At 45.8% G+C, this 72,089-nt stretch overlaps 1 protein-coding gene and 1 pseudogene across 1 annotated transcript; one reads left to right on the top strand and one right to left on the bottom strand.

Moving 5' to 3' along the window:
* Positions 1 to 17,141: 17,141 nt before the first annotated feature.
* On the bottom strand, positions 17,142 to 17,809 carry LOC142559377 (uncharacterized; annotated as a pseudogene).
* A 2,571-nt stretch (positions 17,810 to 20,380) lies between these two features.
* On the top strand, positions 20,381 to 55,490 carry LOC142559376 (estradiol 17-beta-dehydrogenase 8-like). Its single transcript, XM_075670981.1, has 3 exons — positions 20,381 to 20,456; positions 20,718 to 20,911; positions 54,163 to 55,490. The coding sequence occupies exons 1-3, from the start codon at positions 20,381 to 20,383 to the stop codon at positions 54,577 to 54,579; spliced, it is 687 nt and encodes a 228-aa protein (XP_075527096.1). The 3' UTR covers positions 54,580 to 55,490.
* The last annotated feature ends 16,599 nt before the right edge of the window (positions 55,491 to 72,089 follow it).

The following is a 72,089-nucleotide window of genomic DNA, read 5'->3' as shown; positions in this document are numbered from 1 at the left end:
ACAGAGTATTGCTTTTCTAATGACGCATTCAGGTACTCATTACTTCCTCGGGTAATCAGAGAATGGAATGAACTTTACTCGTCATTTAACAGCAACAAACTCTTTATCCCTGTTCTTCTCACAGCTGGAGCTCATCAGAAGAGATTATTAACGGCTTCTAATGTTTGTTCTCTATTCTCTTTATGTTAAACTGATAGTACTTAGAAAAAATTGCATACACTTGTTTGTTCCCGAATATTTCACGATTTTGCTTTGTCTATGATGTGCCCCGGTTGTTGATCATTTTATTCTGCGTAGTTTAGTGTACTATTTGTATACTTTATCTACCTTATCTATTGTATTTTGATGAATTTCGTTGCTTTTTTATTCTTTGTGTAGCTCGCTCGTGTATTTATGTATGGAAAAGAAAGTGTTCATGCCCGTCTGCTAGTCTGTCGGCTGAGAGCGGCAGTATTGTAACATAAATAAATAATATAAATAAATAAATTTGTAACCTGCACTCATAAAGGTGTCTATGCTATTCCACTTTCGTGCAGAAGAACGTATGTTGGTCGAATCTGCAGGTGCGTCAATAAGAGATTAAAAGAGCATCGATATAACGTCACTAGCGTAATATCGGGTCATTTGGGTATTCATTGCAACCAATGTTTGAAAGTACTTACATTCTGTATAGTGTTCAAAGCAGGATGACAAGGGAGATTGTGGAAGCCTGCGAAACTGCAAAAATGGCAGGAAAGGTGCGTGAGCAAGCCACCAATGTCGCTATCTGAAAAGGAGATACAGTTCCTCGGTTTATCTTTGTATCCACTGCATTATGTATTTTCACCGTGCCTTGCGCACATGTATGGTTCATCCAGATGCACCACTGAATGGTGTTGTTTTTTTCTGTCCCGTTTGTTTCCGCTCGTATGGTATATATGCATGGGTGCGTGCGAAAATAAAATCTATAGTTGCAAGTGAAGCGCTTTCGCCATGTGTCTGTTTCTTTCTACATCGTCTTTCAGTCGCGCTTATACACTCTATCATGAATTCTAACCAACTAGCATGAAAGTAGGCAATACATTTGTGACACAGGCACTTGAAGTCTGGTTCTGTAGTAGTTAAAGCCACCTTGTTCCTCGAGGTGTCGTTCAATCACGGCAGGCCAACAGCGACAACAACACGTCAGCTCCATTTGTGCTCAAGCAGGATTGCCATGCCCTTCACTGGCTCGGTGTAAAAACAAAGTTATCTCGTGCATAGAGGCTTACAAGATTTTTTCAGTGCCTTTGTTTTATGCGCTGCCACTGCAAAAGAGCAAGAGCGCCCCATCGCCGACTGCATTGTTTGTGACGAGACCTTCAGCTCTGTCGAGTAATCTGAAACATGGACTAAATGTTGCAGGCAGATATTAAAGAACAGATAAGGGGCACATAGAGTTGACTGTAATCAGTGCACTTTCGTGGGTGGTCTGTCGTTATATATCCGTCACTCATTTTTTACTGCGGTAGATACAGGGGGCTTGCTTGTAGGGTAGACGAAATGACCCTCGGCGGCCGTCTTGCTTTAGTGACTGGAGGCGCTAGTGGCATCGGTGAGGCCATCTGCCACGCTCTCGCCGCTGAAGGAGCAACGGTGATCGTCGCTGGCAGACGACTTGACGTCGCCAGGAAAGTGGTCCAGTCTCTGCCAGGTAAGCGACCGAAATCGTCTTTACCATAGGTTCGCTCGAAAAGTCCGTACGTTTTCTTGAAGTTGTCGCTTGCTATATTGAGAAGCTTCTTGTTTCTACTCCTCCTTCCGAACAGGCTTGTTGACGCTAGGGCAGGCCCAGTACACCATGTGCGACATATTGGATTGTACAGGTTACCCGCGAAACTATGTCGCGCCTAATCTCTCTTCTTTTGGACCGATATACACCGCTGAAAGTGCTATAGTATATTTCTATTAAAGAAAATCGTCAGTGCAAGCGATTATTTTTGATGAAACAGAAGATTTTCTGAGGAAGCGGGCACTGCTTAATTTATCCAGATGACTAAAATCCAGCAAGGAAGGAACAGAATTATTTCGAGACCCCATCCTCAACTTGCGGTCTAAGTGCCCAGACGCGCTCTCAAACCAGCAAGCTTTCTTTCTCCTACGGAGCGACGCCAGCTAAGTTAAATAGGTTGGGTGCTTTTATCGGTCGAGAGGAATACCAAGTAACACCGAAGAGCACAATCAGGGTGCTAAGAACGTTAATGGCGCTCATATTTAGGAATCAACAGCCCAAGTACGTTTCCGTTCGCTGCTTTCGAGTGCGTGAGACGATTGTCTGCGGTAAAACAAACTGTAGAGTGTTATGACCTCCATATTATTCTTGTTATGCTTGAGTTTCTAACTCCAGCAAGTGTTTAGTGCAGTTCTTTTTTTTAGCAGGCGCGGGCTGATTCCTTAATCACACCTTTCCTTAATTCCGCCGTTTCTAAAAACATCTACATTTAGCATACAAGAAAGCACCGCCTTCAGCAAAGTCTACTTGAACGTCACTGACTTGGTGAAAGGTAATTGTTACGGCGTGGAATTTCCGAACGAAGGCGTGTATACGCACTGCAGCAGGCTGTATATGCAGTGGCTGCGTTTGCAAAAAAGCGCGTGTTCTGCGAGAGGGAGAATCACGAGACTTGTTTAATACCAATGCAGTCTTCCTTAGGCACAAACAATTAATGAGTACATTGCGGCTCGTATTGTCTTATGCTGTCGTTGGCCCCTTAGCACATGTGGGGCCAAATTCACAAAGCTTTTCACGCGCAAGCGCTATGTGCCGTTTGCCAGTAGACGCCTTCGCAAATGACGCCACGTGAGAATTGGCTGGAATTTTATCTTGCGAAAAATTATGCGTAAGAGCTTTTTTGTCAATGTTGGCCGAGAAGTGTGTAAAACTATTATGGCCCTGCCACGTTTATTTTTAAGTTCCCACTCATTAACTTGGAAGTTTCTGATATCTGCAATGGATTCCGGCATTTCACATACGAACCTATTAGTCCAAATGAAGCGAAATCAATAAATGGAAGCGGCGCTCCTATATAGTGATTGCTTTTTAAACAAAATATCCCCGACAATAAGTGTAACGAATATTCATTTGACAACCTTACATTAGATTGACGGTAGCTGCAGTAGTGTGCATCGTTATGAGCGACGTAATTGTAGGAGTGTGTAACTAGTTAAATTGCCTAATCGAAATGACAATGAATATTCCAGAAAAAAATACCTTTCAACATCGAGGCGAAAGTTTAGCCGAATGTTCAGAAATGCTTAATAGTATTGCCAAAGTCGTCGCAGACACCTTTATTGTGGAGGAAGCCAAAAAAAAAACAATAATAAAAGGGAGCATCCCGTGACCCATGGCCCCGGCAAGGCAACGTCCTCTGACGCTGCCCCTCCGGCTTTCCGGGGCAATGGGCGTAGTGCCTCTTGGGTAGGATTCGTCCCACATGATTGCTGGACCATTCGTGATTGTCTGGAAAGCCGCAACGTTGAATGGCGCCTGCTGCCACAGGCATGGAGGCACGTAGGAAATAACGGGCGGTTTCCTGCTACCGCACCAGTCATTCTTCACTTCAAATGCGTTGCCTTCAAACGTGGAGAAAGGCCGGGGCACCTCACCCATGAATACCGAGTTTTCGAAGCGTCACTTGCGCTTGCCGCCGCGGTTAGCGCCGTCGCCAGTGCTCTAGCCCCGAAAGCCGCCCAGAACGCCCGAACGATGTCTATTTTGCCCATGGACTCACTCTGTTTCTTCAAATCACCTGTTGTGCGCCTTAAACTGCGGTGCCTTATTTCTTCTCAATTTTTCTCCCGCTGTATTTCACCTAAGAGACGAGGTGTGTTGTACGACACTTTCTTGTCGCGCTTTCGCTTAGTACAAGGCTCTGCTGTTTGTATTTCGGTGAGAGATATATAAATATCAGTAGCCTGCATTCGGAACACCCAATTCCTCACCTTTGCTTCATGTTTCGTGCCCTATTTTGCAACTTTGTGTGGTGCGACGTCGTTACACTGTTGAGACGCGCCTGTTGCGTGCTTGCCGGTCTGCTGAAAGGCCGAAGACAGACTAGAACGACAGCGTCGACTGGAATTTGCTGCCTTAAGAATAGGCCGCCACGGCCTTAAGTGTACATTCGGTTTCCGTAGCTCGCCAGTTCGTCGTTAGGCACACTAAGGGACGATTTTTTTCCCCAGAGGAAAAAAATTAGCTTCGGACTCTGGACGCTGTCTGTGCATGTTTTCGGGGTCGAAAGGCGTCATTGTTTCCCAAAATACGTCCCAGACGCCACGAATCGCCTTTGGATGGGTAGCTTGGTTGCAGGCACCCATTTGTGTAGCGAAAGGCTTTCTTGTTTCCCAGAAACCGCTCCAAAACGCAACCAGTCTTCCTTTGGCCGTCGCAGCTTGTTGGGTACAATGCCGGTTCATTACCCCACGCCTTCGTTCTCTACAGCCTTGGCGCCTGTCGGCATCTTAACTGGCGAGCCGCGTCTACGTAAAGTGTGATGTTTCGGTGCGCTCCCTGACTGACAGAATACAGACTCCACTGCTTCGGACGCTTGAACCTTCACTAACCTCGACCAGTGTTTGTCACACCTACCAGTTGCGCCTATTCCGAAACCACAGCAACACACGCAACCAAAACTAGCTCACTAGAATCTACCGCTTACCTATCACGTGACTAGGACCTACTTCTCAGCTATATTCTTTATTGCTGGGCTTCAAGATTGTCACGTGACAGTCTTTCCTAATGTATTTCTTCCAGTATAACTTTACCCATGCGAAGTAACCGAAAAAAAATAATTCTGCAGAGAGATTGTAGTAATGTTCGCGGTAGCGGAGGCGCGAGAAAGTTTATCTGTCCTTGTATTGGCACGACGCTCAATCAGAGAAGGTAGTTTAGTTCCGAGTATCAGTAAACTATTTGACAATTTCAAAAAAATGAGCAGGGAACGTTCACACGGATTCTGTGATGTGTTCTGGGCAGTGCGAAATGAGTAGAGTTGATTTAAAAGAGTTGTCATTGCTGCTTTCAAAATCCCAATGGAAGTAGGCGTCCATTTGATACATTTTAGACTGTTCTTTCAAGGAATAAAAAGACTACACTGAACAACGGAGTGCTAATTCTATGCAAATTGCATGAACACAATGGCCTCATCTTTCTTTACAGTACCTTTCAGCACCCGCAAATATTTCGCTTGCTGTTTTCTCATAAGATGATAACGCTTCAAATGCTCTATAATTTTCTCTTTATTCACATTGGAATCTGAGGTAGGTCAGGGGCAGATCGGTCTGAAACACTTCTGACGCTCTGCTCAGAAAAGCTCCGCCAGTACATAAAGCTTTCCGAAACGCCGAGGCATTCGTTGAAGTGAAGATGCACTGCTAGTTAATGGAGCATGGAGTATGTACCAAAAATTTATTTTTGTTACCTGAAAGAAACATTATTCCAATTAAATGTCCTTAAAATAATTGCTATGTGACTTTCTATGAAACACACTTCCTTTCATATTTCATGGTGGCCTACATGATTACGGAATTTACCGCTTAAGACATGCACGTAAATTCGCGATCATTATTCTCCTACATTCCGTGATCGTTGCATGCCAAACAATTTTAGTCAATTATTTGGAGCTATGACTGGCAGGAAGAGTTAAGATAACAAGTCTCGATAAATGTAAACATGCATGAAAATCCCAGAAAGGCTACAAATCGGCCTTTTTCTCCATTATAGATGCATGAAAATAAAGTTACGGCGTACAATTTTAGGTATCGCGCATAGCGAAGCACAATCCTTATAACACAATCAGTGCCTCTCCACTCTGTGAAGAAGGATGAGCAGCGAAGCTGTATATGTGATCCCCTAATGGCAAACTGCACCTCCACCACGGGACGGCCCGGAATCGCAGTATTTTCGTTGTCGGCCCACGTATGGGGAGCACTTAACGCCTGCTTCTCCTTCACCGCAATGCGCTATCTTCGCGATCGTATACCAACACGGATGCGATCCTGGATGGAACTAGCCCTTAACAGCTTCGCTGTAAGGTTTCTAGGAAATAGCCGCTTTCTCTGAATTGGGTTTCTTTTGTTCCGTTCTGTTCTTGTACATTTTGTTTTGCTTTTCAGAGTTGAATTCAAATCATGCTCATGCGCATAATTTTCTTGCATGAAATATCTCGCGAAACAAATTTTTTTTAGGCAAACTAAATGCCTGCGATTTTTGAACAAGAAATTGGGAGCGTTTGAATTAGCCACTAGCTCAACTTTCATTGCCCGTACAAAAATTTCCGTTAACCTAAGTTGAAAAGAATTAGTGCATGAACATTGCGTATTTGTAACACTGCCTAAAAAACTTCCCAATGGTTATAATACTTCTTGATGCGAAATTTGAGCGCAGCTGTATGCGGGTTTAATTTCGCGATACATTGGCTGACGCGGTCAACCTCTCTCGGGCGGCGCGTTGCAAACGAGTGAAGTGTGGCGTTGCGCCACTGCATCACTAATCGGGAGAATGCGAGAGGCAGCAAGCGGGTGACGCGTGGGCGCGATTCAGAGCAGCCACCGCAGACAGATCCGCGCTCATGCAGCGCTTTGTTTTGACGCGATCGCAGCATGCCTTATTGATGGCTTCGTCGGTGAACAGACGACGCGCGCTTCTCTGATGCTACTTCGGAACGATCGCCACCACGGTAGGCCTCATACATACTAGCGGTGAAGTGCTCGTGGCGCACTAGCGGCGTTAAAACGCAGCTGCGGCAGAGCGGCCACACCAACGGGCGGTGAGCTAATATATCACGCGGCGATATGAAAATCTCACCTCTTCTCCGTAGGTGCGAGATGTCGCGTTTTTTTTTTGTTTTGTCTGCTGACAAGCCGCGGCTGTTTTTACGTTCACCGGCCTTCGTCCTAAAGAGGAAGCTTCAGCTCGGGCCCAACTCCGACGCGGCCTATTCAAATACATGTAACAGGCGAAATTCTTTTTTCTGAGAAAACCCCTGGACCAATTTTAATGAAAGTTGTTGCATTTGAGAAAGAAAGTTAAATTCTAGTGACTATTGAAGCGGAATTTTGATTCAGGGCACTAATACTGTTAAAAAGATTCTCAAAAATTCCACCGTCTGAAAAAAATAGAAGCAAGAAATTTGCAAATTCATAGACCTGCGTCAAGAACAGATATCGCGGTTCTGTAAACGGCATCCATTAGATCATTCAAAGCGGACAAATACGACGTGTCATTATATATCTTACGTGAATTTGTTACGTTAGTTACAGGGGTTCTGCAAAAACTGTATTTCCATATTAATAAACTTTTTATACAACATGTCAACTTTGTCCGCTTTAGATGTAGCATTAGATGCAATTCACAGAATTGTATTATCATTTTTCGTTGCTGAGTTACAGAGTTGTAAACTCGATAGTTTAGTTCTTTGAAAATTTTCGCTGTTTGTCAGTTTTTAGTAAAAAATAACGACTTAACTCAAGAATTGAAAACCAACAGTCACTATATTTTACGTTTTTCTTTTAAATGCAGGAAACCTCGTCAAATTTGGTGCAGTGGTTGCCGAGAAAAACGAATTCTCCTTTTCCATGTATTTCGATCGGAGCACCCGAGCTAAAGCTTCCTCTTAAGACGAAGCTTTATTTAGCTCGGGTGCTCCTATCGTTTTGCGAAAACGGAATCTCATGAAAACGTTTTTGCGTTTTGCAAGTAAAAAAAAAACGCAAGAACGTTTTTCTGAGATAATCGCTGAACCGATTATAATGAAATTTGTTGCATTTCCGAGAGAACGTTAAGTTCTAGTGCCTGTTGGAAGCGGAATTTCGATTTAATGCCTGAATTTTGTTACAACCATTTTCAAAAATTCGGAAGTTTGAAAAAAATAGAAGCACGAAGTTTAAAAATTCATAGCTTTGTATCAAGAACAGATATTGTGGTTCTGTGAACAGCATCCATTAGATCATTGAAAGCGGACAAATTCGATATGTCATTTTACATCTTACGTGAGTTTGTTACGTTGTTTACAAGGGTTCTGCAAAAGCTGTATTTCCATGTTAATAAGTTTTCTGAGATTCATGTGTAACATCAAATTTGTCCGCTTTGGATGTATTATTAGATGCATTTCAAAGAATTGTATTATCATTTTGATGAGTGACAGAGTTCTAAACTTGATAGTTTCATGTTCTGGAAAGTTTTGATTTTCGCCGATTCTTAATAAAAAATTAACGAACTAAATCAAGAATTCAAGAGAAACGGTCACTAGATTGTATGTTTTTCTTTTATATTCAACAAACCTCGTAAAATTTGGTGCAGTGTTTGCCGAGAAAAACGAATTATCTTTTTAGATATGTTTCGATAGGAGTCTCCAAGCTAAAGCTGCATCTTAAAGCGAGTCATCTCTCACGAAGATCACGACGTCGTTGCCACTGATAATAATCACGTTTGTGTGCTTTCTTCTGTTGCTGCGCTGCCGCGTTCCAAAGCCAGGTAGAATGAGGGATTGGGGGTCACCTCTACGTTCTTGTATTCAGGGTCCGTCTTTTTGCACAGAATCGGATATGGTGCGCTCTCTCCAAAAACCTTTCCATCAGCATGTCTCGGTTTGGACTCTTCATTGTAAAAAAATCATCTCAAACCATATCAATCGAAACAAGCGCGAACGGGACCAAAACCAGGAGACCAAACAAGCGCGAGCGAGAGCTGACGCGATCAGACTATAGTACGAAACGAGCGATCCGCTGAGACCAGATACGAGTACGTATCGAGCAGTCGGGGGGGAGGGGGGTGTTCCGCTTCATGCCAGGTTCCCGCGCTCGCTTCACTGCAGGGACCACTCTAATTGGTCTCCCCCGTGTTCGCGGCTCGCGTCTTTGGCATCTGGCACCGCGTTCGCTTTTTTTTTTCTCTTTCGCTGTTGTGCTCGTTGTCTCGGTCACGCCGAGGCCGACGCCGACACTCGCCGCAGGAACCGGCGCCTAAGAGCTGCGCTGTAGAAGAGATATCGCGTTACATAAACTGCGCAGTATATACTTAAGCTCGGAAATTAGCTCGGTATATAGTTAAGCTCGAAAACTACCGAAGCAAATTTTCTCGTGTTTCACAGCGTTTCGAAGCCACCTACAAGTGTACACAGAGGAGTCGGTGTGTGCACAAACAGATATCCGCGCAGAATCTGCATACCCTCCTTGCATGTGTCATAGTCTGGCCGCCAGGATCGCGTACTTTCGTCTACAACAGTAGAAAGCGCCGCAATTACCACAGCCTTGCGAAAACTACGCGCTTATACCGCTCGTGACGTTGTGGTGCTGACGGACTCAAAGCCATCGTTAGAACAATTACACCGTGGCCTACTTCGAGCGAAGTTTACAAGGCAATCTCTGGCACTGATCAAAGTTCTAATGATCAAGGGATTTAACGTAAAAGTTCCATGGATCCCACCTCACGTAGGAATTGATGGAAATGAAAACCTTACGCTCTTGCACCCCTAGCACTGACATGTGTCCTAAAGTAAGAGCGCTAAACATTTTTCAGAACCAAGACTGCAGTCCGCATTTACTTTACGGCAGTCGACCACTCTGCACACCAAGCGTGTATGACCCATGGACGTTCTCGGGAAGAAGCAACGCTGTTGCGCCACATCCGCACCGACTTCGCGTACAGGCTTGGTTGTTCAAGACAGGACGATGCGCTTCCCCGACCTCTGCTTTCTATGGTGATATCAGCGTCATCAAACATTTCATTTGAATGTGCCCGCGTTTCGACGCAGAAAGAAAAGCGATGGTCGACAGCCTGCAATAGAACGGCCTTCCGCACAGGACCTTTGAAGACGTCGTTTTCCCCGGAGAGCCCGCGGCACTCAAGAAGAGAGTGCAACGACGGCTGATTGCCTTCATGCGGGACACGGAGCTCTTCGACACCTGTTGACACACATAGTGAAACTCAGAGGAGGCTGAGGCGAAAAAATTTCCGGCTATGTACGCCATGCTAACTCCGCCTGCTGCAACACCGCCGCCACCACCACCACCACCAGAGTATATAAAGTGGATAAAATGTGATATATGAGTGTACAGCTAGCGGGAAATTGTCTGAACGTTTGCGAGGGCGTTGGAGAAGTCCTACTCACAAAGTAGGCGTATATTTCAGAGCAGTCTACGTTATATCATGTTTTAGGCTCTACTGAGTTACATTGGTGCACTGCGGTGAAGTTCGACAGATAACCCAACGGGCAATATGCAAAATTCTTCGAAATATCAAGAACATAGAAAGTACCATCCGTTTTAATATTTACTGCCATAATTTTTGGGATAAGGCTCGATGGTATACGTGAAGAAAGGAATAAATGAGAGCTTAGGCGTTCGTTTCTTGGAATCACTGCGCTTCTGTTTCAACAGAGCAGCATACATATGTTAGTTATCATTTTGCAAAGCAAAAATATGTTTTAACAATCTGAGCGAGAACATCATATTTGTCTTGGACGGTTAATGATTCATTTCGCCGGAATTTGATTCGGAACCGCAATTCAGCGACACCTCCACAAGCTGTGCGCTCTCAATCCAGTACTGACACACTAATTCTCAGGACTAGCTGTGCCCACCGTTTTCTTTTCTGACTGCTGCGGTCGAGTTAATTATACGCTCGTGATACGGTGAAATAATAAAGCTAGCATAACTTTACTAGCACGGCACTCACGTAACATAATCACTACAGGCGTAAATAGAAACTGCAGTTTCTCTGCTTCAATTCATTAGGTTGCGACTCGGGGACCTTTAGTTTAAAAAATGTAAACGAATTTTTGTCGCCTATGTGTTCAACGACAGCTTCCTAAGAATGCCATAAAAATATTGATGCGTATGTGACATTCTCAAAGCTTCAGCGCTTAGTAAATTTGAAAGTCTGTTTGGCCCCACCTGAACTCACCAGCCGATCACAATATTTCTCGGACTTCAATTCAACGTCTGGGAAATATCTGCATCTGCTCATTTTGTTGTCGTTTATTAATTGCGGTAAAATGGAATGCTTGGCTATTAGAAGCCCTTATGCTAAAATCATAGGTGTAAGCAAGGCATTAGACAAGACACAGGTGAACAAGTAGAAATAACTATAACATTCCACAATTCTTTAAATATCTTACCATATCCTTAAATAGGCTCAGAAATTTGCAATTATTTTGTGTAGTTTAAACTCAGGGCTTGACGCCTGGTAACCGTAAGAAGCCTGCAATAAAGCTGAAATTGTAAAGCTTACAGCAAAGTGCAAGGAATCAGAAGTCACTGACGCTAAAGTTATTTATCATTAATTCGAGATAAAACAGTACCAAGCATGGCGCAAAACAACTTCGGTGACAAGACAATGTTATCTTAATTTCCCGCTTGGATAAAAATACGTCACACACTTTGTGCAGCACCATTGAAAAGAAACTAATCAGGTTTCTGCTGACGCGGGCACTGTAAACATAATGGAACTTTCCCGTGGCTATTGAAGCCCTTGTGGCGGCCTTCTCGGGGTACTAGCACGTCGAGTAGCTGCGTAAACAATAAATGTGAAAGCCTGAAAGGCGGACAAGCGTGTCTTGCGCAGAGCGACACATTGATAACAGTGATAATTTGGTGAAAAACGGTTAGCTTCAGAAAAGCGAAACATTGTGTGCGGGATCATACATATGGTGCGCTGACATCATGATGGCTGCCATGTTCGGGTACTAATAGTAAGAAGATGCTTCCGTGACGTCACGTGAAACACCTCATTCGTTGACAAGCGGCAAAAAGCACGCAGAAGTGTAGAGGGTATCGGTGGGTCGGAGCTAGCGCAGTGGAAGCAGGTAGCCGGATGATGAGGGTGGTGCATACGTCTACGATTAGTTCGTTTCTCCTGGCTTAGTTTGCGGCGGATGGTCGAAAATTGCGGTGGCGTTCAACGAGAGGTTAAAATGCCGTTGAAAAGCATCTTCACGGACGAAGAATTAGCAGAGTGATGGCATATTCAAGCCGGGAGCAGCCGGTAACACTATATATTCATGGAAAAGATTCTTATTATACGAGGAGAAATCTCTTGTAGCCGCGAGCGACGAGGCAAAGGCATGGTGACGATCAACGTAACGGTTTATTAGCATGTGAATGCAGAGCCAAAAAGAACACGGAGGCCCCGCTCACAGCGCTTATATACCGATGAGCGATGCGCTATCAGTATGACGTCACACGCGCTTTGCATGACACCACACTCCTTCATACAATACTTATGGCCTGTACCACTTGGGAGGTTCCCTTACACGAGCACTGTGTCGAAGTGCCTGTGGCCCTAGAGGAGATGCCGGCTCTCGAAAATGAGACAGCGGTGAGGTGCCTTGGTGTACACTGGTACTGCGCTGCCCCAAGGGCGTCCAATCCTGGCGTGGCTTCGGTAGTGCTGCAGCAGAGCTCGGACACTCCAACGCAGGGACAGGAGGCCTCGTAGCAGACGCCACCGGCATAGGGTCTGAAATTGAACTTGGCACCACACAGGGAGGCTCCATCTTCGTCATTTGTTCATCACTTTCAAAATAACTAGAACGTAAATTGTCTAAATGCAAAAGCCTGTTCCCGGATCCTACATGCACAGTGTACGTAAAGGCACTGCACCTTATTTCGACGGTTCCAGGTAGCAACTTGGTCTCACCTGGACGAAGGCCTTGGACCAGAAAAGTTTCGTCCTCCTCGAGTGCCCTACACGACCCTCTTCCGTTGGCTTCGCTGTTTACTTTGGAGAAACGTTCTTCTATACGTCTCTCCATTTCTGGCTGTAGCAAAGTCAGCCGAGTGCGGGGCTTCCACGACAGGAACAGCTCAGCTGGCGTTTGCCCGATGACTTTTTGTAAAGAAGCTGTCCAGAAGATCTCTGTTTAACCGTCTGGACGCACCCCTTGGCGCTTCCATTTGACACAGGGTAGTACGCAGATGTCATGGTATGCCGCACTCCGTTATTGAGCAGAAACCCTGTGAAATCCTTCGCAGTGACCTGCGATCCGTTGTCACGAACGACCTCGTCCGGAAGGCCTTTCGACGCGATCACAATCCGCAGCTTTTCGATAGCCTTTTCTGTCGTTTTTGAATTCATAACGAACACTTCAACACAATTTGAGTGTGCATCCACCAGCACACACACACACAAAAAAACGTTGGTTGTCTGTGAATGCAAAAACGAGGTGGATTCGTTGGTATGTACAGCTCGGCGAACCTCAAGATTGTAGGGAGGCCTTCGGTGAAGCGTTTTGCGTCAGCTGACAGGTACAACAACATTTAACATCACTTTCAGTGTTTTGGGTTAACTGAGGCCACCAGACATAGTTACGCGCGAGCCCTTTCATACGGGTAACTCCGGGGTGACATTCGTGGCAAAATGCCAACACTTGTTTGCGGAAGCAGCGAGGAACAATCACACGATTTCCCCATGTAACGCACTCCTGGGACCAAATCTTATAACGGTTCGGAAGGGGGACGGTTCACTTGGCCTCATCTGATTGGTCAAAATTTCGTTCGCGTCGGAGGCCGTCAGACATAGTGGGGTGGCACCGCAAATTATGATCATCTCACCTATCTGTCAATCATTTCGAAAGCGAACCCGTCTTTGGCTAAGAGCGGAAACGGCGAAGGGGTAGTCCGCTTTGAGTTCCGTTGCTGTAGCTTCGCTGGTGGCTTGCCACCCTGGCCGCGCGCGCCGGTCGCACGACCCCGGAGACACGCGGGCGTCGGGCGCTCGTGCGCTCGTTGCTTCGTAGGCTATTGCTTGACTTTATCGTTTGTTTGGCGTTGTTCTTTCGGTATCGAGCACGGCTGGAAGTGCGATACGCGTTCGAAGAAATGACAGATAATGATTTGCACCACCCCTGCCGGCTTTGTAAGTAGACCTTCTGCAGACTACGCCATCAATTGTAGGAGACTCGGGTGCGAGCGTAACAGTGGTCATTACACGCAGAGGAAGGAATTGCACGCTGCGGTTCATCGCAACCGGCCTGCAGCACTGAGACGTCAGTCGGAAGCCAAGCAATAATCGGAATGACCTAGATTTCTGCTGCCGACACTGTCCACGAAGTTGCACTCGCAATCATTGTGTTGGCCAGTAGAAGGGCTGGGTCAGCTTTACCGTGACCTCCGCTTCAAAGCCTATGCCAAGGAAATATTTGCATGGTGAGATGGAATACCCACTGCTATCGCTAGCGTGATTAGCTCACAAATCGCCATTCAGCAATCAGAAGGGTTCAACCTAGGCTGGTCACGCGCTTCCTTCGTTTGGCTGATAAAACTATCAGCCAAAGCGGTCAGTATCAGTCAGAGCGGGAAGGTATTGTGGAGATCTCTTATTTGGCTGCCCTTTTATCTCTAGTTCGGGAGTGCCGCGCTGTGTTCCTCAATTTCGCGGCACAGAGCGCACCATCAGCACCACGCTCTTCGATATTAATTCGCGTAGGCAATGCAGAGCCCGTATATTGTAATGTTCGACTTCAAGGTCCATTGCTTCTGTCACGCGACGGGCCATGGGGCAGAGCGCAGCGATAGCGGCAGCGCTGCGGCGAGCGTGCCACGTCTGAGCCGATGAGGAAGGGTGAAAAAAGAAGGAAAATTGATATAGTCGGCTCGTAAATGCGGCCCTAAGAACTAGTTCAGGGTTTAGTCGCGCTCGCTACTTAGGAAGTGCTGGCAGTGCATTGCTGTTGAGTGCATCGTGCAAGATGCTCATAGCAGAGGAAATAGATCTGCTCTCTGCCAACTCATTTACGCTTGCGATACCACCTGTCGGCTGAGAATGAAAAAAAAAATTGGCATTAATAAATTACCTCTGCATTGCATAAATGCGCGGCCCCACACATTTATACTTTATAACTTCCAGTATAATATAGAATATATATTTTATATTTGATTAGCAAGCAGAAACATCCTGCAGCTCCTCAATTAGCTCATTATATGATGACGTACACTGCACAAGTAGCACCCTCTCGTCTATTGGCCGCGTCCACCCCTTTTTCTACCTCGGCTTGAGAATGGCACATTTAGTGACGTAAGTGGCGAAGCAAAGTATTCCGCTTTTTATCTAGGGATAGTTCATGCCGACGAACAAAATAGACGGACAATTCGCTGTCAGTTACATGCGTAGGCCAGTCACCCCTCATATACAGCAACACTTTCGATAGCACACTATCTGTACTCGTTCTCTTCTTGATCGCGTCAGCAAACGAGGGAAGTTCATTGACAAATGAGAAGAATTGTGCGTAATCTGGGGCATTGCAATCATTTCACAACGACAACCGCGCAAGCGGGTCAGAATTTCCCACATTGCTACGTTTACGATACACCCATTTGTAATCGTACGCGCTAGCAACAAAGCCCTGTATTCCATGCGTGCTGGTGCCATAACTGGAACGGACTTGCTGGGCGCCAGAAGGCTAGCTAATGGCTGGTGACCGGAATAAATGACAAAACATCGCCCAAACAGGTACTTGTGAAACTTCTTCAGCGCAAAGAACCGCGGCAAGAGCCTCTTTTCCAATATGAGCTTAACTTTGCTCTGCTTTGCTCAGTGCCCTAGACGCCTTTGCAGTTGGCTTTTCCTCTCTACCAATCGTAGAAACGAAATGGCGCCAACGCCATACATGCGCAGCACACAAGCCCATATTCTTGGTTTGGTCGTAGTATGTCAAAATCTTTTCTTCCGTTAGCCACGTTTTGGTTTGATGAAACGCTTGCTCTGCCTCACATGACTACTTAGCCTTTGCCTTTGTTTAAAGCGTTGTGCAATGATCTTAGCCTTGCGGCCATGTTCGGGAAAGAAACTCTCTATAATAGTTAACCCCAAGGAGGATCGCAACTGTGCCTCATTCTATGGTGCAGGCGCCTCCGTTATATCCTTCACTTTCTTATCTGATGGGCCTATGCCTTTTTCGTCAAGAACGTGTCCAAAGCACGACACAGACGTTCGAAAGAACATACACTATTTTTTTAATCGAATGCCCACTGTCCTAAAATCAGGACAGTGTACTTTCCACTTTTGAAAATATTCGTCAAAAGTAGCTCCTACTGTCAGCACGTCGTCCAGATAGCACGCTACCCGATCCAGTCTATTCGACACGTCATGCATGAGTGCCTGAAAAATCGAAGCATACACAGGGCAAGCGCCTATGCTTGAACAAACCCAAGTGCGTGTTGATCACGATTCGCGACTTTGCACGCGGATGCAATTCCAGCTGCTGATATGCGATACACCGGCCAAGCACAGTAAAACATCTGCACCCGACCATTCTTACAACGGAATAGTCTAGGACAGGAACCCAGTAATCATTCATTCTAAAGCACGAATTTAGTGTCACCTTGAAATCATCACAAACCCTGACCTGGTTGTTCGGTTTAGGTACGACCACTAGTGGTGTCGCCCATTCGCTCTGCTGAACAGGTACTAATTCTCCTGCCTGCACGAGATTCTGCAACTTCGAAGATACTGCTTCCCTACCACAAACGGCACTGATCCCTGTTTAGAAAAGACTGGCGTACTACCCTCTTTAAGCTATAATTTAATTGCACTGTTCTTGATTAAGCCCAAGGTAGGTTCAAAAATCTTACCATACTTTTCAAGCAACGATGCCACTTTGTTCAAGCTAATCCCGTGCACAATAGACCAATCTAATTTAAATGCCGCCAACAAGTTCCGTCCCAAGAGCAAAGGTTTGGTATTCTCTTTTGTATTCACGACAATTAGTGGAAGCTGCTTGTGCTAACCGTTGTTCTCTATCGAAACGGTTAGCTTTCCCGTTACCGGCAGTGGAGTGCCTCCCTAACTCTTTAGGTTAAGATTGCATGACTCTTTGGGTAGGTTGGGCCAGTATTTTTTGTACATTGGCTCTGGTACAATTGATATAGATGCACTCGCGTCACCCTGCATGCGAACCCTTTTCTGCTCTAGCTTCAGACAAATTTCGTAATGTCCCTTGCGCCACTCACACAAATAGATATTGCGCAGCAAAAGTTCACCCGCGTCACACTGCTCATCGATTGCGTTCGTAGAGTCTCAGATATTTTCGTCGCAGAGTTCGCAGATACTTTTGCAAATCCTCGTTAGATGTCCAACACCTTTGCATAACCGCCCACAATATTTGCGAAATTTGCAGGTAGACGCTTCATGCTCTAAGCCGCATCGGAAACAGTACGGTGATTCCGTCGCCCTTTGTCCCAGCGGGTACCGTAGTAGCTTCTCTCCAGCACAGTGGGAGTTTCCCGCTGTCTGGCTTGTGGTGAGAAGCGCTGACCGTTCCTTGCCCCCCACTGGGCTGAAAATCTTGGAATTTCTTGTCGGCCAACTCGATACTCCTTGCAATATCGCAGGCATCTTTAAACATCAACTTGCTCTTCTTCAGCAACTCTGCTTGAGTGTCTCTATCACAAAGCCCGGTTACGAAACGGTCGCAAAGGAACTCGTCCAGAAACGCCCCAAAGTCGCAGGATGCCGCCAACCGCTCCAGCTCTACCCCGAAAGCTGCCATCGTTTCGCCTTCTTGCTAGAAACGATTTAATTTGAACCATTCTGCAATTACAGATGATTTTGGTACGTATTGCTCTTGTAGGATTTGCACCAAATGTGCGTATGTCTCGTTTTCAGGCTTTTCCCGTTCCAGCAAAGTTTTCTGAGTTTTGTATGCTTTTTTCCTATTGCCGTTATAAATCCTGACGCCTTCAGGTCGTCGCTAACTTTAGGGGCGTTCAGGAAGGGCTTGAAAGTCTCCACGTAGGACTCAAGATCTTCGTCGCCGTCCTCAATGAACTGATCGAACCTTCCATTCGTGTGCATCTGCCAGTTTCCTGGCACCACACTCAGGAACCACTGCCAGTGGTTCCCGGCAACCCGAGATAATTTTATTCCCGCCCTCGTTGCCAATATGTTATAACCGTGAGAGCAGAACTAAAGTGACCACCAACGTAACAGTTTATTAGCCCGTGAGTGCTGAGCCAAGAAGAACACGGAGCGCCCCAAACTCAGCGCTTATATAGCGATGAACGATGCGCTGTTAATATGACATCACACGTGCTTCGCATGACACTGCAAAATCCGTAGTGCCCTCTTCCGACAGCTCAAGCATACGAGAAAGACGAAAATAAACATGCGCGGTTCATGGCAAACGCATGAGCGTGACACGGCAGGGAGTTAGGTCTTGGAGTTAGACGTCTTGTCCTGGTGTGCCTTACCTACAGTGGTGACTCGGGACATAAAATGAGCTCACTCTGCCTTCCATGAGCGGGTCATATTTCAACCGCCTCCCTAGCAAATCAGGTGGACTCCAATCCGGCGGATGGTCCAACTCCGCATGCAGCCGTCTTGCCTAAACACTCACGAAGGGTAGTTTACTCAGCTGTAGGGGCAGTTCCACCTTCACCACATTACCTGGGATACTACACGGTACTACCACCACTTCTCATCTCTGCCATGAGATCTTGCTGAAAGGGCGGCCTATCCCAATGCCGAGCCGCTAGGCGACAACGCACAAAGCCAGCCAAGTGCGTGCGCCTCGAACAGCTCCTTACCGGTGAAAAGCTCGGCCTTCACAATTGCTCAGCGCTTTGTGGTGGATTTTGGGCGAGACCGACATCAGCACGCACGGCATGTTGCTCAAGGAGCTGATCCTGCGGCGCATTCCATAGTTCGTCCACCTCTGTCTGGCTGCTGCAGGCTAGTTTTACCTCAATCGCCATGCTGCGTTGGCTCACATCGTCTATGAGGTCACCTGTCCGGCTGAAACCGCTGCCTACATGCAAGGTCCCAGTCACTCTGTTTCAGACGTCAGCTGTTTCAAGGTTAGAAGAGCCCGTAGACCACCTGACAGCTTCAATAGCCGCTCTAGAGACGCCGTCACGTTAACAGCACTCTCCGCATTCAGGGCGTTATTTTCCGCGCAGTGACTTCTCGCGTCATTCGATTATCTCTCAGGTCTGCTGATACCACAGGATGTTCCAGCACGGCACAATAAAATGCACTTGCCCTGTAGTAGGTCGAGAAATGGTGAGCGGGATCACAGACCGTGGCCTTTGACCGCGCTCCTGAACGTGGCCACCTTTTCGTAGTAATGAATTCGATTTCCCGGACGATCGAGCTTCCTCGTGGACACGGGAGCAGAAGTAAGCGTACGACCGCCTACGAACGAGGATCGCCTGTCCAGGTCCACAGGAGGAACACTACGTGCCGGTAACTCTTCATCGATAGCCATGTACAGTTTCCGCTCATTGACCGCTGACCTGGGCCTGCGTCACACGGTTTGGTGGGTGTTTGTAACAGCCGACGTTATCCATCCGATGGAGGTCCGTCTTCCTCTCATACTGCGACTTGGACTTAGCATCTGGCGTCATCAGCTAAACGTCATCATGACCCGCCTCTCCATCTCCGGTGTGCTCTGCGACCTGGCGCTCACCGCCATACACACGCTCATCTCGAGTTCTCCATTTTAGAACCTTCTCGCCAAGTTCCGAGATCTCACGAAGCCCTGCAACCGTACCCAGGCAGCTCAGCATGCCTCGACACATCAAATCGTTACACGTGGTCCACCTGTCACTGCCCACCTACGTCCCCTATTTGGCGAACGATTGGAAATAGACAAGCGATAATTGGACAACATGCGACCGCTGAGAATAATATGCCCATCAGCGAGCTCTTGGACGTCATCACTGCATCTCCTACCATAGGAACTACCGCGCCCTCAACGGTACAGCTACAACAGCTACCCGCTGCCTCACATCCAGGATTTTACTTCTAACCACGTTGACGGCTCTATAGTTAGTGAAGTGTGCCATGTAAAAGCACACCATCCTAACACCGTGGAGCGCGCAGACATTCGTAAGACTGCCATCACAACTCCCTTTGTCCTGTTTGAGTATGGGCGAAGGCCTTTTGGACTCCGCAACGCTGCTCAAGCTTTTCTACAGTTCAGTGCAGAGGGGATGCGCGGCCTTTGAACTATACTCACCTACATCGGTGACATTCTTGCCGCGAGTGCAACTCGAGCAGACCCCGAGTGCCCTATGCGTGCACTATTTGAACACCTGCAGCAATATGGTTTCGTCATGAATGCCTAGAAAATTGTGTTCTTTGATTCGGAGCTGGAGTTCCTAGGCCATCGCATCTATTCGTCAGGCATCCGTCCTCACTCATCTCCCACCAAGCAGTGAATGATTTACCACAGCCGACAGAACTTCGCAAATTGCGAGAGTTCTTGGGGCTCGTTAGTTTCTCTAGGCGTTTCATACATCCCTGTACGGAGCTTCTGCAACCACTCATTGACCTTCTTCTTAAAACAAGGAAGCGACGGCAGCCTTCACGGTCGTCGTGGACGTGATGCTTCCTCTCATTTCTGATCTGATGCTCCGACTCTGAATGGCAAGTGCTTTCAGCGTGGCCATCGGCGCTGTGCTTCAACAGCTCACTGACTTCGCCTGGCCCGTACCCACGGGTGAGTCTCGGCGCGTACCGCTTGTTTGGGTGACATAAGACGTGCGATGTTCTGGGTCCGCGTGCGTGTTCGCGTTTGTGCATGCGCGAGTGAATTGACCTCGTTGTGCAACTGAACGTGGTTGTACTTGCGTATGTGTGTGTCTGCGACCACTCGAGCGTTATTTAGTGTTCTGCAAAAAATTGGAGGCGCTTTTAAGTCTCACCAGTTGTCGGCGACGAGAAAGCGTCGAACTAAATGCGCCTTAACTGTGCTGCGCAGGTGAAGCGAAACACACGGCTCTATACTTGGATATCGGCGACGCTTCGTCTGTTGAGAAGCTCTTCAACAGCATCCGCCTTGCATCTGCACTACCTCTCAGCATCGTCGTCAACAGCGCCGGGATTCATGTTGCGGTGCCTCTCGTCGACTGCACAGACGAACTCTTTGACGACATCATTAGGATCAACTTGAAGGTAACCCTGAACGAGAGAGAGGAGACGTTTAATTGTGATAATAAATAATAACGATATTACAATAATGATATAGCGCCGCGATACGATAGCGCATGAGCTCAGTCACGTGGTTTTTCTTTCATATTTTGCGGGTTTTTTTTAAACACCGGAAAATCTCGCCCCGCAGCATGTACATTGCCACAAAATATTGGATCGGTCATTTTTTAATGCCCTCTACAAGGTAACAAAACGCACTTGGACCTCAAACAAATAATAAAAATATGCATATTTGATCTTAGTTAATGAGCTGAGTTAGCGCAATATAAAAAATAGCCTAAAGAGCGCCACAATATGGCAAACCATGTGTCGTTGGTTTCATTCAGTTTCGGTTAACCACTTTTATTTATATCATTGGTTCAAGTTAAGTGAAACGCCCTCTATATGGAAAAGAAAACCCTTGGGGTGTTTCCGTCAACATGCCTAAATTAGGTTAATTCTTTCACTCCTTAATCGACAGTAGCAAGCTGTCGTGTATTGCCTTGCGATGGGAAGGGGTCTCTCTGGGAAGGACAGCTTCAAATACGGCAGACAATAATTCACCTTGCTGGAGCCACAGCACGATCAACGATTGTTTGCCGCATTTCACGTTGTCGGCGGCAACGCAACGTGAAATGTTTTCAAGGAAGTAGAGGAACGAAAGGAGGAAGGCATGGGTGTTCATCAGAAGAGCGTCTGGTTCACTAAAGATCCCTAAATGCTCTCCTCTGGAAGTTTATAACGTTTACAGTATACCATTACATGAAATAATTTAGTAGATGCTAGAGCCATGTACAGCGAAACATTTCAAGGCGCTATGCTACAAAGTGCATTACAGAGGTGCCGTTTTCAAGTTATTCTTAACATACGGCGGAAAGATTATCAAAATATAATTTGGCAATCTCAAAAACTCACAGGATTTGTGCGACCTTACAAAATTTCCAGCGAACTTAATGCTGTGGAGAAGTTGCAGTAGAAATTTTAATTGTCTTAACATGGAAAAAAAACAGCTTAAAACTTTGGCGCATGTCATCTTCCAATGTGCATGCACGCTTGAAACCCATTTCCTACACAATGAGAGCCAGGGTCACATCTCGTTCTCCCAAGACGCCTAAAAATGGTAGCACAGTATAACGCCGCAATTAACCGAGACGAATGAAACTTTGCACGCGCAACTAAAGTAGCATTATCCATTTCTGCAAATATGAAGGCGCTGCCTAATTGAGCTGACCCAGGACAATGGGAATGCCTACTACATGCGTCGCATTGCGAATGAAAATGCGGAAAAAAGGTGTAGTCATTAATTATCTGCAGCGCTCATAATTAAGCTAGAGAATGACGAGTCGGTGCTGCGGGGTAGCAAATGCTGATTTCTTTCGCTATGCTTGTGGGATCAGTATCCACCCACTGTACCGCTATCGATTCAGTGTGTGATCTGAATTTAAATTTAATCAAGTTTTAAAGTATCTGTCAACAATCTCTTCTTTGGAAAACAAATAAACATGGCTGTATAGCGAGGAAAGGTGAAGCCTGGGACTTCAGAAACTTAGGCTTGAAATTTGTATCCGCGACACCATAGTGCGACTAAGTAAAAATTCTGCCCCTCTGTTCTGCTCATTGAAGATTGAGTTATCTATAGATAAAAAATGGCGAGCATATCAACAGAGTCCTCTCTGACCTTGACGCCTCAACTAAATGGTGTAAATAGAAATTTGTGCGAGTGTCACTGATGATTTGAACTTTATTCTTTATTCATCAATGCAAATAAAGCAATATTGCGGACAGCAAACATCAACATCGTTGCGGTACAGCATATCCGCAGGCAGTGAATTCGAAGAGGCAGTGGTTCTTAGAAAAATGAATATTCAGAGAGATCAGTCATGGAAAGGTCCGCCTAAATTTAAGTGGAGGGTGTTGATCTATCGAACATAATATTGCACCTTCAGATGAGTAGAGTCTCGCATGACTATGGAAGGTTGAATAAAACAGCTTAAGGCGTAACCTAGCTAGCTGCTTTGTCGTTCAACCAAAGGAATCAAACCAAGTTCATTTTTTCATTGCTGTTACGCTTGGAAAACGCTCTTATTGCTTTTATATTTTTTCTATTTCTATTTTAACCTACTGTCTGCTCCATGGGGGTTATTACAGGACTGGGTGTACAAACTTTCATACATGTATGTACATTTGCGATCCTGATATTTTTTTTCAACCAGAAAAAAGAAAATATACAGAGTAGGTGGGAACAAATAGAGCGGCGCAAGCACTATCAATAAGTAAATGAGAGGACTGCCTCCCCGGCAGGCTCAATAAATTTGGAAACGTTGTCTGATCAGTTACACTTGGGTTCAGTCCATTCTATTCTAGAACAACTTGCGCGAAGTAGGAGAACCAGAACACGTTATTATTGCAAGAAAACTCTTCTAGTTTATTCGGGTACCTCTGTCAACTCTGGCGAGTGGATTTAAAGTTTATAAAATATGAATAGTTAAGCTTAAATGAGTTATGGTGTAGCATATACAAAACTTCAACGATGTAGTTTCGCTCGGCTTCCCAGAGTGTGAAGGCCTGCACATTGTGAGAGCTCAATTGGTAAATCGGTACGCTTGTAGCGGTTATAAAGAAAACGGACCGCTTTCCTTTGAATCATTTCGAGTGTGTGGATGTGATTTTTCGTGTGCAGAAACCAAACTATATTCGCACATTCTAAGATGCGCCGAATAATTGTGACGTAACCAAGGTACTTAGGTACAAATTGCGAATGAAGCAAGAGTCTCTTGAGAAAAAACAATTTTTGCATTGCTTTCCTGGTCAGCTGTCGGATCTGCGCAGTCCATGTGAAGTCGGAAGAACTGATGAGTCCTAAATATAAATAACGACCCTTAGAAACACTTGGGATGATGGCATTGTTAATGGAATAAGAACGTTCTCCCCAGCACAAACAGTGCCGCGATGGATTGGATTTTTTCTAATTCACCAATGCACACCATAAAACGGATCCTACAAAGGGCAAGCATACCCAATAGTATTAATAGATATTTTTGTACGATGTTTCTCTTACGCCAATGTTTCCGTGTTTTACACTTGGTTGCAAGAATCCAAGGCATGTCCTGCAATTCTAACTGCAGTGTTAGCTTGTTCTGACCAAGAGCCATCCTCTGACAGCACAACGCCTGAATATTTTACTGATGGATGACTTTTTATTTTTCGCCACTTAAGTTATATATCATTTTATTACTTTTTCTAATAAACTAACGTGTATACATTTATTTGCTTTGAGGGACATAATATTAGTGGCACACTATATTTCTATGCGCTTTATGTCGGCCGCCAATAGAAAACAGTCTGGTAAGATAGACTTCTATACAATGAACAATCATCCGCAAGCAATCCTATCTGTGTTTCGATGCCCCCATCACAAGTATCATTAATAAAAACAAGATAGATTAGCAGCCCCAGAACGGAGTCTTGCGGCACACCAGACGTAACAGCAACATCATCCGACCAACTCCCATTCAAAACGACTCCTCTTCGATGCACTTAACACGGTGCTGGAGCCTGCATACTCATATAAGTATTTACGCGATCATATTACGGCTAAACTCACCTGGTCAACCTATATCGACATTACTAAGAACGGAAATCAAACGTTGGGTTATTCGCACAGCTGCTTTTAAAATGCACCATCCTCTCTTAAGTTACTACTATAGAAAACCCAAATGCGAACAAAATTAGAGTATGCGTTTGACGTACGATATTCCATTAATCATAATACCTCATTAGAACTGTGTACAATTACTCTGCTAGTTTTATATTTTCAACTTATGATCGAATTGCTACTCTAACTGCAAATAAAGCTAACGTTCATTTCCCACCTCTTAACCGATATCTCCATTGCAACATACATCATATCGTGATGATCACCTTCATTATTTAGGCATTAATTTGTTATAATTGTGGAGTTTTACAAGCCAAAACGATGATCTGATTATTGGGCACGCCTTAGTGGCGGACTTGGGAAACTTGACCACCTGGGGTTCTTTAACGTGCACCCAAATCTAAGTACACGGGTGTTTTCGCATTTCGCCCCCATCGAAGTCTGGCTGCCGTGGCCGGGATTAGATCCCGTGACCTCGTGCTCAGCAGCCCAATACCAGACTATGCAACTGCGGCGGGTATTAATTAGGCATAAGATCTAGTCACACTAAGTTTCTTACTCTCTTTCTTGCTTCGCACAACCCTTGAACGGAATCGCCTTCACATAAAAATACTCAAAAATACTAATAATTGGAAGCTTCATCAAACATAAACTGGTGTATGTTGTGTAGCCAGTACTCATTAATTACAGACTGCTTTCCTTGCGAATTTTTTGCAATATCTGGCATTACTGTGTAACACTAAAGCTACCTTCCTGGTGCCTATGGGCAATCTTTTTACCGTTTACGAGCACATAAAGTTGTATAATAAGAAAGTATCTTTAGCTAATTGCTCTATTTGTTTATTATGCACAACCGACTCCTTTTTGTAATATCTTCCAGTCCTGATGGCGCACCTTAATAAATAAATAAATAAATAAATAAATAAATAAATAAATAAATAAATAAGTTCTAAAAGGCATCTTAAATGAGGGGTTGTCTCCTCCGTAACTGTATAATATATTTGAATTCTTTAAAGCTACATAGTTAAAAAGCATATGGTTAAACCCAGCTATTCCTTCCGATGTAACTGGCCAGTCCTCACTTTGGGTCGCTTATTTCGTCTGTGAATCGACATGTCTCATCTTCATTACTCAGATGACAACCTAATGAACCAGCTTTTAAAGCTTATATGGCAACTGCGAATTATATCTGAAAATAAATTGCTTGTTTATTTTTCTAATCATGAGTCACACAAAAATTGTGCCCTGTTTCATAAATGTGTTGTATGAAGTATGCTGCAAACTAACAGAATTTAGCAATATATTTCAGATTCTCATTTTATGCTTAAGCCATGGTGTTTATGTGAAAAGCATTTGTGTTACCTGATACTCTTATTTCGCTATGGTACTTCGCCGGCATATGAGAGACCTGTATAACTTTGAAGTGATTCACATTTCGAGTTTCTTTTGTTTGGACCACATAAAGAGGAGGGCGATTCAGGAAGTAGTGCCTCCAAGCCCACTACTTTGCCAATATTAGTTGAAACATTTCGAGCTCTTTATCATTAATACACTGATGTTTGAGCTATAAAATGTCACTTGCCCCACCTTTCTATCTCTACTCGTTTTAGAGTAATCAAACAATCAATGGGAATCCAGTGCTGACGCCTGGTTGAAACAGCGGGCTGTAATTGAATTACTGAGTGCGGAAGGTTGTGCGCGTATCAATATTAATCGCCTTCTGACTGCAACTTACGGGGATGGTTGCGTTGACGTCAGCACTGTGCGGAGGTGGGAAAGGACTGGGAAAGACCAAAATGCAGCCGCATCAAATCTCCAGGATCAGCACCGACGTGTACGGCCCGCAACGGCCTCTGATGAGGATCATCAACACGTGGACGAGTTGATTCGGGGCACTCGCAGCGCCAAGCAACAACACTCGCAACAACAATCGCAGCAACACTCGCAATTTACATTGGCTCAGTGAACCGCATCATTAAGCGCCTCTTGCGTTATAAGGGGATTTGCGCTCGTACGGTGCGCTTGCTCGACTCTTTTATGTCAGTCATAAGTTGACATGGTACCCAAAGAGCGCCTTGCCCACCTCCGCACAGCAATGACGTCAGCACAGGCATCTCCGTAAACGGCAACCAGACGGCGATGAATGTTGATGGGCGCCTAAACATGTGTCTAGCTGCCCCTGTGCGAAGCTGGGTTTACAGTGTGCTTCACGTCACTTGAGCCAAATTTTAAACATATGCAAATGGCGCCGCAGCGGAACCGAACCAAGATAATGTTGTTTGCCGTCACTTGGAGATACTCAGAATACTTTGTACATTCCACATAATTAGATAATTAGTCCTAATTATTTATTCAACTCCGCAATTATATTAGACGAAAAATTTATATGTTGGAATTGTAGAGCAGCATGAAAAACTGCCGATACAGCATTCTATTGCTCAATACGTGCTAGATGAAAGTGTTTTTCCGAGCCTGAATAATGCACGCGATTACACGCAAAATTGCGGCGCGACAGGCCGCTCGAGGCACTTTGATCTTGCTTGGTTGCCCAACGAACACAGTGAAACTGGTATAAATTGCAGTTGCGTACAAATACGGAGGCGATTCTTTTTTACTCGAACAGGTAAACAGAAAATAAACAGAACATACGCATATAATGAAACTCGACTTATCCAAGTGGATTGCTTTAAGATAACGACATTACTTGCACGACAAATTGCAGTATCCGGGCTGCAGCTAATTAAAGAGGCGCTAGTTAAATTTCTAGTCATTCACTTTACCACACATACTGAAATAGAGAATTGAAACACCGCAGTAGTGACATTATCTGCGCTGTGCATACATCCCAATATCCCCGCATTCAAAATAATATCTGTCTCTAAAATTTGCGCCCACACACATTGCCGCTTGCGGTTGACAGTGTCAAAGAAGCCTTCCTCTAGCAGTGCGAGTCTACCTTAATCGGAACGCCCGTGCAATTTCTTGCCAAGTTTCGAAGAGGAACATTTCGAATGTGGGGCTGTTCTTGGGATTTCTGTTAGGAAGACGTGACTTCACAACAGCTCGGCTTGAAGTTCGCAGTTGAGGCGCTACAACAGGGCCATGACAGAGAAAAAGCAGCCGACATCTCACAGCGCAGTCTGCTTCCAGTGACTCCCGCGCACGCATTTTCTAGCATTTATTTGCCATGGGGAAGACCACGAAAAAAGTGTGGCAGCTGAATTGCTGTAATACCAGCAGTAGGCCAAGAGCCAGCCCAGTATGGTGAGTGTTGTAAGTTTGTATTCAGTAGCATGGTTACCTCAGTAATAGTTAGCGGGAAGCCTTGAAGCGATTGCAGGAAATTGCGCGTACGTATAACTTAAGTGAGTTCGCAAGGAATTGTGGGATATCGCTGCAACTTTCTGCAGCTTCACATCATTGACAGAAAAGAGCAGCCAATACCGCTTAACAGCTTTTCGTCTCATTGCTATTTGACCACGCCTGGAGTTTACAACACAGCTCGACGCGTCAAGAAGAGGTGAATCTATCGTGCTCTTTTCTTGCCTGCAGTAAAAAAGTAAAAAAAAAAGAGCTGTCAGAAAGCGGATAGTATTGGCGACGAATTTAAAAAAATATATATACTTATTCGCTAAAAATGATAATGCGTCGCTCATGCCGTTTCAATTATGACGGAAGAAGCGCACGCACTGCCGCAACCGTAGCCTCCGCAATGGGACGGTGCGCGCCGACACATCTCGGAGGCCTCACTCTAACATTACATTTTCCCGCCAAAGTCAATAGAGGGAAGTATGCCACTGCACTCATTCTACCATAATGGAAATAATGGAGAGCATATATATATCTTTCTTTCATTACTTGGAACGGCTTCTTGGAATAAGCAAACTGTAGCTTCTTTGCGGATCAGCTGTGCTGCGTGCTACACGCATATTAACAGCAGCGGAGTGCTTTTCCGTTAACAGTTTTGCTTCATTCTGTAATTTTGGCTGCTTAAATAAATGCCGGCACTCCTGAGCGTGGTTCTCGCTATATCTGGATGACTTTTGTTTAGTGACAAACGCCATGGGTTAATAATGTACTACATATCTTAGAAGAGTTAGCTTTATTTATGATGTTAGGAAAAAATAACGCCTGTAGAAATCACAGGGCAAGTAAGACAAATCATTCCTATAAAGCAAAAGTTGAGATGAAAAAGGTTAAAGGAGAAGCCACTAGGTGGTTCGTAGCCAGAAAGGACAAAGTTTACGTAAGGCCATGTTTTCCCCTTCATTCGGTCGTTGACTGAAGAGTTGCACTGGCGGCGCGCATGGACACTAATTCCAGATTTCCATCCCTTACTTTTCCTACCAAGCATATATGCTCGTAACTAGTGTTGTCTTTCCGTGCGCTTTGCATGCTTCAAGAGGCAAACAAAAGGAAATATTTAGCGACAACATAATTTTCTCACATTACTTCCACCGGAACCGATGGCAAGTAAGACGCTCCATTTAAAACTACCGACAGAAGGAAATAATTCAGGCTCCATGCGCTCGGACATTATTGTGCAGTGTCTTCTTTATCTGGTGTAGGCGACAACGCTTCAGGCGTACTGAAAATTCATTCTAAAAGTCCATGGGCTCACATAAAGGAAAAGAAAGAAGGCAGGTGGCAAGGGTAGGAGAAAATGTGGAAAACGTGAACACTCCAGCACTTAGCATTGAATATCCTAGCGTTCGACGCGGGGGTTCGAGTTTGATCAGTATGGAAACTAAGAAGTTTCTTTGATTTCACTCATTTCCTCTTTCGTCATTCAATTTTCCACCAGTTCTGGCGACATTCAAACTTTTGTAGTTCGTACTGAGACAGCTTCTCGAATTCAGTTATTTCACTTATTCCGGATGGCACGGAAACAACAACAGAAGCTTCTGTGGATTCCCGGCTAGACGTAAATTACATTACAAGAATCACATGGTGCACAATGTCTTCGCGACGGCAGTTTATGTCACCAGCGTGGACGTCTGTCTTTGCCGCTGCCGGGGAACATGACATCCGAACTACAATACTGATACATGCATATTTTGTGTTTCTTGTGGACGATGCATGCGGGCGCCCCGAAGAAGAGGACGAACGGTCTCGGTCTCTCGAGCTGTCGGCTGAACTGGCCAGCACTACAGTTATCCTTTGTAATTATACTTTGTAAATAGTCTCCAGCTCTTAATCCTTCGTTCGCGTAATATTTTGGATGAGGGTGCCGTTTACCGCCCTTGCCACGGAGCTCCGCCGCGGCCCCACCGTCCTGCTTTCCGCCATGTCTCCCGGTGATGACACCTCGTCTGCTTTACTCCTGCGACGCCGACAACAACGTACGTCACTGCTACCAATCCCCGCGATTCTGGCGACTTCTCCGGCCAAGATAATGTTGACGTTGAGGACTGGCTCAACCTGTATGAGCATGTTAGCAGAAACAACCGCTTCAACACTACCATTATGCTAGTGAATCTCCTCTTCTACTTGGGCGGAACTTCTCCCGTCTGGTTCCGGACACACGAAGACGAGATCTCTAGCTGGGATGCTTTCAAGTAGAAGCTCAGTGACCTCTTTGGAAATCCCACTGGTCGGCAGCAGGCTGCTAGAAAAGAACTTGCTACCCGAATTCAGTCTGCTACTGAATCGTATGTCTCGTACATACAAGACGTGCTTGCACTTTGCCGGGAAATCTACGAGAAAATAGGGGAGTGTCAAAGATTGGCGGTAAATATTCGCACCCTCCGAACCGGAGGAGATGGGGCGAAAGCAAACCCACCCCCCGTGCATTTACGGATGGTTCGACTGCTGACCGGCGATGAGGTCCACGACTAATCGACCGTGAACTAGAGGCATAAGAGCGGGCGGCGACGTACAAACAAAAACTCAGTTTAATAAAATAAAATCATGCCCCAGACATAATGACAAAGGAATATACAAACTACAAGCAGAAGGGGAAAAGCTTTATGTAAGGCCGGCGGGTCACACACACAAACACGCTGACGCGACGCGTGACACAAAGCCCCATACGTAGGAATTTACAACGCTCGCTAAATAATAAAAAAATACGCGGCACGAATGAAAAATACACGCGATAATAAAAGTGCGTGGCAAACACTACACTAACAGAACATACAAAAATTATTACGCGATGAATAAATAAATTAAGTATGAAACACGATTTTAAAAAATGAGTCCGGTGGGAAGTTCTGAGAGCGGTTTGGAGCACGAGGCTTATCTGTGGCATGCTCGCCTAGATCCCGATCTTAAGAGCGTCGGGCTGCTGGTACCCCGCTGCCGAAGATGTTTACGGACTTGCACCGTCTGCCGATCTACCGGCGAAGACTGCGGCCTGGGGGTTTCAGCCAGCCGACCACATATTCAGCCGTCTCTCAGTGCACGACCACGCTGCTCCGTCTTCCAAAACCCTCTGCCTGCGCTCGCTCAGGCAAGCTCGTCCCTCGTCACGCTCTGGCGACCCATGTGACAAAGCGGTCCGGCGAGTTCGGGAACAATGGGGAGTCCTCCTACCGATCGCCGAGCGAGCGGCACTGCGGCTGCGGCGGCAATGGCCGCCATCTCGAGATGGGCGCGGGCATGCACTTTGTGACACCAAAATTGACAAAGTCTGCCACGTTCTCAAAGGGATCGCAGAAGGTGCTTTGAACTTGTTGGTCTTCAACAATGTGTCCGCCATCAACGTCATTGTCAAGAAATCCCACCGCTCGAGCTCGCGAAAAGCCGCCGCGTCATTCAACAGTTTTTCGGGCTCCTAACACGGCTGCGATGTTGTCTTGAGTTGACCTTCTGGCTTCATCATTCTTAAGTTAGCACGTCGCACGTATTGTTCGCCGCGAGCTCGAGGCTACAAGTGGTGCGCCCTTCCAACCACGCCCACTTGACCCCACCATTTACCAACCAGCCCCAGCGATCTCTCTCATTCAGGTAGTTGTACGGCAAGAATTTGCAAACCTTGGTTTTCTTGCTGCGTGCTCCGTCCGTCTCCCGACCTGACGGCCGACCGGTGCCGACAGCTACGCTTCACAGCCATCTGTATTCCTCTCGAAGAAACCGCAACCCTACCGAGTGGAGAACTGCGGATGACAAGCCGATTTGCTTCAGTTGCCTCCGCATTGGCCACGTCGCTCGCCACTGCCGCACCTCCTGGACGTCACCGTATTCGAGCTCCTTTCCCCGTCTCCTCGCCCATACGCCGACTCGCGCCGTTACTCGTCTCGCTGTATGCCTCCATCCTCTCATGTATCCGTTGATGACAGTCGTCCTCCTCGCTCGCCGTCTCCTCAGAGTCGTCGGTCCCCGTCGCGCCTCACAGTGGGCTCGGCGGTGCTACCGAAATGGATCGCCCTAACTGCCTTCGTTTCTTCGTTACGCAGTTCAGCCCACTTTCCTGGCCCCATCTGCTCGCTGTTCTCGGAGTGCTGTCCGCCTGTACATCATCGACAGTCGTTCCGTTGCCTGTGCTTCCCTCTGCGCATGCCCATACTGACATGGAACAACCGCTGCAAGATCAAGCTTGGACAGCGAAGTGTGAGCCTCCGCCTGCAACTACGGGTACTTTGTTTCCGCTGCATTATCTTCATAATCCCTGGACACCGTTATCGCTATCTGCGACAATCGCCGTGCCCTCCCCTGGATTCGGCTACATAAGGCCCGACCAAACCATCGTAGCGCTTAGTGGGCTCCACGGCGCTACAGAAATGGATCGCCCTAACTACCTTCGCTTCTTCGTTACGCAGGTAATGAATTATCACAGCCTTTACGCCAAGCGCTCCAGTAACCGTTGTTTATTTGTGCTGCCGGGCCCACGGCGACCTATAGCTATGTTTTACGAGTGTTCCCACATGTTGTTGAAACTACTATTGCTGGCCGGGGATGTGGAAACTAATCCCGGTCCTCCCCCTTGCTCTGCTGCTGGCAATTCCTATGATATACTTGCCGCGCATACAGTTTTACAATCCGGGCAGTCAACATTCCTTGAGCAGCTAGGCTCTATCAAGTCCACCCTTGAGGAGCATGAGAAAGCATTTGCGCACCTAAACACTAGGCTCGCGAAGACTCAGACAGATTTCCAGTCTATTTCAAATGTAAGATCTCAAATAGACAGTATAAAAAGCATTACCGCGAACTGCTCAGCTCAAGTATCTACTTTGACTACCCGAATGGTGACCTTGAAAACATGTCTCGCCGAAGCAATTTGGTGTTCTGTGGGCTCAAAGACGCGGAAAACGAAAGCTGGAGTGATTCCGGAAAACTAATAAATGAATATTGCCAGGAGAACCTGAATATAACCATCAAAAGCAATAACATCGAGCGAGCGCATCGTCTAGGCACATTCAAAAGACAAATGCACCGCCCAATCATAGTTAAATTTCTGCAGTTCAATGACAAAGAACGCGTTTTATCATCAGCTCGTAAGCTTAAATCTACTGATTACGCAATCAGCGAAGACTTCTCCCCGAACACCCGACTCGCCCGTAAACGCCTCATTGAATTTGCGATAACTAACCACATCCCCTACAAGCTCCCTCACAACAGGGTAATCTCTAATGGTAAAACGTAGATCTTTGATCACGCCGCTGAGAAAGTGCTCGAACGTAAATCATAGCAGCCACCAGATCCCCCCAGCAGTAACGTACGGTCCAAAAACGATCACCTGTCCCTTTTTTACACTAACATTCGCAGTATAATACCCAAGCGTGATTCCTTATATAGTCTTATCAGCTCATCATCCAGTAACGTCGTTCTGCTGACTGAAACAACGCTAAATTCATCAATCTTAGATTCCGAAACCCTGTCCGAACTTCCTGATATCGATATATTCCAAAAAGACAGACCTGACGGCTGCCGTGGCGGTGGTGTTCTTATCGCTGCCAAGCGCCTTCTAAATTGTTTAGTTGTTAACGTAGTAACCTCGTGGGAAATGATTTGGGTGTGTTGTCATGCTTCATCCTCTCGCGTACTCATCGGTATATGCTATCGACCACCTAATACGGACAGTTCTTCATAACGCTCTTTCATGACACGCTCTATTCGCTAATCTCATCTTACCCACGCACCCCCCATTTTGCTTTTCGGCGATTTCAACTTACCGCCCATAGATTGGAATGATATGTCCCGCACCCTAACAAAAAGTCAGGCATCTAGTGAATTCCTAAACACATGCTTAACTATCGGCCTGTCTCAAAGTGTTTCTGAGCCCACCCGCACGACTGACCATACATCAAACATTCTTGACCTTATTTTGACCACTTACCCTGACGAATTCTGTGCTCCTTCGTACATTACGGGCCTTAGTGACCAAGTTGTACTTCACACTACCTTTTCTACCAGCGTTACCAAAAGTCCTAAATTCAAAAAAGTACTAACGCTGTACGACAAAGGCGACTACATTAGCATGAATCGTGACCTTCTTGTTTTCCATAACCATTTTGCTACTACCTACCACTTAAGTTCTGCCGAGTCGGACTGGTCTCTCTTGAAGCCAGAAATGCTGCGTTTGATTCGACTTTACATCCCTACCATCAACATAACAGAGCGACAACGTTCTCCGTGGTTTAATGTTGTACTAAAGCGTTCTGCCAAGTTATCTAACACGATAGGTCCCTGGAACAAGTACCACACCACTGCCAAGCAATATTCACATCTCGCTACCCGAACTAAGCTCCGGTTTTTTTCCACTACCCTCCCTGAAATGCTACAAAGCAACTCTAAGCGCTTCTGGAAAACAATCATCCCTGATGTTGATATTACTATTTCTCTCATTGACAGCACTGGCTCACCAGTAGGCGTATCCGACGTACCCCATGTCTTGAACCATGCATTCTCTTCAGATTTTACTAATGAAACAAGTCGTGACTTCACTGATCCGGCGCCTTTGCTGCATCCACCAATGGACGGTATCGCCTTCAACACACATGGTATTGTTGATATTATCGACTCGCTAAAATTTTCCTCTTCCTGCGGTATCGACGGAATTATATCCAAAGTCTTAAAGTATGCTAAACATGTTTGCAGTTTTATTCTTTCCCTCATTTTTCAACAGTCGCTTTATACAGGCTCAGTTCCACATGACTGGCGAATTGGGAAGGTCATTCCAGTTTTCAAGAAAGGTGACAGATCATCTCCAGGTAATTACCGACCCATTTCGCTAACCAGTGTATGCTCTAAATCATGGAACACGTCATTTACTCTAATGTTGCCGCATTTCTAACATCGGCCAACTTTTTTCATCCTAACCAACACGGATTCCGGAAAGACCACTCATGCGAAACCCAATTAGCTTTGTTCCTGCATGACATTCATTCTTACCTTGACCGCAATATCCCAACTGATGCGCTATTTCTAGATTTTGAGAAAGCTTTCGATAAAGTACCCCATTCCCGCCTTTTACTTAAAATGTCTCTGCTAAACATTCATCCTAGTCTCTTGAACTGGATTCGAAGCTTTTTAACTGACCGCATGCAATTTCTTTCCGCTAATGCCTTCTCATCATCCTACTCACACGTTCTTTCAGGAGTACCTCAAGGCACAGTTCTTGGCCCCTTGCTCTTTCTAATATACATTAACGACTTGCCTTCCACAGTAACATCCAGTATCCACCTTTTCGCGAATGATTGCGTACTGTACCGCCCCATAACTAACGCCGAGGATGCTTACATCCTCCAAAATGACCTGGATAACATACAGCATTGGTGGACTAGGTGGCTAATGTCCCTAAATACTACAAAGACCGTACAAATTTCTTTTCACCGCCGCCGAAATTATACTTCGCCTATTTATAAAATTAACGATACTGCCATTATTTCCACTAACTCTTTTAAGTATCTTGGCATTAACCTTGCTAGTGACTTATCATGGTCTTGCCAAATTAACCGCATATTAAATTCATCTAATCGAGAAGTTGGGTATTTCCGACGTAACCTGCGCCTGACACCCTCTTCCTTAATATTACTAGCTTATCAAACATTTGTGAGACCTAAACTTGAATACGCTTGCGCAATATTTCACCCCATCAGTCTAACCTTGGGTCAGCCCTTGAATCTGTTCAGAATCATGCCGCTCGCTTTATTCTTTCAACCTACTCGCGATACTCTAGCATATCCGCCTTGAAGTTGCAACTAAAACTTCCTTCTCTCGCTTCCCGTCGCCGAATTTCACGTCTCTGCCTTTATCACAGGTTTTTCCATTGTTCGCCCCGTGACAGCAAGCTCATCCTACCAGTACGTCGAACACCCCGCACAGGCTATACAAACAGCGTCATCCCGCATCGTTCCCGAACAACTACATTTCAGAAACCAGTTTTTGTCCACACAGCTCGCGACTGTAATGACCTTCCCTGCGACTTGGCACTAATCCCTGATCCAGCCCATTTCAAGAGTGCCATCGAGGAAGCCATGTCATCGTCATGATTCTCATGTAACATTAATTGTTAACCGCCGTTCTTGCGCCCACCCCACATGTAATGTCCCGCCAGGGATCCTTGGGGTTCAAATAAATAAATAAATAATAAATAAACCACGTCGCTATTCGCCGCCGAAAAATTATATACCCTCTAGAACGGAATACTAGTCCATGCTGCTCCTGGGGGTAGTGTCACATTATCTCCGTCGTGTCGAAAACACCCATTGACGCTGCCAACGAATCAGAACTTGATGTTCATGTCGACAGTGTCCCTTTGACGGCGTTAATAGATGCTGGCGCCCAGGTGCCCATAATGTGTTGTAACCTCCGTCGTCGACTGAGCAAGGTTCGCACGCCTGCTACTACACGAGCCGTACGCGTGACCGATGGCGTCTTTGTTGACGCCACTGGAACGTGTACTTCCCGTACAATTATCGCCGACCGCCATTTTCCTGTACTTTCTACAGTGATGACCAATTGTCCGCATGACCTAATCCTCGGACTCGACTTTGTTACGGTGCATTCAGCTTTGATTGACTGTTTTACCGGTACCGTTTGCCTCGAACGTCCTATACTAGCGCATATTCGTGCCGAACTGCCGAACAATTTTAGTAGGACCACCGTCGTCCGCCTGCCGCCTAAAGCCTTGACTTTCGTTCATTCGCTATCATCTTTGCCTGTTCCCGATGGTGAATACGACGCCACACCTATTCCTGATGTCCTTTTGATGCGCAATATGACTGTGACCCACTCCGTCGTCACCGTGGCCGATAACCGGACGTGCCTCGCCGTCGTGAATTTTGGCCTGACAAAGCAAGTTCTACCCCATGGCATATTGGCTGCAACGCTGCGTGTTATAGGAGATGACCACGTCACCACGTTTTCAGTAGAAGTCTGCTCAGATTCTTCACCATGTCCACATAATGCTATTTGCCCTGACGCAACATTTCATCAGACGATTGCTGCGGGCCTATTGCCTGAACAAGCAGCAGCTGTGTGTCACCCTTTGGTTTCCTACCGCGACATATCTGACATCAACAATCGCCAATTGGGTCAGACTTCATTTTTTAAGCATGACGAAAATAATGGTGATGCCAGTCCTATTCAACGCCGGCCATATCGAGTTTCTGCTTTAGAGCGTAAGGTTATTCAAGATCAGGTGAGCCACATGCTTCTCAAAGGCATTGTTGAACCTTCGTCGTGCCCTTGGGCATCGCCTGTGGTACTTGTTAAAAAGAAAGATGGCATATGGCGATTCTGCGTAGAATATCGTGAATGAAACCGCATTACCAAGAAAGACTTCTATCCCGTGCATCGTATTGCCGACGCCCTCGATTGTCTCCGCGGTGCCAAATAATTTTCATCAATAGATCTTCGCTCTGGTCATTGGCGAATTGTGTATGAAAAAGACCAAGAGAAGACTGCGTTCGTCACCCTTGATGGTCTACATCAATTCAAAGTTATGCCGCTCGGTCTACGCAACCCCCCAGCAACGTTCGAACGTATGATAGACTCTTTGCTTCAAGGCTGGCTTCAAATGGTCAACCTGCCTCTGGTACTTACACGACGTTCTCGTATTGTCGCTCACATTTTAGACACACCTTGAGCGCAACAAGCTGTTTTTCAAATCTACCTCAAGGCTGGGCACCAACTAAATTCACCGAAGTGTCACTTCGGTCGTCGACAGACTACAGTGCTGGGCCACCTCGTCGATGCTTCCGGTATTCAACCAGACCCGGAGAAAACTCGTGCTGTCACGTCTTTTCCTGTACCTCAGTCTGTCAAAGACGTCCGAAGTTTTGTAGGATTCTGCTGCTACTTCCGACACTTCGTTAAAGAGGCCGGAGCGATTGCCCGACCGCTTACTGATCTTTTGGAGAAGAACGTGCGGTTTACGCAAGGCACTACTCAAACTGCCGCGTTTGCCCACCTCACGAACATTTTGAACAAGCCAACTATACTGGCCCATTTTGACCCGTCCTCTGCTACAGAGGTGCGTACCGATGCCAGTGGTTACGGTATCGGAGCCGTCTTAGCCCAGTGCAAACAAGGTCACGATTGGGTTATCGCGTACGCTAGCCACCTCCTCACAGCAGCGGAGTGGAACTATTCGATTACAGATCGTGAATCCCTGGCTCTCGTCTGGGCGGTTTCCAAATTCCGCCCATACTTGTATGGTACGCACTTCACTGTAGTCACTGACCGGCACTCGCTCTGCTGGCTTTCGTCATTCAAGGATCCCACCAGCCGACTTGGTCGCTGGTCACTGCAGCTCCAAGAATATTTCTACGCAATAGAGTACATGTCGGGACGATTACATCAAGAAGCCGACTTTTATCACGCTATCCAGTGGACGAACCAACCGCCGACCCTGACCCCGATGCCGACGCTTGCGTTTTCTTCGTTTCTCAGCAGCTACACGTGACCGACGAGCAACGCCGTGACGCCCCCTTGTGCGCGATCATTAATGTTTTGGAATATTCACTTCCTCATTCGTCCCTTCGCCTGCTTGTTCTCCGGAATGGTGTGTTACACCGCCACAATGTACGCCCAGACGGTCCTGCCCTACTCCTCGTCATTCCGAAGCATCTCCGGTCAGCTGTTCTCCATGAACTTCTTCACGGCTTACCAACGGCAGGTCACCTTGGCGTCTCCCGCATATACGACCGGATTCGTCGACGCTTCGTTCGGCCAGGCCTTGCCCGCTCCGTCCGGAAGTACCTTGCGGCGTGCGAGAAATGCCAGTGCCGAAAAACACCATCAATGCTCCCTGCCGGGTGCCTTCAATCGCTCGACATTCCTTCGGAGCCATTCATTCGCGTTAGCTTGGACTTGCTTGGCCCTTTCCCTCTATGCACGTCTGGCGGCAACAAGTGGGTCGTTATGGACACAGAATACGCCACGCGATACGTAATCACAAGAACGCTTCCAGCAAGCTGCGCCACAGATGTCGCCGATTTTCTTTTACTCGAAGTGACTCTGCCGCATTGTGCTCCACGCCAACTGCTCACTGAGCGTGGTCGGATATTTCTTTCTAAATTCATCGCCGACATCCTGCAGTCCTGCTCCCAAGCACAAGCTGATTACGTCTTACCATACACAGACTAATCGTCTCGCGCAGCGTCTGAATCGCACCCTAACAGAGATGCTTCCAAAGTATGTCTAGTCCGACCATACTGACTGGGACCTTGTCCTACCTTATGTCACTTCTGCATATGATTATTGGGGACTTGTCACTGCCGGTTATTCCCCATTCTCTCTGTTGTTCGGCCGAGAACGCGCATTGCCACTGGATGCATCCCTTGTATTATTAAGGGAAAATGAGACATCTACCCAATCGTAGCAATTGCTACAAAGGAAACCCATAGGGGTTCCTCGAAAGAAAAGCCTTGCAGTTGAAGAAAAATTCATCCTGGTCCGCGACTCGAACCCGGGACCGCCGTCTTTCTGGGGCAGCCGCTCCACCATCTGAGCCAACCGGGCGGCCAGCATATGGCAGGGCGAAGTCTAATTTGTCAGCAAGTCGAAGCAAAGATAAGAGTTTGACGTAGTAGAATTTTTCTTCAACTGCGGGGCTTTTCTTTCGAGGAACCCTTATGGGTTTCCTTTGTAGCAATTGCTACGATTGGGTAGATGTCTCATTTTCCCTTTATAATTTACTTCCCTCCACCTTGCGGGTTTCCGCAGTACTATTACGTCAAACTCGTACCTTTGCTTCGAGTTGTTGCCAAATTTGACTTCGCCCCGCCATCTGCTAGCTGCCTGGGTAGCTCAGATGGTAGAGCGGCTGCCCCGCAAAGCCGGTAGTCCTAGGTTCGAGTCACGAACCAGGATGAATTTTTCTTCAACTCCGACGTTTTTTTTAGGAACCCGTATGGGTTTCCTTTCTAGCAATTGCTACGATTCGGCCATCCTCATAGTCAGCCTATTCATGTCCACTGCAGGACGAATGCCTCTCCCTTCGATCTCCAATTACCTCTGTCTTGCACCAACCGATTCTAACTATGACCCGCAAATTTCCTAATTTCGTCGCACCACTTAGTCTTCTGCCGTCCTCTGCTGCGCTTCCCTTCTCATAATACCCATTCTGTCACCATAATGGTCCAATGGTTCTCTAATCTGCGCATTACATGACGTGCCCAGCGCCATTTTTTTCTCTTAATGTCTATTAGAATATCCTCTATACCCGTTTGCTCTCTGGTCCAAACCACTCTCTTGCCGTCTCTTAAAGTTATGCCTAGCATTTTTCGTTCCATCGCTCTCTGAGCGGTCCTTAACTTGTTCTTAAGCTTCTTTATCAGTCTCGAAGTCTCTGCGCCATATGTCAGCACCGGTAGAATGCACTGAGAGTATGCTTTCCTTTTCAATGATAACGTTAAGCTCCCAGTCAGGAGCGCACGTTGTCTGCGGTATGCGATCCAACCCATTTTTATTCTTCTGTGAATTTCTTTCTCATGCTCATGGTTCCCTGTAATTAGTTGACCTAGGTAAACATACTCCTTCACAGACTCTAGAGGGCTGACTTGCGGTCTTGAACTCTTTTTCCCTTGTCGGGTTGTCTCTCATTTTTGTCTTCTGCATAATAATCTTCAACCCCACTCATCTACTTTCTCAGTTAAGCTACTCCATCATTTGTTGCAACTCGTCCCCAGTGTTGTTGAACATGGCAATGTCATCTGCAAATCGAAGGTCGCTGGGATATTCGCCGTTGATTCTCATTCCTAACCCTCTCCCCGTTTAATAGCTTGACTGCTTCTTCCAAGCACGTAGTCAATAGCATTAAAGAGATTGTGTCTCCTTGTCTGACTGCTTTCTTTATAGGTATCTTCCTACTTGTCTTGTGTAGAGTTACGGTGGCTGTGGAATCTCTGTAGATATCTTCCAGGGTATTTACGTAAGTGGTCTGTACTCCTTGATTACGCAATTCCTCTATGACTGCTGGTATGTCTACTGAAACAAATGCTTTTTTCGTAATCTCTGAAAACCACGTAGAGAGGCTTATTGTTCTCCGTAGATTTCTCTATAACCAGAGTAGTGACATGGATCTGATCCATTGTAGAGTACCCTTTCCTGAAGCCAGCTTGTTCCCTTGGTTTACAGAAGTCCAATGTTGCCCTTATTCTATTGGATATTATTTTGGTAAAAAAATTATAGAATACTGGGATTATGCTAATGGGCCTATAATTTTTCAGTTCTTTAACGTCACCTGTTTTGTGGATTAGTATATTGCTTGCATTCTTCCAGTTTTCTGGTACCATTGCAGTCGACAGACAATTCGTATAGAGAGCCGCCTGTTTTCCTAGCTATATGTCTCCTCCATCATTGAATAAATCGACTGCTATTCCATTCTCTGCTGCCGCTCTTCACCGTTTCATGCCTTGCAAGGCCCTTCTGACCTGATCTCTAGTTATAGGAGGAGTGTCTATATACTGTCCATTATTGTTTCCAATAGAGTACTGCTGAGTCCTCTGGGTACTCTACAGGTCACTATAGAATTCTTCAGCTGCTTTTATTATACCTTCGAGATTGCTGATGATATTACGCTGCTGATCTCTTAGTGAATACAGCTTGGTTTGTCATGTGCCAAGTTTCCTTCTCACTGATTTCAGGCAGCGTCCATTTTTTACGGCTTCTTCAGTCTTTCTCACGTTATAATTTCTAATATAACTTATTTTCGATTTGTTGATCAGTTTCGACAGTTCCGTGAATTCCATCTTATCTCGTCAGCTGGACACTTTCATTTCTTTCTCGTTCCTTTATTGCGTCCTTTGTTACTTGGGATAGCTTGCTTATTTGTTGCCTTGGTGCCTTGCTTTCCACTTCAAGTGCAGCTTCGGAAGCCAGCCTTGTTACGGTTTCATTCATGACCCCTCTGTCATCATCATCATCTGTCTATTCTATGGCTGCATATTTGTTTGCAAGTACCACCCTAAATTTATATGCATTTACCTTTACTGCCTCTAAGTTGACCTGTTTTTTCTTAACTAATTTTACTCTTTCTCTGTTCAAATTGAGGTGAACCCTAGCCATCGCTAACTTATGATCACTGCACTTTGCCCTACCTATCACGTCTACATCCTGCACTATACTTGGATCGGCAGAAAGTGTTTCTTTCACCATTAGTTCTTTTCCAGATCCACTTTCTGTTGTTACGTTTCCTGAAAAAGGTGTTCGTTATTCTCAGCTTATTCCTTTCTGCAAATTCTACCATCATCTCTCCTCTACCCTTTCTAGAAGCGACACCGTAGTTGCCGATTGCCTGTGCACCCGCCAGCTTTTCCCCCACTTCTGCATTGAAGCCACCCATTGCTACTGTACGCCGAGTTTGCAAGGGAATACTCTTCAGGGCCAAGCTGATCGTCTCGAGGCACATTCTGAGTACATTTCTAGCTCATTGCATTAGTAAGATTCATTCTTGACGTACCAGCAACAAGCCGAGCGACTGCCTTAGTATCGGAAAGGCAAAATCAATGAATCCTGCAAACGTCCTTTTAATATGGCAGAATTTCAGGCTGCACTACAGAGTTGTAAATAAGCGGCCCATGGACACGATCGAGTAGTCCACGAGATGATTGAACACCTACACTCCGGAGCAAACAAAACGTATCGCTTTTTAACGCCGTATTCACTGCCCGCTACGTTTCGTCCGCCTGGAAGCAAGCAGGCATACTTCCTATTCTGAAAGAGGGCTGGGATTCGCCTTTGGCCAGCAGCTATACGACTATATCTCTAATAAGCTGCCTATGTAAGCTTTTTCAGAAACTTGCTAACCGGCGCCTGGTCAATTTCTTTGAAAGCAAGAAGATACTATATCCCTTGGATTGTGGCTTCAGGGAACATAGACCCACAACAGATCATCTCCCAGGTAGCACACAGTCTTCAAAACGTCGTATTAATGGATTCAACGTCTCAAAAAGATTTTTGACCAAACACGACGGATTAAAAACGTCGCAAGCAGGATAGCTTAAAAACGAGGGGTGAATGCGTTTCGAAAACGTTTGCGTAAGTCTGGCCGTATCTGTTCAGTTAGCGTGCTGGGATTTCGACGGCGCCGTTCTAGGCGGAAGAATTCTCCACTTATCAAGCGGCACTCGTGTCAATTGCTGCTGTATTTGCACCTGCATGAGCTTGAGTTCGGCTGGGAAAAAGAAGCATTTTATGGTTTTGACCTCACGTCTGAAGAGACGAACGATTGCAAACGAAGTTGACAGCGCAACAGGCCACGAAGGAATGGTGCGCGAGTGCAGTAACATTGAAGCCGGTCTCTGTGACGCGAACAACGGCTCCACCTAGACTTCGAAGGAGCGCTGCCAGTCAGTAGACCATGCGGGTGTTAGTGCTGATTCTGACATTGTATCGTCTACTTTAAAAGCTTTGGCTTTTTCATAAACTTTACTATCAGTCAATTCTTTCTGATGATTTCTTTCAGTGCCCTGCAGTAATTTTTTTGTCATGACCACTAGGGCAAATGTGAAACGATCGATATGCTGCCCTCATCGTTTTGTAAATGTATTCATAGCCCGCACTATCGTAGAATGGAACAACTTGTCATCGCACGTAGGCACTGAAGGATACGCAGCAAAATTCAAAGAGCTGCTACACACTGAGCGCAGTACCCAAGCTAAATGATTTGTTTGCTTTTTACGCATTTTATTTCACAGTTTCTTGCACAATGAGATGCATTTTACCAATACCAGGTTAATCTTTTCCCTGTTTCATTTTGTTAGCATTCCCATGCGTTGTATGTATAAGGCTTATTCTATATTACGCATGAATGAAGTGGTTGAGTTAAAGAGCGAACAACACTTTCGATGGAACCGAAAGAATGCATCGGTACATCCGTTACTGTAGGAACGGTGCTCTGCAGAAAGTGTTGCCGTGAATTTTACTGTGAGCACAATGTATACAAAAACAATGTGCAGAAACCACCGTCGATGAATGTCAGTACAAGCGTCGATGAATGTCAGTACAAGCGAATAGCCCCAACGAGTGAGCGAACAAAAGAAAGAAAGAGAGCGGGCGAAATATAGTTGGCGAGAGCAAAAGAACGAACGAACGTGCTCCTTGCACATCAACGGTACTTACGGCAGACCACTGACCTCTTAACAAGCATCAAAAAAGCCGGAGACAGTAAGCTATTCACTTTAATATTTATAGGACTCAACGGTATGGTCTCGACACGCTTGCGCGCTTAGCTTGGCGTGATCATGCATGGTGAGACGCACCGATCGTGCAACCACAATGATGCGGCACTGACGGCGTCCGAAATGAAACGCCTGCGAAATGCACAACGGGAACGGCCAGCTCACTGCTCCGGTTTGAGTCCGAGCGGCATATCGAGCACGCGAGCCAGCGCGCGAAAGAACGGAAGAGAGGGCGGCGTCTGGCTCTCAGCGACATGATTCACGGTCGCCACACATAAACGCACAGCGCGCACGACAGGCCGACGCGCACACCAAGCGCTCACACCGCGGCGCTTCAACAGCACGTCAACACAATCCAACTTTACGAAAGGTGGCGATACGATACCATCGTCACATCGGTCACATGACCAAGGCTGTGGCAAAGCTGCCTTGGCTGCTTTAACAGTGTTGCCAGTTTTGGCTATATATAGCCAAATTGGGCTACGGAAAAAAATTTTTGGCGTCGACTTGGGTGAGTTGGCTACGTGGCTATATCTGGCCTACTGAAAATCTGCGACTTGGCTTTGTTTAGGCTATGAGTGGATCCTTAATCCACACTCCAGAGGTGACTCTCATAGAGTAGAAATAAAACTTGAAGGCTATGTTTTAGCTGGCTGAGCCAGCAGCGTGGCGGTGCGTGTGAGCGCGAAATGCCCCCTCCCCTTCCTCCTCAGTGCATCATTCTTTGAGCCGATGATTTTATCCTTGACGAACTTAAATTTACACCGCGCTTCAACGTGCCAACATTTACTCCAGCAATGTCGTCTCTGCTTCGTCTTATCCCGACACCCAATCACCGGGCATCGGGATGAGCCTGGGAGTGGAGGGTGTTTCACAGTGCACTGTACTAAGATGCTGAGAAACAGAGAGCAATATGGTTGTGCCATCGTGGCGCCGACATGAAAGAAGGGAAGCCTGGGAAGCCAGTGTGTCCAAAGCGAAGGTGTCTCGTTGAAGTATCGCGCTAGGCGCAGTTTCTGACCTAGTCCGCGTTTCCCACGGTAAGCTTTTTACTGCCATTTTCGTTTGCGTGTGAAATTAACTTTAATGCGACAGGCGTTAAGGACCCCGTGTCGCAGAAAATCCGGCGTCGACGCCGCTGCCGTGTGAAAAAATTATCCCGAACCACGTAGGCCCTTCGGCTGGCGCATATGCATTACTGAAGTAACTTATTTTGTCAAAGTAAAACGCGGAAGAAAATTCGTAAAATATAACTTACACTCACTCTATAGACATGGTAGCGTCGAATTGTAATTTGATTATACGAGAAAACTATGTTTGTTACGCGGAACCTCGAACAAAAGCCCCTTTTCTAGCTGCTGTTCGACATCTTAGTAGGGGGGCGATGGTTTGGGCTAGTTGGTTTTCCAGGAGACTGAGTGGTGCAGCGCGAATCAGGACATGGGACACAGGAAAAAAACGAGGACAAGCGGTTACTGCGAAGTAGGAGCGGCGCGCCCCGCTCGGTTCCTTGCAACACCATACAGATGGCACTCGCCTCCGCAGCATCGGCGGTGCCTGCCATGCGAGTGGAATGAAAAAAAAAGAACCAGAAAGCTCGCCTTCATGCATATTGTTCGCCTCCAGCGTTTGCAGGTAAACATTATGGTTGCATAAACTGCAGTTGCCGGGAAGGGTGAGAAGCAGTCAGGGATCTTTGAATGCTATCACATTCTACTCTTAAATGGTAATATTAAAGAGCTGAGAGCCAATTTTCATGGTACCTATTTTTTAATGCAATGGAAAATTTGCTAGTCAGAGTGTGTAATCATGAAGTGGTAACGCGCAAAACGCCGTGGAACATTTTTTGATCAGAATTTTTTTATCTGCAGTGAGGATGTAGGCTTTCACTGGCAGCTTGTTAGCAGCGGTGGTAGGTGAGCGCGATAGTGATTATACGCCGGCATTAGTGGGAGGCAGACGACAAGTGCGGCCGTAAGTGTGACAAAGTAGTTTGTCTAACAATCCGACGTTCCTGCGATTCATGTTTTCCAAAGTCTTAAGTACTTTTGCGGTAATAGCTACGTGTTTCCATTGTTTCCTGCCCAACTGCTGTGGTATTTAAACAGTCAAAGCGAAACCAATCGGATTGAAAACGGAACGACGATTTTACGCGTGATACGCAGTTCAGCGTGTTGCCGTAGCCATGCGTGCGCTTTTGATTTCCGAAGCATAGAATAAAGCGCAAGTGTCTAATAATATAGCAACTGCAATTTTAAGCAATAATTATGTTGTATTAAATAACAGCCGACTTACTTACAGTAATCGCATAGACTACATTCGAAATACCAAGATTTCATTGCCAGGCCTCGCCACTTACTGGCCTTGGAGATATTCTTTGCCAATTTTAAATTATAATCCCTACTTCAATCCCGAACAGCGTGCCTGTTTGATCATGATCAGTTCATTTCCATCAACGTCCCACAAAACTTTCTGACCAGTTGTCCTCCAAGCGTCCTCCAAGTTTTTTGTTCGTGCTTCCATTCGACATCGAGGGAGACCACGAGGGAGATTATGGAGGTCTACTATATCAGGAAAAAAGGGTCGCGTTGCGTAAGCAGGCCATCGTTAAATTTGCATGACAGTGAATTTGAATTTTTAAGCCGCCTCATAGTGTAACATTAGATTACAGGGTTTTGCGTTTTTTGCCTGCGCACTGTTAATGACGCAATTGATGGGAGGGCACGTGGCTATGGGTTATGTACATAAGTTTGTGTATGCCTTCGAATGAAGTTAATTGTGAGATCAGCGCTGTCATGTGTGTTGCTGCCTTCGCCATATTGCGCTGCCCCTTCAAGGTGTTTAGCTGTTGTAGATGTCAAGGGTCGACCGTCACGGCATCACGGACATTTTTTTACGATGGGTTGTACAAGAAAGCGATTACCGTAGTCGAATGCGAAAATGTATGTACAGATAAAACTGAAAATAACGATGGCTATATTTGGCTACAAATTTGTTTTGCTCTTTTTTGTGTTTGGCTACCTTTGGGCCACTCCACGTTGTCCGACTTGGCAACACTGCAGCTGTTGTGGCTGCCGTGTGAAAGCGGTCTCTGTATGGTTCCGCAATTGTGCTCGTTTGGGTAGTCATATGTTTCTCTCTGTTTTCGGTAGCGCTGTCCGTCGGGAAGCAAGTATTGTGCTTTGTTGTCTTACTTCGCACTGCGTGTGCGTCGGTTTGTTTGTATGGTTTTAATTTGAAGGGCATCTGAGCTGGTGGCCAAGGTTGCAGTATGAAAGTGGTCTGTGCATAGTTCCGAAATTCTACTCGTGTGAACAGTTTCGGGTTTCTCACTGTTTTTCGGTAGCGCTGTCCTTTGTCAAGTAAGTATTGTGCTTTGTTGGCTTACTTGGTACTGCATGTGGAGCGATTTGTTTGTATGATTTTAATTTGGAGAGTCGCTGAGTTTTCCATCCGAGAGCGCGGAGCGGAGGCCGCTAATTTGCTCTTCAAGCTCATGGTCATGTCGCTATGGCTATATATATATATATATATATATATATATATATATATATATATATATATATATATATATATATATATATATATATTTATATATATATATATATATATATATATATATGTGTGTGTGTGTGTGTGTGTGTGTGTGTGTGTGTGTGTGTGTGTGTGTGTGTGTGTGTGTGTGTGTGTGTGTGTGTGTGTGTGTGTGAGGGCATCTTCAGTGACGTTGTCATTAAGGCGTTGAGAGCAGTATTACGATAAAAGTTCGAGACCAAATGTTGCTTTTGGGTGCCCGGCATCGGGATCGGCCGTCCTGCGTGAACCTAGCAAGTTTTGCAGAATGCGAAGAAAGGTGGAAATGCCAATTCAGCGCACATTACCAATATCCTCTAGACACCAGTCACTGTGGTATTTCACTCTTCCGTTTAGCAAAAATGTTGCAAACAAGAGAACTGACAAACGGGCTGTTTGTTAATGTTCACCACTAGTGCGGTAGCGCAAGACATGAGGTGAGGTGCCCCTCGAATTGCATGCCCTGGCCTGCAGCGCACTCGTAGAATATTGTGTGAACCACACCGTCCTGTTATCGCTTGTCATTAAGCTTCGATTGTATTTCGGCCCTTTTATCCCACGTGGCTGGTATTTCATGGTGTTAAGAGGAAGTTTTTGTCCAATATGAGACTGCCGCATTCGATTTTCTTCGGCGCCTCGGAATGCTAGCAATATCTTTCGCTGCTTCCAAAGCTTTGTCCTTGTTATAGTTTCCAGTTCGTGATCGGATACCCCATATGCTCTGTATAACTCACTAGGGGATACTGCGGTTGTGAGTCGTGAATCACCTTGGCGTAAAATAACCTGTTACTCCAGGTAGTCACTATCGTTTTTATGTTTGTGACTGGTGCCGGCCACCGAGCTTCGCAGCCTCGAACTCAGCAGACACCGAGTTCGTGCATGTGTCTTGTGTACGCCTGGAGTTTCGGAGCCGCTCGCGCGTTTTTATTTGTCGATTTGTGCGCTGTTCATGCACTTCGTGCAACAGGGCATCCGCTGTTCTTGGTCCTTGTGCAACAAGTTTTCCAAGCGTACGTGAAACGGAGGAACCTCTTAGGCATTTAGGGATGTCGGTTCATTAAGTAGGTTGATGGGTAAAAATACGTAGCACTTGCTGCATAGAGTTCGTGTAATATTGCCATGTAATGCCGCAAAGCGCTCTCCACATGCCAATTACGAGCACTCTCGTTAGTGCGCTTGTTTCTGGCTTGGAGAGCGTGCTCTGCCTTCTCTCGTCGATCAGTGCTGGCATACGGGGCAAGCAACTGTCTCAGACATTCTTCCCATGAAGATAGCGCCGCTTCATGATTCACGTACCATGTCCTCACTGACTCTTCAAACTCGAAATGCACGTTGCGAAGCTTCCTTGACTTGTCCCAGCCGTAGAAGTCTGCGTCTCGCTCGAAGTGTTCTCGCCAGTCTTCCACATCTTCGATCGTATCGCCGTTGAAAGACTGGGGCGTACGTGGTGGGTACACGATGAGCTGAGAGGATGCCACCGGGCTGGTCATGGTTGCACCGTCGCTGGTAACTTTTGCCTGCACAGCTGCAGCAACAAACAGTCCGAACTCGGCCGGGTCTCCTCGGAGGCAGCGACTTGTGCGCTGGTGTACTGGAGTCAGTTCTCTGGATTCCAATGCCTGAGAGTCGGTGTTCCGCTCTCTTACGAAGTGGGTGCTACCCGGACCTGCACAAGAAATGTAGCACTCTTCAATGAAGCACACTAAACAAACTGGTTTATTGTGGGCGAACTTGTGCACGGAAACTCAAGCCTAAAGCAGTTTCGCGCAACTTGAAAGCAGACTTAACCGGAGCCTATCAACAGTGAACCGCGTCATCACACCGAACATATTTTCACGCGCCCCGAAGACTGGTAGCGACACCGTGACTTCTCATTGGACGGGGAGACCCGGGCGCTGCCGTGTGCGCTTCCACTAGAGACACGTGGTATATCGCCATCCGCAAGCCGCTGCTGGCGCTGAGCGATGCGATGGCTCGCGATCAGCAATGCCTAGGGGCTTTAGCGATGAGGCGTTTGGAAGGGTACTTCACGAGAGTGCTCGTAACTGGCGTGTGGAGGGCTGTATGCGGCATTATGGGTTATTTGCACAGCAACTTTAGCCTGGTATTGTAATGGATTTGTGCATGATTAATTGCATATATTTGTCCCTACCTGGAGGTCTTAGTTGAAATTGTGGTTACAAGGCGACATTGGGCCAATAAATTAAGCAATATCATACTAACGCCTCGTAACTTAGCGTGGTGTCTTGAACGGTAGTAAGCAGATGACAGGTAACATAAAAAGGGCGGGAGAATATGCGGATACACATCGGGGCATCTTCCCTCATCTGCTTTTAAAGACGTCCTCAAAATCGTTTAAGCAATACAAGTAATCAGATTGCTAGCACAGGAAGGGCGAATGAACGCAATTTACATTGTCATTCCTTAGCTAAAATGCTTACTATACTTCATGCAGAATCTACATATTATGTGCCCATTTCATTAAACAGCTTGTTCAAAACAATTGCCGCTATGCATTTTTTATAGTTAGCATTGCTTATGTTCATTTTCTTGTCTGGATACAGTGTTGTAGTTGCATATTTTGTGCTCATGCCCCTTTCACGAGTCATAACTTTAGGATATCTTTCATATTGTAGCTTAAGTCTGCTGCTATATGGTTCATTAGAAGCTGCAAAAATTTGAGTGCGAGGCCTGCCCACTTAGCTGGCAAGCACACCGAGTGGGAACAATTAAAGTTCAGTGCTACCAAGTGAAGAGTGAGTGCATACATGTGTCAGAGATAGTATGTGGACAAGTCGTTCTGGTGAAGTCACTGCATCTGCATTCAAAACATTTCAATGACCACCGTAGTGCAAAATGTCGGGTCCACTTTAACGAAATAGTCCGTGTCTTTTAACAAAAATATCGGCCGATCGCGGTGGCAGTGCAGGTCCAGAAACGATGAATCGTAACCACGTAAAGGCAGAGCCTTCAGAAAAGTGAAGCGCACAGTGCATACATTCTTTGGAAGCACGGATGCAACATATAGAACAGCGTACCTTTTAATAAAGAACAAGCGCAAAACAAGCATCCCAGCCACATAATTGATAAGGTGCGCCTGGTAACAGCGAGGCACGTAGCCCTCCCCGCATAAGCTTCCCTATAGCGAATACTGCAGCGCAAGCTGCCGCGGTGATGGCAGCTCGCGACGTGGGAAGTGACGTCCCTAGCGTTGCGTATATGGAATAACTAGCCTAGCACCTGATTTCAGTATTGTTGCAGCACCGTTGGGGTGGCAGCGTGCTGTCAAAATTACTATCACTGTAAAGCAGTAAAGCACTTCATACCCCCCCACCAGTTGTAGTGGTTGTACTAAACAGCTTCGCTGGGCATCAACTTGCGCAGGGGCCGGAATGGTGAGCCAATTTCTTTCATTTATTTTAGGAGACTGGAGAGGTGTGCAAGCTGTACTAATGTATTCAATTTTCTAATAATGAGGCTTGTACATTGATTTCTTGCGTACTAGAGTACTATGATTATTTTTGTTATATATAGCGTTACTCAGTCACATCGTGCTCTGCATTACAGTGGTGCTCACTTGTTACACAGATTTCCTTGTTTCAGTATACTTAAGGATCATCCACGAGATTGTTTTTTAGTTTTGAGGTGCTTTTAATTCTCTCACCATTACTATATTTGATGTACCGTACAGACAATATTTTCAAGCTTAACATGTTCCCATTGTTTGGTTTTTATCACAGGATTGATTTTTGATCGTATGTGTCGCTAGTCCTTTTTGTGTTCACTTGAACTCCTAGATTATTGGTAATATAGCTTGTAGGTAGATACCATGCGATTAAATCTCGCAGTTTCATTCTGCTTCTTGCAGTTGCTGTGATATCAATTTCTAAATAACTCCCGTCTGTTCGTCTGAGAGCATGGGCTCTTTACTGTGCAAAATAAGAAACTTTGACGCAGTTCGCGTTCTTGCTGTTCGTCATTGTATGCGTACTTGCGAATTTCGTTTATGTATGTTCTAGCCATTGTTAATCAATTTCTAGTTCATTAAGAATTCTTTCTGGTAGCTGTGTTGATTCTTGATGTGCCTTTAATTCAATTTACCTTGCGTTTCACATATATTTTGCACAAACCTTGCATAAGTACTATTTTTGCAATAAAGTGTTGGCTTGTCATATGCTCTTTTCATGTGTCCTTGGCACAAAAATCTTGGCCTCACCGACTGTCAAGACGCGCCCATTTCTAAGCGGGATGTCATTCCCATTTTGTTTATAAACATCACTACTGCATACCAAAAGCGGCATTGAGAATTAATTTTCGTGGGCATGTGCATTTTCAGGGGATTTGGTCAAGGATGCGTCGGCCTCTATAGGGAAGAGTGTTTGGCACTGTGCCAGGAACTCAGTAGCACTAGACACCGACGCTTCGATTCATTTGAAAGCCGCGAAAACGAGCTTCAGATTATCGTAAACTTTTCAAGGCTACTTCTAGGCTAGCTATGAGATAACGTCTTAAAAGCGATTAGAGATCATATATGAAGAGCCATGGCAAAGGGAATATTTGTGTCTTTCCCAAACTTATTTCAGGACCAGCTTTTCAAATACGTTTTGAAGAGCTGCTCTAGGTGGTCTTAAAAAAGGTAATGAAGCTGTACATTTGTAGGCATATACGACGTTTTACCAACGAAGTTCTCTTACTCGTCTCTTCTTTAAACCGTTTCTTTCGTCTCAGATAAACGATATAGAAACGTCATGTATCTCTTTAGTGCTACCTAGAAGCTTGTCCGCATCGAGACAAATATCCGTGATGCCTTTGCGCACAAACAGTTTTTCTGATCGGTACTTTTAGGCATGGAAAAAGCATATAATACTACTTAGCGTTTCGGAATCCTTTGTGATGTGGCTGGAATCTGCGTCCGAGGCAACATGATAAATGTTAATCAAAGTTATCTGTCCAACCACACATTCCCTGCTCCGATTGGTAACATCCTGTCTCGTCTATATACTCAGGAGACTGGTGTGTCACTGGGCAGAGGGCTGAGCTGCACTCTATTTTTTAAAAGAATGAACTCTCTCCACACTGTCACACCAAGTACAATCTTTTATTCAGTATATGTATATGATATCCAAATAGGTTAGAAGTCATGTAAGCTTAGTATCTGCGAGTGACAAGTGCAGCTTGGCCTGAATAAATTTTCTAAATGTGTTGCTTACGCAGCACTAGCACCAACATTTTAAATATCCGGTACATGGAACCCACATACATGTATTTTTACAGCGGAAGCATACGCAACGCTCTCTGCAGTAGAGCACATCAAACAAACGAATCTCACTAGGGCTATTGTGTTCACAGACTCATTGAGTGTAGTCTGAGCTCTAATGAATCTACGAAAACATAAGAAAACGCCGTGTTTAATGAGCTGTATACATTGCTATGTTCTGCTTATAATGCTAAACAAGTTACCATCCTATGTCGGGCACCTGGCCACTGTGGCATAAAAGGCAATGAAACTGCTGACGAGAAGGCTACCTCAGTAGCTTTTAGCGACACGGACACAAACATACCCATCCCAGCCAGAGATCTTAAACCATACTTGCGCCACAAGCTGAACATCCGCTGGCAGAAACAGTGGAATGCTCAGATATCCAATAAACTGCACTTGATCAAATCAAAATTAGGAAAGTGAATATCGGGGGGAGCATCACGGTAGAACTAAGTGCTCCCTTGCCGATTAAGAATAGCACACACTTGGGGCATTCACTCTTATTGAGTAGATTGGGTAGATGTCTCATTTTGCCTTTATTACGTCCCTCCACCTTGCGTGTTTCCGCAGAACTATTACGTCAAACGCATCCCTTCTATGCGCCGCAGCAGAGACCAGCGAGTATGCACTTGACGCCATCATCAGGGCAGCACAAGCCCGCTAAATTTCCCGCGCTCGTCTCCTGACCTCCCAAGAGAAGTAACGGCGTTTGTACGATCGCCAACAGAGAGACGAGCACTTTTCGCGTGGATCTCTGGTACTCCTGTGGTCCCCGACTTGTCCCGTTGGCCTGTCAGAAAAATGCCTGTCTCGGTACACAGGCGCATATCGTGTACTGCGTGCCGTGACTCCAGTTCGTAGGAAATCGCCCCAGTCAGTACCAGTGCCTCGTCTGCCCCGAATTCCACTGAGGTTGTGCATGTCACACGCCTCAAACCGTACTACTCTGTTGTTATCACCGATATTTAGACGTACTGGTGCGGTGCTTCTGCCGCCGGGGAGAAATGATGCATGCATATTGCGTGTATGCATGTATCACGAAGCGGATGTACGCACTCTGGCTCTCGAGCTGCCGGCTGAGCTGGCCAGCGCTGCAGTTATGCTTTGTAAATATACTTTGTAAATAGCCTTCAGTTCTCAGTTCTTCGTTCGCGCATCAATATTATGCATTCATTCGCAGGGTGCATTCCTGGTGACCCGCGCTGCTGGCCGCGAGATGATTCGTGCAGCAAAGGAGCTGCCCGTAGGAGGCGCATCGATCGTGAATATATCCACCATCGCGGCCAAAGGCGGCTGGTTGAACGCTTCGGCGCACGCCGCTTCTAAGGCCGGCGTCATTGCGCTCACCAAGTCTGCGGCGCAGGAACTGGCAGAGCACGGAATCCGCTGTAACACAGTGCTTCCTGGGTGGACCGATACACCCATGACAGCGTCTCTGCCCGACGAACAAAAGGCCGCTGTCTGCTCAATGGCGGCTCTGAAGAGGGCCGCTCATTCTCGCGAGATCGCTGAGGCCGTCAAGTTCCTCTGCTCACCCACGGCTAGCTCATACGTAACGGGAGCCGCGCTAGAAGTCGCCGGCGGGCTGAAAATGTGATGTTGTGTCTAAGCAGTGGTTTATTTCCGTTTACTCAAGCATCCATGCAAGCGAGAGCTGCGCTACCTTTGCCCGACCCTAGCGTGTATGTGGGAGTAGCGAGCGAGAAACGGGGCAGGGAGAAGGGGGCAGGGGGACTTTCGCATCTCGAAATCTGCCTTTGCCTATAGGCGCTGCACACGAGGGCACACTTCCCTCTATTTGACCCTACTCGATGGTCATGCAAACTACACGAGAACAGTAGCTTAAATTGCGTCCAGACGAGATTACAGCGGCCGATACAAAGTCCGTAATGGCGAGGCATACAACTAATTCGCACTAACAGCGAGTCATTATTCCCTGGTCTGTAGCCGCTACAGCGGCGTCTTTCTAACAGATCAACCCGCGCTGCACGGCGGGTCGTTCCGCTCCCCTTTACGGTGACACGTTGTTACTGAGACCCACTTAGCCGCTTACTTAGAGGCCAGTAAAGCACTAATGGGAATAAATATATACATAACCACGGCCATATAGGAATAACATTTGATCGATGTCATCACCACTAAGCCATCTGGTTCAATTACCATCGACGAGAGACTTTCTAAGGCTTCTTAAAATCTATTCGTTAGGTTAAGAAAACAAAACGGATTGCCCGATTCCTAAATACGCCCTGACTTATAATTTTCGCAATTATGTGCGATTCGTGCCTTTGACAATTAAAGGCGCGTGTTTCTGCGTATGTGCACCTAGTCTTTGCCTCACCAATATCCAACTTCCAGTGTAGCCTACCTTGCCTTTAATCACAGCTAATAACCGAAAAACAACAGCAAGACGTTGGGAACGACATGCACGAAAATTCCTCATTGCGTGCTTGCGTACCACTGATCATTTATGTAATGGTGTGTAGGTAGGGCACGCACGCACGCACGCACACACACTCACACACACACGCACACACACACACACACACACACACACACACACACACACACACACACACACACACACACACACACACACACACACACACACACACACACACACACACACACACACACACACACACACACACACACACACACACACAAACACACACACACACACAAACACACACACACACACACACACACACACACACACACACACACACACACACACACACACACACACACACACACACAAATACAAAATGAGCACTCTTACTTTGAAATATGGGCGTCTAAGGCAAAAAAGAAAATTGTGGGACCGCAACATTCATTACCAGCGAAGCAGTTTGCATACATGAGCGGCAGACATTATGAAAGCATGTATTTTTTTAATACGGCGCTAGACTACGCCAACACATTTGCCGCTGCAGTCACCGCATCCCCCATGCATCAGCCGCAACCACTGCTGCAGCAGTGCCGGCACCTACGACGCGCGTGATAGAACCGCAGGCTACGTGCCCAGGCGCTGTCGGCACGCTCTTTCCCCCTCACAGTATTTGACAAAGTGGATTTAAAAAATATGAAGCGGATAAAGGCTAAATTGATATATATATATATATGTAGGCTCGGTATTGCACTCTCTCGGTCGGCCCACGCATTCCTGTCCAGGCGCCGTGATACATACGTATCGACGTAAGCGGTTGAAAAAAGAAAAAAGAAACATCAAAATGTCAGGGAAAACGGATCTTTTTCCGTTTTTTCAACCAGGATAAAATTGAAAAGAATTTTCCCGCAGAAACTCCTCTGGGAGTTCTCTTAGTATGCGTAATCATTCTGAAACTTGCTCATATCCACGCAGCCCGGTGTGATTATGAATGTTATGAAACTTTATCTCACTAGTATAAATCCTTATCAACCGTCATTGGTCGTTATGAAGCTTATCGACCAGGATCCGACCCCTATCTACTCTTGTCGGTCATTATCAACCTGGATACACGGCGAAGCTATTTCAAAACCACCCTTGCAGAGCTGAGGGGGGCGTGCAATTTTTTACTGATAGTTCAGGTGCTTGTTTTCAGCTTGTTCTGCATTGAAACGTACTCTGTTATGTGTTTTGTATGGGTGATATCAATGAATGCATGCCTCACTTTGCTGAGCGCATACGTGCTTATGAGCCATTGCATTTTAACGCAAATTCGTTAAAGACCCCGTGTCGCAGGAAATCCCGTGTCGTCGTCGGGCGTCGACGTCCCATGAGCGAAACATTATTCTACACTGCACTAAAGTTCTTCTCTCATTAAAGCTGCTCACACTTTGTATTAAATGCTTTGCAGTGTTATTCCACGGTAATTTGGGAATGTCAGCCCACAAACAAATGTCTTGAAAGAAAACACCGACAGAACATGCCTGTTACGTCTTTTTCTTGTTTACGTGGTTATGAGCGATTGCTTACGGTGAACGAGTCACTGTTTAGGGGAGTATGAGTCATTGCCTCTGTCTTAGGTGTCAGACAGTATTCTCGTTCGGTCGACGTAGAAATGCTTACGCCTTCAAAACAGAGCTCCCCGCGGAATTCTTCTCTTGTAATGCGACTTCTTTCGACGTATCTAAAGAATTTTTTTTAAAGGCCGTCGTCATCACCGTCATGCCAAGTGAGCTAAATCGATGGCTGCACCAACTCGATTCGGTTTGCTGAACCGTGTAGCAGCGACCATGCTTGAACGAAACTGAGAAATTTGATCCGAATCGGCTTCAATATTGATTCAATGTGACTGCGACACGACGGTACTCTAACCTGCTCCAATCCATCCATCCACGAAGGCGTTTGCTTCAACCAACCCTCGCCATCTCTCACTTGTCGCGTACTGCCAGTGCCCCCTTATTTTGTGGCACATGAAAGAAACTGGTCCGGGGTTAGAAGTGTGCACTCCAAGCTACGCAAAAAACTGGCAGGAGATCGCGTGAAAAAACTTGTGTACGTGTAGTCCGGAAGGCTTCGTCCGCTGCACAGCGAAGCATGACGCGTGAAGCGGAAATGATTCGGACACAGATTGATACAAATGTCCGTCCTAACACTTTGATGTGAAGTGAATGTCTTGACGTGAAATAGTGCATAGATTTTGAACTCAGAAGCTCTGCTGGGACTTTTATGCTGCAATAATGTAATAATTATATGTCCTAATAAATGTATCTTATATGTGTAACATGTGTGTCTGCTTCTTTCTACGTCCTCGTTCAGTCGCGCTTGCGCATTCTATCGTGATATCAGGCTGTTTTAGCTACGGCTGGACGGTGGCCTATGTAGAAACTCGTGTTTTTGACCATGCATGAAGCCAGCGTGGAAATTGTATCATTGACTTTTGTTTTTTAAGCTTAGAGATTGGGCCACGCTTGCAAAGGCTTTTGAACGTGTCGTGCCTTGTGAGTGCTTTCAGGATATCTAATATTTAAGTTTGCTGAACTTTTATTTTGGTCTTGTGCTTCTTATTCTGCGAAGAGGTAGTGATTGTGTCATCCAACTGCACCCGAATAAATAGCTCCAACGGTTTTGCCTTAGGCTGAGTTCACTTGCTTGGAGAAAAAGGAATCGTGTGTAAGACGTGAATCAGAATTTTGTACGCCATGTAAATAGAAAGGCCTCGGTTGGTTTTATGTGCGAGCACGCATATCATCAACAATATGTTGATGGCAATTTATCCCCTTTTGGGCACTCGGCAAAGCGCCACTCAGTAGAGGCCCATACCGAGCACTTACAAGCGCGTTCATTCAACTGGTTTCCGAGTGTGTTGCAGGGGCCGCTATACAAACTAATTGGTTCTCTGTTTGCGCAACCCATTAAGTTGCGGTCAATAAATAACACGCGGTGCTGCACAATTTTTTATTGTTGTTGAGACTATAGGGATGATAAGTGCTCAGTGGAGGCGCCACGTCTCGCGGTGCAGGTGTTGGATCAGCGGAGGCCAAGATACGGTCCGTATGCGCGAGATGCAGTGGCACGTCGATAGACAGAAAGCGCAAGGAATACTCTCCCGCTGTGTCCAACGTCATCTGCAGCAGCAATAAAGCGGGCAGGTTTGATATCGTGCGCATATGGCCATGCTGTATACAGGATCAGAAGGGCCAGAAGCTGTGCAAGTGAATTGATTTCCCTGCACCACCTCTGGTCTTTCTTCTTTTAACGTATGCAGGCTCTAATAAGTGTCGCAGAACTGAATGACTACTTGTTCGTAGAAATAAAAAAAAACTTAAACCCGAGCCGTAGTGACCTCATTTCTTAGCAGAAACCCGAAGGATAGCACGCCTTTTAAGATATCTGTCCTGGAACTGTGCTATGAAATATATCGCTGTTAGAGTTCACCGCTTCCTAAGAGCATATCCCTGTCAGTTTAAAACGATATTAGTTACGACGCCATTACATTCTTTAGCCGATTTGGGAGGCGGATGTCTAGAAAATAGTGTTTTTCGAGGAATGTAACCCGATTGGTTACGACAGTCTTATTTTTATTTCTTGCATATCCACTAGCAGTAAAAAAACAAAAAAATTATTAAGTGAAACTATTTTATTAGTAAATGACCCTGCGATTTCTCCTGAAAGCGCCCTTCGCCTCTCGCAGAAATTCACTTGTATAAGTGGAATAGCGATATCTGCAGCAAGTTATCTTCATAAAAGTTGTTGAAACTGAGAAAAAAGAAGGCGGTATGGTTAGCGTAATGCATATACCTTTTAGCTGTAATAATTAACATGAAATGAAACGAGAAAGACCTAATGGATCATTGGGACAAGTAGTCTTTCGGAGGTGAACGTCCCGCTTGTCTATTGGCTGATCCCTGATTTTTCAACCCTTTTCAGACGTTCAACTGTAATATTGGCATGCTGACAGTATGATTATGATCAATACGAAGATATTGCAGCAACATTAGCGTTCTAAAGCAAAGAAGACAACCTATACGATAATACGACCGATGCAGCTGGAAGCGCACTTACGCACTTTAACAGCTAGTGCTGTAATATCCACTTAATTTTACGTTACGTGACTGTTAAAGTGGACATGTGGATTGAAATGCTTCAATTAGATTCGATTTGCTTCCCTTAACACCACCCCCCCCCAAAAAAAAAAAGATACATATAGTGAGCTAAACCAGTTTGAGCAGTCATTACTTCATAGTGGACATTTAAAGCTAATCTGCGTCAAATACATCAGACAATTACGGGTGAGTGTCGTGTCGGGGCTCTTTTAGAAAGAAGGAAAAGCCGAAGACACAAGGTTGCGCCGCTAATACACATTAAAACCAAATGAATAGTTAAGATGATATATGAGATTTGTTGGCACAAGGGAAAGCCTAATGGAAGCTACTTCTAGTTTAAAGATCTTGTGACCTCACAAAGTGTGGCAATATGTTTCGGCCAAGCTTTCATTGGCGTTAGTAAATAATGATAATCTTCGTTAGCGACCATTTGAAAGCACCCATCGCACGACCCAGTTGGACACACTTTCCCTAAGAAACGCCTAGATAAACATAAACTTCTGGGGTACGATCATGCACATGCCTGTCACGATGATGAAGGAATGACGATGGAATGACCATGACGGCAAGCTGACGGCTGTATGACGACGCTAGAAGGATGATGAAACATGACGACAAGGCATGACACCGCGAGAATTACCACGAGAATCACCACAACAAAGTTAAGACCATGAAACAATCACGACGATATGACCACGACTACAGACGATGACGACGCAATGACAACAGTATCATGTCGACGACGATGTGACCACGACGGCATGATGACTATGGGATGACGACACCTTTGTGACGACGATGGTATGACGACGACAGCGGCCTGAAGACATGTTGCCAATGGCGGGAGGGTGTGTTCGGATGAGGACAGGCTAAGAGTGTCCAGACTGTTAGTTTTCAGCGAAAGTTCGGTGTGAGGTGAAAAAATGGCTGTCTAAAAAGAAATCAACCTTGGTTTTCGGTGTCTCACACTCATTCCAGTAGCGGATTTTATTATACCACCAGAAGAAGAACTTTTTCTCACCCTCACGTCAAGAGCCATCGTCGACGAAGACGCATTGGTTATACTGACACGTGTACTTGTTTTTCTTTATCCGAGTGTTCCCGTTTATCAAAGGTTATCGCTCAGCGCAGGACGCACCTGTATCCTGAAGTCATCATATGTATCGCAAGTTTCTTGACTGTTATCAATGGTTCTATCCGCTCTCTGTTGTGAACGGGGTTTACGTGAATCGATCGCATGTATACACGACACGAATTGTGTATTACTTTCGGGAACACACGTCACCAACAGTTTCTCTGGAACATCCGATGTATCTTGTATAAAAGTTAACGCGATTGACCGGCTGGTCAGATGTTACGCGATCGCCGACTGTGTTCGTCGCTATCGTTGTGCTTTGAGTCTAGCTTGCTTTTGTGGGCACATGTTCGCCCAGTGAAAAGTTGGTAACGCTATTGGCAGTTTTGCTGCTGTGTTTCTTGACAGTCACTACTACGTGACAATGGCTTCTCGGCGCTACATTTCTCGAGAACTCGCCATTGGCTCTTGCTTGGTCCGATTCTCGTGCGACTGTGCCCGCTTCAGCGCCTTTAACACGACTCCTCAGCCACTAATACTACAGGAATGGTCTCCTGTCGCCAACCTCGCCAACTTTGCGCCAGTATGCGTCGTCACTGTTTCGCCTACTTCGTCCTTCACGCATTGTACGCCCGCAAAAGGCTACTCTGATGATATAAGGCCACTTTCATTGCAAATTTCGGCCAAGAATTATGCCTTCGTCACGTTTTCAGTGATGCGTAATGCTTGTTTTGACGTTCCATTGCGAGACTTGAGTTAGGTCGCCGTAACTACTCATCGAATTGTAACAGACGGCTCTGGCATCATTCGTCGTCGCCCGTGCCATGTACCATCTTCGGAAGCATAGGTTATGGGAGAAAAAGTGAGCGACATGCTCGCATTCAACATTATAAGGCTTTCAGCAAGCGCTTGGTCCTCTTTTTTTTTTTGCTTGTTCAAAAAAGGATCGTTCTGTGCATTTTCATCAATTATAGTGTGCTAAACAAAATATCCGTAAGCATGTTATTCCAGTGCCTTGTATCAACGGCGCTTTGGACACCTTACGATGTGTCGAGTATTCTTCGAACCTCAACTTGCAGTCAGGATATTGCAAGCTTCCAATGCATGAGCCTGGTAAAAACTGTATTTGCTACACCTGATGGCCTTCTAGAGTTTAACGTGACGTCTTTTGGACTGTTAAATGTGCCAGCTCCGTTTGAACATATGATAGATGCATTACTCCGTGGCTCAAAAAGGGAGACCTACCCTTGTTAAATGGACGACATTTTCATCTTCTCATCGAGGTTCTCCTAGTATCGACAACGTCTTGACGAAGTTCCCACATGTCTAGCAATACTAAATACTAAAAGTGTCGATTTGCAAGCCGAGACATTAAAGTATTGGGCCAGGTTGTTAGTAAATATGACATTTAGTCTGATTCCAATAAGATCGCTGCAGTGTTGCAATTTACGCCACCAAGCAAACTTGAAGACCTCCGCAGCTTCCCGGGCCGGGCGACTTGTTTCCGCCGCTTTGTGCATGACTTCACCATTATCACCGCTCCTCTTAACTAACTTCGGACTTCGAGCGTGACCTTTGTGTCGTCGGACAACTGTGAAGCCCCCTTGCTTACCCTCAGACGATGTTTCGAATTAGGGACGATGGTGCGTCATTTCGATGCAATCGCCTTTGCTATTCTACACACTGAAGTAAGTGGGCATGGAATTGGCGCAGTCCTGCTGAAGTGTAATCAAAAGTCTGAAGAGCAAGTCGTGTTTTATGTAAGTCGTAGTAATTCTCCTGCCGATCGCAAATGCGCCATAACGGAACAGGAAGGCCCCGCAATCGTGTGGTTGATAAAAAAAAATTCGACCCTATCTCTAAGGTCGCAATCTTACAGTTATGACCGATCACCGTGCTCTCTGTTGGTTGTTGTCCCTAAAAAACATGTCTGGACTCCCAGCCGTTCGGTACTGCGCTTGCAGGAATGTGACTCCACTGTCACGCATAGGTCCGGCAAGCAACATCCCGATGTCGATGCTCTGCCGCGCTCTCCGCTGTCGCCAAGCGCCCATGCTTGACCTTCGGCCTACACTCTTAAAATTTTAACACCCTTATGGGTGTAATGTGGGTGTATTCATCTTTTCACCCTTGTAAACACCCTTGAAACACCCTTTTTTAACGGAAAAGGGTGTTCAACAAGAAAACACCCTTGGAACACCACAGTCATTCTAATTCACACCCTAAATATAAGGGAGTAAGTGAACAAGCTTACAGTATATGATAAATGAACATTGCCAGTTAAGGCGTTGATATTGGCTATACATGAAACGCGCGCTACCTGCGCTTGAATTAGGTAGCTGGAATGATTAGATCGGGGCATCTAGGCAGCATCGCACTGGCTCCGAACAGTGGTCAAAAATGAAGTTTCCCACGAATGTTGATATCGAACGGATGACACTAACGCGCAGAATTTGCATAGCCAGATATCTGCAAAAGGCTTCATATGATCAATGGCAAAATATTTACAATGCTATCACTGAATACTTAAAGGTGTGCAACCAGCTAGACTGGGAATGGTTAGGAGTCAGGGCTAACGGTAAATAGCTCACCAACTTACGGTTTGTAGATGACATTGGCATACTCAGCAACGCTGCAGACTATTTGCAAGAAACGTTTGAGGACCTTGTCGAAGAAAGTGTAAGAGTCTGATTGAGAGTTAGTATGCAGAAGAGAAAAGTAATGTTCCGCAGCCTGGCGAGAGAACGTATGTGATGGTCGGCAGTCAGCCTCTAAAACCTGCGCAGAAATACGTTTATTGAGGTTAATTACTCGCAGGGGCCTCTGATCAAGGAAATTAACAAAAATAAAAAATTAGCTGGAGAGCTTACGGCAGTCATTACTAAATCATGACCAGGGAGCTTACTGCTAACCATTGCTTTCTACCGTTACTAACGTATGGGGCCGAAACATGGAAGTTACCAAAGAAGCTTGGGAAGACGTTGAGGACCGCGCAACGAGCGATGGAATGAAAATTATTAGGCATGACGATAATAGACACGAAGACAGCGATGTGGATTAGAGAGCGAACGGGGATAGCTGATATTCTGGTTGACATTAAGAGGAAGAAGTTGTGCTGAGCAGACATTGCAATGCGTAAGGGAGACAACTGCTGGTCTATTGGAGTTGCAGAATGGGTGCTAAGGGAAGGGAAGCACAGTCGAGGACGGCAGAGAATAATGTGGACGTGATGGAATTGGGAAACTTGAAGACACGTGGAATCAGTTAGCACGAGACAGGGGTATTGGAGATCGCTGGAGAAGCTTTCATCCTGCGATGGACGTCAAAATAAGCTGATGATGATAATGATGATGATCTGACGACATCCATGCTAGCTTCGCGGCATGTCATTCATGTTATGTCATGCATGCGTGTCATGCACGTTCTGATAGCTCGATTTGCATCGATTGCGGAGGGGGGGGGGAGGGGGCTAGTAGCGGCGTGCCAAGTGGGGCACGCCGAGCACTTGTAACGCTAACTAACAGTAAAATTTTTGCTGCTTTGGCAATGGCCCCGCTCCTTCCCCCTCCACGGTCAATTGGGACCCGCCCCCCCTCACACGAAAAAATTTTCTGGCTACGCCACTGTGGGGAGGGGGGTGTAAGGTTGCTCTAGACCCCTCCCCCTAACTTGTCAACGGAAACGGGGGAGGGGAGGGCAGCCAAATTACCGGCTGCATTCCCCTTTGGACGTGAATACTGCTCTAATGTCATTACACTGTAGAATTCGTGGCGGTTCAAAGGCATGCGACAATAAAAAAAGACACATACAGCCATCAGTAAGTCTTAGCTTGAGCAGATCTTTGGGAGCTGGGCAAGATTCTCACAGAAAAAAAAAAAGCTTGGCACCCCTCTTACAGGCATTGTCAACTCTGGGTCCCACCGCTGACTGTACATTTTCGGTAAAAAAAATCACACAGGAACTCCTCTCGAATTTGTCTAAGTGTGCGTAAGCATTGTGACTCTTCCTCATCTACACGCAGTCCATGTCGTTATCAATGTTATGAGACTTGATCCGACAAGTATAAGCGACAGCGCTGCGGCGACACGAGCTGCTCTGGTCGGCGGCGCAAGCAAAGTACTGCAGGTGGCGGGGCCAGACGCGCTAGTGACGTTCCGTTCGTTTTGAGCCGTTATCGCTCTTTAGCCCTTCTCATCCGCGTCGATCCATTATCAACCGTTCTCCGGCGGCGGCTGCTTGTGGCACGGCCGCGCGAACCGTATCTTGAAAGCGAACTGCATTGTGGACAGAGTGTGCCCACTGCTGAAAACTTCACGCGCTGTGTTCTCACCGTTTACTTCGCTTTGAAAACAGACGCGCGTACACCTATCTTGAAAGTGATCTGCGAAAAGCGCATAGTGCGGCATAAGCTGAAAGCTTCGTGAGCGCAGTGTTCTCGCCGCTTCGGTAGCGTTGAAGCGAGAGCTAGCATGAAGGTGAATTCACTCGCTGCTGCGGGTTCTATTTTGAAAGATATCGTGCGGTACGGACTGACGGACGGATGGTTTTTCTTGTTGGGTAAGTATAGAAATGCTTACGTTATAAAAAAAAGATCGCAGGGTTCGCGAATTTCGCGATAAGAACCAACACTAACCTACACCCCCGCCCCCCGCTGAGCGATGCCGTCTTGATCGCCCCCTCCCAACCCCGGGAAAAGGGACACTACCTCTCTATCTCAGTTGAAGAAACGATGATGAAACGTTAACAACGACAAGAACGGCATTTCCTAACGAGTTGTTTTATAGCCTCTGAGATTTGCGCGCGAAGCTGGCGCGCGCGAACCTGGGAGGCCATAATTGGCCGCTTAATAGCATAAAAAAACAAAGATAATGGCAAACGACACAGTTAAAAATTCAAACAAAGAACCGATCTTAGCTATACTGTTTGGGGAAAAGAAATAAAAAAAAATTAGACAGCCGCTACACACGCCACTAAAGCCACCACCGCCGGCATAACGCCGAACCAACAGTTGGCAACATTCATTCGCGCGTCATTGCTTCGTCCGCTTCGTCTCCGCAACGAGAGCCGCCATCTTCTCGCGCCTAACGTTTTGTATGGTTTTGTTCTCTGCAATCCGCGCACACAGCTCATCGGTGGATGCACGTATGCTCGGCGTCGCAATGCGGCCTGCGTCATTTTCTGGTGTTCGCGCAATCGGTGTGAAACATGTCACATGTGAAATGTTTGATGGAAGCGCCTCTCGTCCGAGTCAAGCCGCCGTACGGGTGTATGGCTGTGCGCCCCGTTCTCGGAAGCGTCGACGGGTTTCCGGCATGCGGATTTCAGGTACGTGCAAATGCGTTTCGCCCTCCTATTGAGCTCCGGAGCAAAGCGTGCAATATTTCATGTGAAAGATGCAGTGCCTGTCATCATGGTGTGAATTTCGAGCGGCAAACGAGAAATTCACACCATGAGTTAGGAGCCGAACAGTGAAGTTAGGAGGCCGAAAGAAGCATATACAGTGCTAAATAGCGGGCACGTCCTGTGCTACCGGGGCTTAGCGGATAGAAGAGAACTGGGAGTCGGATTCCTGACTAATAAGAATATAGCTGGTAACATACAGGAATTCTATAGCATTAACGAGAGGGTGGCAGGTCTTGTTGTGAAACTTAATAAGAGGTACAAAATGAAGATTGTACAGGTCTACGCCCCTACATCCAGTCATGATGACCAGGAAGTCGAAAGCTTCTATGAAGACGTGGAATCGGCGGTGGGGAGAGTGAAAACTAAATGCACTATACTAATGGGCGACTTTAATGCCAAGGTAGGCAAGAAGCAGGCTGGAGACAAGGCAGTGGGGGAATATGGCATAGGCACTAGGAATAGCAGGGGAGAGTTATTAGTAGAGTTTGCGGAAAAGAATAATATGAGGATAATGAATACCTTCTTCCGCAAGCGGGATAGCCGAAAGTGGACGTGGAGGAGCCCGAACGGCGAGACTAGAAATGAAATAGACTTCATACTCTGCGCTAACCCTGGCATCATACAAGATGTGGACGTGCTCGGCAAGGTGCGCTGCAGTGACCACAGGATGGTAAGAACTCGAATTAGCCTAGACCTGAGGAGGGAACGGAAGAAACTGGTACATAAGAAGCCGATCAATGAGTTAGCGGTAAGAGGGAAAATAGAGGAATTCCAGATCAAGCTACAGAACAGGTATTCAGCTTTAACTCAGGAAGAGGACCTTAGTGTTGAAGCAATGAACGACAATCTTGTGGGCATCATTAAGGAGTGTGCAATGGAAGTCGGTGGTAACTCTGTTAGGCAGGATACCAGCAAACTATCGCAGGAGACGAAAGATCTGATCAAGAAACGCCAATGTATGAAAGCACCTAACCCTACAGCTAGAATAGAACTGGCAGAACTTTCGAAGTTAATCAACAAGCGTAAGACAGCTGACATAAGGAAGTATAATATGGATAGAATCGAACATGCTCTCAGGAGCGGAGGAAGCCTAAAAACAGTGAAGAAGAAACTAGGAATTGGCAAGAATCAGATGTATGCGTTAAGAGACAAAACCGGCAATATCATTACTAATATGGATGAGATAGTTCAAGTGGCTGAGGAGTTCTATAGAGATTTATACAGTACCAGTGGCACCCACGACGATAATGGAAGAGAAAATAGTCTAGAGGAATTCGAAATACCGAAGGTAACGCCGGAAGAAGTAAAGAAAGCCTTAGGAGGTATGCAAAGGGGGAAGGCAGCTGGGGAGGATCAGGTAACAGCAGATTTGTTGAAGGATGGTGGACAGATTGTTCTAGAGAAACTGGCCACGCTGTATACGCAATGCCTCATGACCTCGAGCCTACCGGAATCTTGGAAGAACGCTAATATAATCCTAATCCATAAGAAAGGGGACGCCAAAGACTTGAAAAATTATAGACCGATCAGCTTACTGTCCGTTGCCTACAAAGTATTTACTAAGGTAATTGCAAATAGAATCAGGAACACCTTAGACTTCTGTCAGCCAAAGGACCAGGCAGGATTCCGTAAAGGCTACTCAACAATAGACCATATTCACACTATCAATCAACAGATAGAGAAATGTGCAGAATATAACCAACCCTTATATATAGCTTTCATTGATTACGAGAAAGCGTTTGATTCAGTCGAAACCTCAGCAGTCATGGAGGCATTACGGAATCAGGGTGTAGATGAGCCATATGTAAAAATACTGGAAGATATCTATAGCGGCTCCACAGCCACCGTAGTCGTCCATAAAGCAAGCAACAAAATCCCAATAAAGAAAGGCGTCAGGCAGGGAGATACGATATCTCCAATGCTATTCACAGCGTGTTTACAGGAGGTATTCAGAGACCTGGATTGGGAAGAATTGGGGATAAAAGTTAATGAAGAATACCTTAGTAACTTGCGATTCGCTGATGATATTGCCTTGCTTAGTAACTCAGGGGACCAATTGCAATGCATGCTCACTGACATGGAGAGGCAAAGCAGAAGAGTGGGCCTAAAAATTAATATGCAGAAAAATAAAGTAATGCTTAACAGCCTCGGGAGAGAACAGCGATTTACAATTGGCAGCGAGGCACTGGAAGTCGTAAGGGAATACATCTACTTAGGGCAGGTAGTGACGGCGGATCCGGATCATGAGACGGAAATAATCAGAAGAATAAGAATGGGCTGGAGTGCGTTCGGCAGGCATTTCCAAATCATGAACAGCAGGTTGCCGTTATCCCTCAAGAGAAAAGTATATAATAGCTGTGTCTTACCAGTACTCACCTACGGGGCAGAAACCTGGAGGCTTACGAAAAGGGTTCTACTCAAATTGAGGACGACACAACGAGCTATGGAAAGAAGAATGATAGGTGTAACGTTAAGGGATAAGAAAAGAGCAGATTGGGTGAGGGAACAAACGCGAGTTAATGACATCTTAGTTGAAATCAAGAAAAAGAAATGGGCATGGGCAGGACATGTAATGAGGAGGGAAGATAACCGATGGTCATTAAGGGTTACGGAATGGATCCCAAGGGAAGGGAAGCGTAGCAGGGGGCGGCAGAAAGTTAGGTGGGCGGATGAGAGTAAGAAGTTTGCAGGGACGGCATGGCCACAATTAGTACATGACCGTGGTTGTTGGAGAAGTATGGGAGAGGCCTTTGCCCTGCAGTGGGCGTAACCAGGCTGATGATGATGATGATGATTGAGCTCCGGAGCAAAGCGTGCAATATTTCATGTGAAAGATGCAGTGCCTGTCATCATGGTGTGAATTTCGAGCGGCAAACGAGAACTTTAGCACTTAGAGCACACCGCGGCTGCTAAGTCAGCGTGGAAATTGTTTTACGTTACCGTAATATGTTGCTGTCAGTCTAATCTGCGGCTTGTGGACAGCTAGCCCATTGACTTTTGCTTGTGGCAGCGATAGGTATATAAATGGAAGCGGTAATAATTTTCGAGGGCAGAGAATTGTTTCGCTCGATGTTTGGTCGTGTTCATGGCGTTATGAAAGCTAGAAAACTAACTGGCTTGATCATGCTTAGTTCCAACTCCAAGGGGCGTAACTTTGGCGCTGTATATGTTTGTTTTCGGTGTCACGAGTACCACTTTCATGCCTTTGTTGCAAGAGAGTGGTAGCTGCTGCATGCCGTCTGGGCAGAATACAATAAAAGCAATTTCATCACTTCCACACGTATGCAATGTGACGTAACAAAATTTCTAGCGTTTTATTCGGAGCGTAAATATCCAGTATAGTTTAGTAAGAAACTCAAATTCTGTCATAGCTTAGTAGGCGTGAAACAAGTGAAACTCTCATTCCTTTTTGAATTGTTCGCCCAAACCGCACCGCCCGCAGATGCGTCATCGGGTAATTGACAGTAGCTTCGCTACGTGAGTTGTTTTATGCGCCAATATTGCCCGGTTAAGTATCCTGTTAATTTATGCCGACTCTCGTTTATCTTGATTTTAAGCGGTTACTATCCCCGAGTACCGGACGATGCCAAACTTGTGAGGTGTAGCAAACGCGGGAAATTCAGTGGCGTGGCTGCAAGTTCCTGTTTTTACGTTTCTTGCATTCAAAGCCAACAGACACAGTATGACTGATTTATTTTCCATTTCTGCTGTACTTGATCAATCTAATGTGACAACTGCATTCGCTCTTTAATGTTCTCCATTTACCACGTATTCAGCTTGGCTGCCGTCATCTGTTCAGAGGATGCCACTGTGATAGCTCTTTCGTATAACACATGCCTCTAGGCCCTTGTGTTTCAAGGGCTCTGGCGAGGCAGCAGTGCTCCAAGTAATTTTACCATCCTATATATTTTCTATTTTGCATCATTCTTCCACGATGGATTTTAATGTTCATAGTTCTCGTCATTAGTCATCGCCATAATTTTATAGCACGTAAATTTTACGCACTTTACAGCGACAATTTTAGGCCAGTCTACAGCCAAGTCACATCTTCCATAATACGTCAACATTACCACTTGTCATGGCGCTCTTTGGCCAAACCTGGCCCTTGCGCCATAAAACACCACACATCATCATCATCAGCTTGGCTGCCAGAAAATGCTTGAATTTCTTTCAGTATCCAAGTGACGAAATATTTCACTGACGGCCGTGTGCGAAACGCACAAGATGACAAAACTGATAGAAAAATGATGAGATATTTCTTTTATAGCGTTTGGACTCGACTTCTGGTGAGGATGTCGATCGACCTTGGACCTGGTGACAGCACACCCGACATCTCCAAAGTGCAGCCTATCAGTTGAGTGCCCCCGAATGGACCATCAACATCGGAAAATGAAGCAGAGCCAGGTAGGGGCAATTTTTATTTTGGAACAGAATACTGACAGCTGCCTCCTTTAAGAACTAAATAACATATTTACAAACCAATCCTTTCTCTTTGTGCAGCCTACATAGAATTGTTTTTTTGCTTGTTATACAGACCTTCAGAAAGCAGTTCTTCTAAACCCTTTTTGCATGCACAAATAAATAAAGAGGAGTGCACTTTCTGAAGAAATTGATGCACTGAAATGTGCCATCGACACACAATGAGATGCAAAATAACCAACAACTTTAAAGCGGTAAAAAAAAACTAGTTTGAAACATGTTCTAACATCAAAACCCGCCTTGGCATACGGATCTAAATACAACAGCAACAGAGGTGCATGCAGAGAAGTGTTTGTAAATGTTTGCAAGATATGTGCATTGTCTAAGAAATTGTTTTTATTTACTTGGAGCTTCTTGGTGCCATGGCAGTGCAGTAAAAGCTCGAGATGATGCCCCTGCTCCTAATAAAGCACCTTAAGATTTTAAAATTAAATTATGGGCTTTGACATTCCAAAGTCACAACCTGAAGTTTTGGGAACCTGGCCTTCTTTAATGTACACCTGAATCTAAGTGCATAAGCGTTATTGCATTTTACCCTCATTGGAGGGCAGCTGCCATGGCCTAGATTGAAGCTGGGACCAGCATGACTGAGCAGCATGGCATCATAGTAAGTGGGCTATAACACCAGGTCAAAATGAGGAATACTGCTTAGAGCTACCAACTTCTTGGCTCACAAGCACTTTGCACTACCGTTTATGTACCAATTTCTTTTTAGGCTGACTCCATTATTAGGGTGCGAAGCTTCAATTAGTCAAAACCAGCCTAAATTACAGAACCAGCTCAAAACACGCACCATGTATAGCTGGATTTGGACATGAAAATGGAGACAGTTCATGTCACCGAAAATGGAGGTGGCAGTCACACTATTTCATGCATTTTGCCTAAAACATAGTCAATAATAATTAATCAATTTCGAAAATATTCTTTTCATAAAGTTTTTTCAAGCATAAAAGGAGGAACCAAATGGTGTTCAGGTGCACGAGCGGTTATTGCACGGCACTTCTTGCATGTGTTCACTGGCTTCTTTCAAGCTTGAAAAAAAAAATTGTTGCACCTATTGAGCAGTAGATAGCTGGATTGGGAATTTTTCAGGATGCTCTACAATTTTCGCACTGACACTTTCGCTTTGAATATAATATTTGAACAGTTAAATAATCGTTAATAACTAATTACCTAATTAGGAAAAATGCAAGAATTGGTTTCACTTCCTCAAAACGATGGGAAACGACATTACCTTGGTGCTGTCCAGCTACGTGGTACTTGTACATATTTAAAGCTTGCACATGTCATACAGACCACCTGGTAATTACAAGGCATATATAGAAGTGGCTAAGTTGTGTGAGCCAGCCATGTGTAGCGAATCATGAGAAACAGCCATGTTTCTTTGACTTAAGGGCATGCTACATAAACAATATTTCTCCACGTGTAAGCTCATATGCATCTTTCAAGTATATTGCCTCGTGTGTTCAAAATAAACCATCCTCGCGCTTCCTTCATTATGTCTTCATCTGTTGCTATGCTAAATTTTTAACATGCAACTGCACAAATTTTCATCTAGTTTTCATATTTCCTCGTTGTTTGGTGGCTTTATTTCTGAACAAGTTGTTTTCGTTAAACCCTGT

This window comes from Dermacentor variabilis, chromosome 10, assembly GCF_050947875.1.
Source record: "Dermacentor variabilis isolate Ectoservices chromosome 10, ASM5094787v1, whole genome shotgun sequence".
Classification (NCBI taxonomy): Eukaryota; Metazoa; Arthropoda; class Arachnida; order Ixodida; family Ixodidae; genus Dermacentor; species Dermacentor variabilis.
The sequence above is the reverse complement of the archived record's forward strand: the minus strand, read 5'-3'. Positions and strand labels throughout refer to the sequence as shown.

Excerpts from the sequence above, each read along its gene's own strand:
- LOC142559376 (XM_075670981.1), top strand. The coding sequence starts at position 20,381 with ATGGCAAGTGCTTTCAGCGTGGCCATCGGCGCTGTGCTTCAACAGCTC. Across the intron at positions 20,457-20,717 it reads CGCCTGGCCCGTACCCACGG|GTGAAGCGAAACACACGGCT; the intron begins GTGAGTCTCGGC and ends TGTGCTGCGCAG. Across the intron at positions 20,912-54,162 it reads TCATTAGGATCAACTTGAAG|GGTGCATTCCTGGTGACCCG; the intron begins GTAACCCTGAAC and ends ATTCATTCGCAG.